Source organism: Artemia franciscana, chromosome 14 (assembly GCF_032884065.1).
Source record: "Artemia franciscana chromosome 14, ASM3288406v1, whole genome shotgun sequence".
Taxonomy (NCBI): domain Eukaryota; kingdom Metazoa; phylum Arthropoda; class Branchiopoda; order Anostraca; family Artemiidae; genus Artemia; species Artemia franciscana.
Genome location: NC_088876.1, coordinates 366422 through 438510, shown reverse-complemented (window position 1 = coordinate 438510; position 72089 = coordinate 366422). Strand labels below are relative to the sequence as shown.

General features: G+C 34.8%; 1 protein-coding gene across 2 annotated transcripts; it reads left to right on the top strand.

Moving 5' to 3' along the window:
- Positions 1 to 14847: 14847 nt before the first annotated feature.
- On the top strand, positions 14848 to 55995 carry LOC136035811 (snaclec convulxin subunit beta-like). Of its 2 annotated transcripts, XM_065717781.1 has the most exons (4): positions 14848 to 14927; positions 22280 to 22396; positions 23736 to 23813; positions 55434 to 55995. In XM_065717781.1, exons 2-4 carry the CDS (start codon positions 22330 to 22332, stop codon positions 55886 to 55888), a joined length of 600 nt encoding a protein of 199 aa, XP_065573853.1. In that variant the 5' UTR covers positions 14848 to 14927; positions 22280 to 22329; the 3' UTR covers positions 55889 to 55995. The 2 variants fall into 2 exon arrangements, with proteins under 2 accessions (XP_065573853.1, XP_065573854.1); XM_065717782.1 differs by lacking the exon at positions 23736 to 23813.
- The last annotated feature ends 16094 nt before the right edge of the window (positions 55996 to 72089 follow it).

Sequence of the window (72089 nt, the reverse complement as noted above, 5' to 3'; positions counted from 1 at the left end):
TCTTTTTGGAAAGTAAAGCTCAAACATACATACCTTTCTCAATAACATACACTATGTCAAACAGTTCGTGGTAACGAACTGTAGTAAGGAGCGACCCGGCTCAATAGTAACCAAAACTCTAAAAAATTGAATTATGATATCAGTAGCTACATCAAATGAATTGCATTTAATGCTGATTTTAAATATATAAGTTTCATCAAGTTTAGTCTTAGCCATCAAAAGTTACGAGCCTGAGAAAATTTGCATTATTTAAGAAAATAGGGTGAAACACCCCCTAAAAGTCACAGAATCCATGACACCATCAGATTCAGCGTATCAGAAAACCCTACTGTAGAAGTTTCAAGCTCCTATCTACAAAAATGTGGAATTTTGTATTTTTTGCCAGAAGACAAATCACGGGTGCGTGTTTATTTGTTTGTTTGCTTTTTGTTTTTTTTTCTTTTTCCCAGGGGTCATCGTATCGACCAATTGGTCCTAGAATGATACAAGAGGGCTCTTTCTAACGGAAATGAAAATTTCTAGTGCCCTTTTTAAGTGACCAAAAAATTGGAGGGTATCTAGGCCACCTCCCACGCTCATTTTTTCCCCAGAGTCAACGGATCAAAATTTTGAGATAGCCATTTTGTTCAGCATAGTCGAAAACCACAATAAATACGTCTTTGGGGATGACTTACTCCCCCACAATCCCTGGGGGAGAGGCTGCAAGTTACAAACTTTGACCAGTGTTTACATAGAGTAATGGTTATTGGAAAGTGTACAGACGTTTTCAGGGGGATTTCATTTTGTTTGGGGGTGGAGCTGTCAGGAAGGGGTTATGTTGGAGGATCTTTCCTTGGAGGATTCTGTCATGGGGGAAGAAATATTCAGTGAAAAGGGCACAGGATTTTCTAGCATTACTATAAGAAAACAATGAAAAATAAACATGAAAATTTTTTTCAAATGAAAGGAAGGAGTAGCATTGAAACTTAAAACGAACAGAGATTATTACGCATATGAGGGGTTCTAAAAATACTTTAGCATAAAGAGCGAGGTATTTAGGAGGAGATAAATACCTATCTCTTTATGCTAAAGTATTTTTAGGAATTTCAACTATTTATTCTACGGCCTTTCTGATTCAAAGGTCATTCTTAAAGAATTGGGACAAAACTTAAGATTTGGTGTAAAGAGCGAGGTATTAACGAGGGTACAAACCCCTTCGGATACATAATAAAAATATAAGATTATGATAGTTTGTTACGTAAGTTAATTCTTAAGTTACGTATATATTTAAGTAATAAAAACATTCGTTAAAAATTAAAAGTGCTAGTTGCCTTTTTAAGTAACCGAAAAATTGGATGGCAGCCAGACCACCTTCTCCACCCCTTATTTCTCAAATCGTCTGAAAGCCATTTAGCCAAAAAAGAATTAATATACAAATTTCATTTTAATAATTTATGTGTAGAGAGCCAAAACCAAACATGCATTAATTCAAAAACGTTCAGAAATTAAATTTAAAAAAAACTAATTTTTTAGCTGAAAGTAAGGAGCGACATTAAAACTTAAAAAAAACAGAAATTACTCCGTATATGAAATGGGTTGTCCCCTCAGCAATCCCTCGCTCTTTACGCTAAAGTTTGACTCTTTGCCACAATTCTACTTTTTAAAAAAATTAAAAGCTTTAGCGTAAAGAGCAAGGGATTGCGGAGGGAACAACCCATTTCATATACGGAGTAATTTCTTTTCGTTTTAAGTTTTAATGTTGCTCCTTACTTTCAGCTAAAAAAATTAGTTTTTTTTAATTTAATATTAACAATGAACGAATTGCCTAACTCGCACCCCTTATCCTGAGAACTGTGGGGAGGTCAATATTCCAAAAGATATAATTACTGAACCTTTCAACGAGGCCAACCTAAATAGCTCTCTTAAAATTCCGATCGATTATTTTTTGGGGAATGATTTGTTTGGGGGTTGATTGCCCTCCATTCACTTTTGACACTTAAAAAGTGTAAAAAAATTTCCAACTTTCAATCAAATGAGCTCCATCCTATCCAAAGTTTATACGACTACCTGTTCCATGTAAAACTTATATGCCCTGGGCGTAACTTACAATCTTTTTTAAGGAGCTCCGAGGGACTGTGTCTACCCTAAAGATATTGTTATATGATTTTTGGACTAAGGGTAACATAATAGCTATCTCATCATTTCAATTGAATGTATTTTGGGGAGAGAGGATGCTAAGGAGGTGGTTAGCTGTTCTCCAACATGTTTGACTCTTAAAAAGGAACTAGAACTTCACATTTAAAATCAAATGAGACCCTTCTAAAGTTCACAAGACCACCACTTCCATAAAACCTTAAATATCCCTGAGGCATAACTTACAACCCTTATCGGAAGCTCTGGTGGATTCTGTCCGCCTCTAAGGCCTTATCATATGATCTTTGGACTATTTTTGAAGAAATGGCTACCTAAAAACTTTTATTGGATGTATTTGTGGAAAATCAACAGAAGGGGGTGGGGGAGCGTGTAACCCCAATCACTCTACCTTCTATCCAGTGAGCTCCAGAGCTTATAGGATGATTCTTTTTCATAAAAACCATATATGGCCTCAGGGCCTAACTTACAACCAAGAGAGAGCTGAGGGCTGTGGGGTTTGTCATCCTCCAAGATATAATATCCAGGCCTTTCAACTACGCTGAAAAAAATGGCCGTCTTAAAATTTTGATTTGATGTATTGTGGGAATTTATCGGCGTTGGTGGGGAGGGGCTTATTTCCCTCCAATCACTTTCGATTATTCAAAATATTTCTTTTAATTTCCAGTCGAATGAACCTTTTTCAGTTTCTATGACAGCAAATAGCGATTTCAAAAATTCTCTCAGACGCAATTCAGGAAATTACGAGGTATGTGGGGGGAATATCCATCCTCTGATCACTTTCAATCATAAAAAGAGTACTAGAACTTCTGATTACTAATCCAATGAACCTCCTTCGAAGTTTGTACGAGTATCCTTTCTAAAAAAAAACTTTATATACCCCCAGGGTATAACTTACAACCCTTGCCCTGAGTGGTGGGGGGGGATTGTGACCCTTAAAGACATAATTTACGGACGTATAACAACGCTGAACAAAAAGGATGTCTCAAATTCTAATTGGATGTGTTTGGGGAAATTATGGGCGTGGGAGGGGGAGTTAGTTGCCCTATAATCACTTTCAAGTATTGAAAGTGGCACTAGCTCCGTCAGTTGAATAAGCGTTCTTAGACTTTTTTACAATAAGAAATGGTCATCTCAAAATATCTGTCAGATAAATTGCGCTCAATTACGAGGTGTTTTGAGGGGAGGGGGGACATCCGCCCTCCAATCACTCTGAGTCTTAAACAGGATATTAGAACTTCTGAGTACCAATCCACTGAGCCCCCTCTGAAGTATATACGACCACCGATTCTATGAAAACTTTATATGCCCCCAGGGTATAACTTATGACCTTTGCCCTGGGGGCTGTGGGGGCTTGTCATCCCCAAAGACATAATTTGCGGGACCTTTAACTACGTTGAACGAAATGGCTCTCTGAAAAGTTTGATTAGCTGTCTTTGGGGATATGGTGGGTGTGTTAGTGACGTTAGTTCCCCTGTGGTCACTTTCGACTATTAAAAAGGGCACTAACCCCTTCAATTCCCAATCAACCGAGCCTTATTAGAAGTTTCTACAACAGCAATAGAACTTACTACTCAACCCCCTCAGAGGCTTATACAATCACCATTTCTATATAAACCTTAAATGCCCACGGGACACAACTTAAAACCCTTGCCCTGAGGTCTTTGGAGGGAGGGATAATGCTTAAATACATGATTTCATAACCTTTCAACTATGTTGCATAAAATGGCTATCTCAAAATTTTGATTTGATGTGTTTGGACGAATGGTTGGCGTGGGACGGGGATTAGTTGCCCTCCAGTCACTTTCGATAGTAGAAAACGGTACTAGCCGTTTCAATTTCAAATATAATTACCCCTTTTTGAAGTTTGTATGACAAGTCCTTCGATACAAAGAGCTCAGGTCTAAGACCCCCCCCCCCCCAAAAAAAAAAATTAATATTACATTGTGTCCACATTGCTCTTTACTTAGGCAGCACTATGTTGCTGTCTATGATCTATCACTCTGATATCTTTTTTACAAGCCCCTTCTCCGCTCTACTAAACATAAATGATTTTTACTAATATTCCTAGCTGCGTTCTTAACTTTTTTCCCCGAGACGCCATCAGCAACTTCAGAAATTGTTTTCTTAAAATTATTCAATCCATATTCTACATTGTCAAATTTTAAACTCTTCAGTTTGGTATTAATAATAATAATCTATTTTTTACCCACTAAAATACAAGACAAGTGGAGTAAATAGAAGATAATGATAGAAAAATAACACAAATATACGAGAGATAAAATATATACAATACAACCATGACGCAGCTAAAAAAAGAACCTCTAATAAAAAGCACAACTATAAAGCGAAAATAAGTTAAAAATAACGAATAAATCAACAAACTAAAAGGGGTGAGGGACCCAGAGATAAAACATAATCCTTTTCCAATTTTGAGCCTTACTTCTGCAAAAAGTAATAACGTCAGAAGCTCCGAAATACCGAATTTTTTTCTTGTTCCTGTAAGACCGGGGTACTTTTTTTTCACGATAAGTAAAATACTAGACAGGAAAAGTATTGAATGATCACAAAAGCCACTATATAGCAATGCAAACGCTTTTCGAGAATAATGATCGGACCTAGCCACTATTTTACCCTAACCTACTTTAAGTTTATCTTTAAAGTCCCGTACAATATCGGTCCAAAGAGTTAATAGATCAAACAGTTCGTGGTAACGAACTGTGGTAAGGAGCGACCCGGCTCAATAGTAAACGAAACTCTGAAAAACGGAATTTTGATGCTAAAATATACATCAAAAGAATTAGATTTTTATGCTGATTTTAAATATATAAGTTTCATCAATTTAAATTTATCAATTTAGTCTTTGTCATCAAAAGTTACGAGCCTGAAAAAATTTGCCTTATTTTAGAAAACAGGAAAAAACACCCCCTAAAAGTCATAAAATCTTAATGAAAACCACACCATCGCATTCAGTGCATCAGAGAACCCTATAGCAAAATTTTCAAGCTCCTATCTACAAAAATGTGGAATTTCGTATTTTTGCCAGAAGACGAATCAAATGTGCGTGTTTATTTTTTTTTTTTTTTTTTTTTCTTTTCCCCAGGGGTCATTGCATCGACCAAGTGGTCCTAGAATTTTGCAAGAGGGCTCATTCTAACGGAAATGAAAAGTTCTAGTGCCCTTTTTAAGTGACAAAAAAATTGGAGGGCACCTAGGCCCCCTCCCACGCTCATTTTTTCTCTTAATTCAACAGATCAAAATTTTAAGATAGCCATTTTGTTCCGTATATTCAAAAACCATAATAACTATGTCTTTGGGAATGACTTACTCCCCCACAGTCCCTGGGGAAGGGGCTGCAAGTTACAAACTTCGACCAGTGTTATTGGGCTAGTTATTATTGGCGAGTGTTATCGACCAGTTATTGGGAAGTGTACAGTCGTTTCCAGGGGATTTTTTTTTTGGTTTTGGGGGTGGCGTTGAGGGGAGGGGGCTTTGTGGGAGGATCTTTCCTTGGAGAAATATGTCATGGGGGAACAAAAATTCAATGACAAGGGCGCAGGATTTTCTAAAATTACTATAAAAAAAACAGAAGAAAAAATAAACATGGAAAAGTTTTTTCAATTGAAAATAAAGATTAGCATTGAAACTTAAAAAGAACAGAGATTATTACGCATATGAGGGTTTCTAAAAGTACTTTAGCATAAAGAGCGAGATATTTAGGAGGAGATAAATACCTTGCTCTTTATGCTATAGTATTTTTAGTAATTTCAACTATTTATTCTACGGCCTTTCTGATTCATGGGTCATTCTTAAGGAATTGGGACAAAACTTACGATTTATTTTAAAGGATGAGGTATTACGAGGGTAAAAACCCCCTCATATACATAATAAAAATTAAAGAATATAAAAGTTTGTTACGTAAGTTAATTCTTAAGTTACGTATATTTTTTACGAATAAAAACATTCGTTAAAAATTTAAATTTATAGTTGCCATTTTATGTAACCGAAAAATTGCATGGCAACTAGGCCTCCTTCCCCATCCCTTATTTCTCAAATCGTCTGATCAAAACTAAGAGAAAGCCATTTAGCCAAGAAAGGAATTAATATGCAAATTTCATTTTAATAATTTATGTGTGGAGAGCCAAAATCAAACATGTACTAATTAAAAAACGTTCAGTTTTTTCAAATTAAATAAAAAAACTAGTTTGTTTATCTGAAAGTAAGGAGTGACATTAAAACTTAAAACGAACAGAAATTACTCCGTATATGAAATGGGTTGTCCCCTCCGCAATCCCTCGCTCTTTACGCTAAAGTTTGACTCTTTGCCACAATTCTGCTTTTTAAAACAATTAAAAGCTTTAGCGTAAAGAGCGAGGGATTGCGGAGGGGACAGCCCATTTCCTATACGGAGTAATTTCTGTTCGTTTTAAGTTTTAATTTCGCTCCTTACTTTCAGTTAAAAAAACAAGTTTTTTTATATAATTCAAACAAACATGAATGCTTAGTAACTAAAATTCAGAGACATAATTGACGGAGAATTTATAACACAGAAAAGAAAATGGTCATAGACTTTGCATTAAAGACAAGATCCTCACACTTATCAATATTCATTTACTGGCCATTACTTTAGAAATGTTTTGAAATAAATGATATGGAAATCGAGAGGCTAGATCTAGAACGGCTTAAAAGAAGTATATATTCCGGCTAAGCAATATAAGAGACATTTACCAAATCACAAGAAAGAGAGGGCATAATTTTGGATAGCATACTGTGGATACAAATACTGTAAAGACACAGAGAAAGAAAATCACCTTGACGCACTTCCGAACGGATTGGACCATAAAAATTATAGTGGAACTTAAACCAAACACTGGAATCAAACAGTTCGTGGTAACGAACTGTAGTAAGGAGCGACCTGGCTCAATAGTAGCCGAAACTCTAAAAAATGGAAATTTGATACCAATATAGGCCCCCTCCCACGCTCATTTGCTCCCAAAAGTCACCGGATCAGAATTCTGAGATAGCCATTTTATTCACCCTAGTCGAAAAACCCAATAACTATGTCTTTAGGGATGACTTACTCCCCCGCGGTACCCGTGGGAGGGGCTGCAAGTCACAAACTTTGACCTGTGTTTACACATAGTAATGGTTACTGGGAAGTGTACAGATGTTTTCAGGGGGATTTGCTTGGGCTAGGGAGGATAGTTGAGGGGTTAAGTGGGAGGATATTTAAATGGAGAAACTTCTCATGGGGGAAGAGAATTTCAATGAAGGGAAGGGGGCAGGATTTTCTAAAATTATTTGAAAAATCAATGAAAAATAAATATGAAAAGTTTTTTTTTCTACTGAAAGTAAGGAGCAGCATTAACACTTAAAATGAACAAAAAGTATTACACATATGAGGGGTTTACCTCCTTGTTACACCTCACTCTTTACGCTAAAGTATTTTTAGTAATTTCAACTATTTATTCTACGGCCTTTGTGATTCAGAGGTCATTCTTAAGGAATTGGGAGAAAATTTAAGCTTTAGTGTAAAGAGTGAGGCATCAACGAGGGTTGAACCCCCTCATATACGCAATAATAACATATGAATATAGAAGTTTGCTACGTAAGTTAACTCGTAAGTTACGTATATTTTTTACCAATGAAAATATTCGTAAAAAATTAAAAGCTCTAGTTGCTTTTTTAAGTAATCAAAAAATTGGAGGGCAACTAGGCCTCCTCCCTCGCTCCTTTTTTCTCAAAATCTTCCGATTAATTGCAATTACTTCATATGAAAATGTCGTTTTGATTATTTATGTCTGGATAGCCTAGATCAAAACATGCATTAATTCAAAAACGTCCAGAAATTAAATAATTTTTTTTTAAATGAAAGTAAGGAGCAACATTAAAACTTAAATTTAACAGAAATTACTCCGTACATGAAAGGGGCTTTTCCTCCTCAACGCCCCGCTCTTTACGCTAAAGGTTCTTACTGTTTTAAAAATAGAGTTAATAGAAAGAGTCAAACTTTAGCGTAACGAGCGAGGCGTTGAGGAGGAAAAGCCCATTTTATAAACGGAGTAATTTCCGTTCGTTTTAAGTTTTAATGTTGCTCCTTACTTTCATTTAAAAAAATTCTTTTTTTATTTAATTCCTGTATGAAAACTAAACAGTCCAATCGATAAAAATATTGACTCCAGAACTGACAAGGTAAAACATAACTTGAGCGTGAAAGACACTGTCAAAAGCTGTAGACAGGTCCAGGGTTCATAGATGTGTTAGTCAAATAGTGTATTCCATCATATTTTCTAGAGAGTAATGAATGTTCTATATGGATAAATGCCATTTTTCCCTTTTCGTGTCACAAAAATTGAATATAACAGGGAAATTTAAGTAAATCCTAAAATAAATTTTACATTCAGGATCAATAGAATTAAATAATGCAAATTGTGTTATATTCGTCTTTATTATGGTTGTAGATATTGCTAAAAATTATATAGAGAAGATGAGTCTAAATAATTAAATACAATTCAGGTCATAGCAAATTAAATGTTTTCTAATATTAAAGAATGAACTATAGCTCAAAATAAATGATAAAATTTTCTAGTAAAGATCTGGGTTGCAGCGATAGTCAGTTTATGGTAAAGAACGAACTATGTCCCATAGTAATCCATTTAATTTTGAAATAGAATTAAGACACAAGCCTACATGGTAGTATGAGTAACCTACAAGTTATAAAACATCCACTGGGATTTTAACTCAGATCTCAGGATTTTATATCATAGAACGAACTGTTGCCTATTGTAAATTAAAATTTTTCTTGTGAAGACCCGGGTTATATCGGTTGCTAGGTTATGGTAAAAAATGAACTGTAGCCCATAGTAATTATATTGATTTTGAAAAGGCTGGGCCTTATGTTGTAGTATAAGTGAGAAACAACTTGTAAAGAGGGTCCTTGACTTGACCTACTTTGACTTAAGTCTCTTGCCGGGCACTGCTCAGCGCAGAGAGTGACGTCTACCACTTTGGTCCATGGTTAGCATTAGTTCTTCGCCCTGTCTGATGTTTTCCATCGTCAAGAGCTCAGACAGGCTGTCGGACCAACGCTTCTTTGGCCGGCAGCGAGCCCGCTTCCAACCAACTTTGATAGGGTCGAAGTCATCGATCATGTTTGCGGGTAGATGTGGTGGCATTCGATGCCCGAGCCATCTTAAGCTCACTTGGCTGCTTGAGTTGAAAGACTGCTTTGTGAGCTGCAAATACTTCTCATTGCTGACGAAGTCGGACCATCGTAGGTCCTCAATCCTCCTCAGACTATTCGCATGAAATACGTCTATTTTCTTGAGGATTGCAGCTGATGCTTGCCATGTCTCAGCTCCGTAAAGCATTACAGAGCTGACTAGAGTGTTGAAGATCCGCAGTTTCGTTGTGTGACTAATGTTGGTTTTCGCCAGAGGTGACGATTCAGTCTGCCCATGACAGAAGACGCTTTAGATAATCTCGCCTGCAGCTCGGGCAGAAGTGAGCCATTTGAAGAAATTATGGAGCCCAGGTAGGTGAAGTCTTGAACAACCTCGATGCTAGTGGTGCTGTCCAGGCTAACTGGAGAGTTAACAGCAGGAGAAGACGGGTCTATTGCCATAATTTTAGTTTTGTTCAATTTATATGCAGTTCTACTTTGACATCCTTTCTCCAGGAATTTGGAGCGCTTCCAGAAGCTGCTCCATGGAGTCTGCCAGAATGGCCAAGTCATCGGCAAAATCAATAGCAGTGAAGGTATGATCTCCAAATTTGACCCCGAAGCTGAGACGTGAAGTGGTTTTTGTCATAACATAATCTACGATGACATTGAAAAGCTCTTAGGCCACTGCACATACTTGTCTCACCCCTGTCGTGATTTGAAAGAACGGGCTGTGCCGACCATTTACTTGTACACAGCTCTCCGTCCCATGGTGCAGCTTCTTGAGAGATCTGCAATATTTCTCGGGTAGGCCAGTCAACTCCAGAATCCGCCAAAGAACTTTTCGATCGACTGAGTCAAATGCAGCACGGAAGTCAACGAAGACAATAAATACTTTCGATCAGAACTCGGTGTTCTTCTCTACTATTTGTCGAATCGTGAAAATCTGCTCGATGGTAGAATGATCCAACATAAGACCAGCTTGCTCCAGTCACTGGATTTTTTGAATGATGCTCTGACATCGATCCAGCAGGATCATTGAAAACAGTTTGCCAGGGACTGACAATAGGGTTATTCCTTGGTATTTGGAGCAGTCGCTTCTTGAGCCTTTTCTCTTAAATAAGGGGATGATGATACCCTTCCGCCAATCTTCGGGATTTTTCTCTGTTTGCCAGATTGTAGAGAACAGGGTGTTTAGAAACTGGAGCATTACAGAAACTCCATATTGTAGCAGCTCTGAGTTTAAGCTTCTTGAGCCTTTTTACTGCATGTCCAATTTCTGAGGGGCTAAAAGGCTCATCTAGAGGAGCATCTATTCCAGTTCATTGACTGCAAGGTTGGATGTGACTATCATTAGGAGGTGTCGATGGACTAGTATTGTTGAAGAGTGAACAGAATTGGTCCTTCCACCGCTCAAGACATGAAACTTCATCAGAAAGATGTGAACCATCCCTAGACAGGACGGGACCCATGTTGGGAGTTTAATTTACAGTGAGATCTCGGAGATACTTGAATAGGCTGCCCATGTCTTTCCTTTTTGCTGCTAGTTACGACCGTATGGACTAGCACGACCATCGTTACTATAAAACGTGTACTGATGAATTGTTTCCGGTCGTACGACTAGTACGACCGTCGTTGCTATACCACGTGTGCTGATGAATTATTTTGCGTTGGAAGTAGGTGTTTGCAATCTAAAGGTTGTGAGATAGGCACAGCTCAAGTAAGCGGAGCCCTTTGTAATTAAGTGGGTCGGGGGATAGATGGCCAACTGTGCCATGCTCTACACCCATATCATCGCGCACTGTCGTATTAAAATTGCCAAACAGAACAGTTATATCATGGGGGTGGAGGTACTGTTGCAAGGCACCTGGACAAAGCAGAGTAGAAATCCTCCTTAGTTGCATCATCAGAATCGTTGGTTGGGGCATAGCATGCGATGACAGTCATCTTGCCATTCTTGTGACCAAAGCGGGCTTTCATTAACCTGTCAGATACAGCTTCGTGTAAAAGTAAGGCTTTTCTTATAAAAGTAAGGCCAATGCCATTCCTTCTCGAGCTTCCTCCAGACCAGAACAATGATTCACTTTTGCCTATTCACTCTTCTCCGCTTCCAGTAAGACGGGTTTCTCTAAGATCTGGAATTGACAATTTGTTCTTGCGAATATCTTCAGAGAGTAGGTTCTTTGACGCAGGTGCTTTCTGAGTCAAGACATTCCAGGTGGCTGTTTGTTGCCCCCTTTGGTCTATAAGGTTTAGTCTGTCAGTCTTTCTGACATCGTCAGCATGTCCATTGACGTGTGATGGTCGAGATCTTAAAAGGGAATCCGGGTCCGAGACTATATTGTCACTTTTCCTAGCATTTAATTTTCGGGTGGAGGGTCGCTAGCCCAACCGACCCTAGGCCTGGAATCTGATTAGAGCTAGGTTAAATCTAGATAATGAAATTCCCAGGGTGGGCTCCACCCGCCACATGAGGTTGCGGCCGTTCTAATAGGAGTGTTTAGTTAAGGGAGAAACCCCATATCCAGAGGCACGTGGTCAGCAGACAGAGTCTGCCTCATTCCAGACGAACTTCATTCACCTCCAAAAAAGGTTCCAATGAAATAATAATTAGAAATCATCCATGGTAATCGTAAAAGTAGGGCCTGGCCAGAATTTGAACACGGGAACTCCAAGGCCCATAGCAAGATTCATAACCGAAGACCAACTGGCTGATATTAAAGAACAGCTTAAAGCTAATATAAAAACCAATAAGAAATTCGGGTCGCAGCAACCTAGTAAGAGACAGTCACATGCAATATTTAAAAATGCGATAGCCCATAATTACTATGAATGGTATCAGATCACAACAAGAAGTACACTATTAGAACCTCCTTGTCAAAAGCCCCTAAACAAAAAAGAAACTTACCGTGCATTCACTTCAAAAACAAGGAGAATATATTGGCTTGAAAATCAAGAAAACTGGCTGCAACCACAATAATCTGCATATATGGCATTTTATTTTCTTTTCATTTTTCTTTTCTGCGTATCGACGACATCTTTTTTTTTCTGAAATGTTTTCTCCTCACTTTAAAATCATAGAGTTCTTTAATGGCTCATTTTAAAGGACATTTCTTCTTGTAGTGCCTTTTGTGATTAAAAATAAATATTTTTTAACATAAATTAATTTCAACAAACAATATATATATATATATATATATATATATATATATATATATATATATATATATATATATATATATATATATATATATATATATATATATATATATATACTAGCTGGGAATTCCTAGCTGCGTAAAACTTGTGGATATACAACATTCTTCGCTGTTCCATTGTCTGTGCATATAAATAGATTGTCCGGTTTACCGAGTCTTGAGCATGCAACATATAATTGTCCATGGGAAAAACAATCCGTAGTAAGATCTATACCGCATTTTTCAAATGATTACCCATTAGCTTTGTTGATGTGATTTCAAATGCTAATCGAATTGGGAATTGCAATCTTTTAAATTGAAAAGGCAGATTCGTTGGAATCATGGGAATGCAAGGAATAAGAACAGTTTCACCCTTGGAAGGCCCTGTCAAGATTGCCGCCTCTATTACGTTTTCCATTGTTATTTCACGGCAAGTCGCGTGCCGTTGCAAAGCTTTGGTGGGTTAATATTTCACAACAGTATTATTGGTACGCCTTTTTTTAGTTGTAGCACGTAGGGTTGAAACCCTGGGAGATCCAGAGAATTCAAAAATTCTGATGGATAGTTAACCACTTCGTTTGATTCCAGAACTGTGTCGACTGACTTGTAAATGATTGCCTGGTCTTGAATCTTGGTCAGAATGCTGTTGTTGATTTTGTGGACGTCTTTGTTCATGGCTGCCAGAATTGCTCGTTCAGTTAGCCATTTATTATTTTTATAATTGTTTAGAATATTCAGAAATACCTTTTCAACCAAATCATTTTTTGACGTCACTAAATTACAGAATTCAGGAAGTAGCTGTATACGTCCTGAAATTGAGTCAACTGGGAGCTTTCTGTGTCTAATTGCCAGCAATTGATCTGACAATATTTCGGCAGAGTGATCGTGTTGCAATCAGATACGCATATTTATAGTTAATTTTAATGTCATTACGTGTAAGCTACTCATAAATAATAATTTTTAAGGCAAGCATTCATTTTATCTGCTTATCTAGGAATAACAGGTAATTTTTGCTAGAAATATCCCGTAAGCAATATTAATGTGCTGCCAAAAGGTTTGGAATTTCCTCGCAAATCCAGCAATGATCGGTCAAGCGCATCGAACGATTTTTTGTGTGCCATTGTGCACTCGTCCCAAACAATAAGTTTGCATTGCTGCAATACTTTACCCATCCCAGATGATTTGGAAATGTTGCACGTGGGAGTTTCTGAAGATTGCACATTCAGAGGCAATTTCAAAGCGGAACGAACAGTTCTCCCACCTGTCAGCAGCGTTGTGGCTATTCTGGACGACGCAAGAGCCAACGCCATGTCATTTTTGGATCGAATTGAAGCCATATTCAATCTTACTAGAAAGGTTTTACCAATACCTCCTGGCGCATCCAAGAAGAAGATTTCTCCAAATTATTTATCGACGCAATGCATTATCTCATCATAAATGCATTTTGTTCAGACATTTAGTTCCTTGACATGCCTTCTTTTTTATTTTCTCTGTCATTTGCAAGTCTGGTTTCGTATGGCTCCTCGACACACCTTCGTTGACGTAAATTGGACATTCCTAATCTGACTCTTTCTCTTTGAGCCACAAGCCTGGTTTTGCGTTGCTCCAGTGTTTCGTCCTGATGTTCAATTTTTGGTAACATATTAGGATAATTTCCTTTTGATATTCATTGACACTGTGACAAATATTCTTTGCGCGGCAAGAATTCTAAACTTCAACAATTTCTACTAAACTTAAAAATTTTGGTTTTCTGTTTTAAGGTTTTCGAATTGCTTTAATCCATTGTCAAAATATATTGAAATATTTGTGCAGTTACCAGTTTTTTTACATGTGTAAGCGAAGTGACTTTAAATTTTCTTTGAAAACATGTTCTACTATATGATACCACTTAATACCAACTTTGAACGGACTAGTAAGCATCTGTAACATCTTGAGGATATTTTGAGCAACATCTGAGAAATTTTGAAAACCACCTTGGTAAAGTCTTGAAACAACCTCTTGAGAAAGATTCAAAAAACATTTTTAGAAAGTATTTAGAAATTTTTTTGAGCAAACACCTTCTGGAAATGGTTTTTTGCCGTAAAACTACGGAAGAAGAAAGGAATAGCAACTATAAGTGGCCAGTGTTAATGAAGGCTATGCTACTAATATGTAGGATAATTATGAGGAATAATAGGCTTTTTTCCAAAAAAATTCCACTAAAATCTTTGTCTTGTTTACCAAAGTCATTGAGTAATAGTGACAAAATATTTATGGGAGCGGTTTTATCAAATTGCGGTGCGCACAACACATAAAACGTTTACTACCCAGCAATTTAACCGAGCAAAATTTAAGTAATTTTAGATTAGAATTATTGGCATATATAGTGCATAGCTTTAGTGTAACAATTAGAACAAAAAGAGTTGCTAGATATTAAACTTGTGATAGAGAAGAAAAAAGTGAGTAGTTTTAGGAATTCCTCTATTATATATTAGAAATAATCAGATATTGATAAAATAGGTGTGAACTAATTTCAAAATATAATAACAATAAATTTACTAAGTTTTTTTTAATTTCAAACAATTTTCTATATTTTGGCAAGAAACTTTTGGAATTCAAATAGATATACCTACAAATAAAAATCACGAGCTTCCTAAAAAAGAAACCAAAGCACAAGGCGAGGAAGGGTATTTATACTATTAATAAAAAAGGCTGAAAGTATGGTGTAGAGGTTGTTTTTAAACTAAATAGAAATACCCTCGTGCGACTTTGATTTTGTAAGATTTATATTGTACGTGCTTCCAATGAAACAGGTAATTTACTCTCGTCATTTATATAATTTAAGGCATTCATCAATGATGCAAGATACAGCATGTTGGAACATTTTGAATGTTTAACTAATGGGATTATGTTGGTATATTGCTAAATTTGGATTTGCCGTATTTTAATTAATTTTCCAAACATTATTGTTGGAAATTACTGTCCTATAGCACTGTTTTGAAACTTACTTAGTTCGAAACAACAGAATCAAGAGCATAACCCCTTCAAAGAAGTTTACATTATTCGACGTTACTACTTATAACACATCTCAAAAAGGAATTTTTCACGTTTTGAATGGCCCTTGTTGAAGGGTACTACTACTACTACTAAAAACTCACCGCAGCAATAGGTTGCCTGAGGCCAATACAGCTACGCACGCTCCTCCTATAACCTAATCTATTCAAGATGTCCCTCTTCACACCATCCCAAGAACCTCCCATTTTCTTTAAATCTATATTTATGACATCTTCCCATCCCAGACGAGGACGACCTGATTTCTATGTAGCCCCAGACGGTTGCCCAAAAAGGACAATCTTCGGCAATCGGTCATCCTTCATCCGCAGAATGTGGCCTAGCCATCTCAACTTTTCTTTCATTATAGCCATAGAAAGTTGGATTGAACAACCTACTGTTCGAAACATGGTCAGTCAGCCGGATATCCAAAACAATCCTTAGGCAATTTTTCTGGAAAACATCTAGTAAGTTTTCATCCTCTAATCGGTGCACCAATGCTTCGGAGCCATATTTGACCACTGTCATCACTGTAGCTTCCAATATTCTAATCTTGGTTTGCAGAATTAGATTCCTATTCTTCCAAACATTTTTTTAACTATGAAAAACGCCCTGTGCCTTGGCTACTCTACTTTTAGCCTCTTCACTGCTCCCACCGTCTTTACTAATAATGCTACCAAGATAAGCAAAGCTGTCCACCTGATCAATCTCTTTGCTACCTAACGTCACCTTTTCTTCTTCACTTATTCCTAGCCATAGTGACATAGTCTTCTTAACATTAATTTTCCAACCTATTCTAGCACCCTGATTTCAAAAAACTTCTAAAAATTGATTCATTTTGCTCACACTTACATCTAATATGCTTAAATAATTACATATTCTAAGACCAGGAGATTTTTTCCACCCCATTTGATTCCGTGGTCTCCAATTGCTTTTCTTGTGCTCCTTAAGACGCAAGTCCATCAAAATGGTACACATAAAAAGGAATAGAACACAACCCTGCTTAACTCAGGATGTAATTTCCTACCTAAACCGCAGCTGTATTATTCTCGTTCATAGCCCAAATTACTTTAATTTATTTGTCTGGTATACCATATAAGGATAAGACCTGTGCAAAAATCTCTTCTATCAACAGAATTAAACGTTCGTTCATAATCTATAAAACTGAGGACCAAAGGTGTTTGACAACGAATTTAATTCTCAATTATTAACCTAAGAGTGAAAACGTTGTCTACAGCATCTCTCAGTCTAAATAGTATTATACTAAGTAATTTGCTTACTTGCAAGGTCCAATTTTCATATGCTTTAAATCTTTGAAATTATTTTGGCCTCAGGAAAAGCAATTATCCCAGATACCAGTGTAGGACGGGACCAACATCTTTTTTCAAGTCTTTACCGAAGCACTTAAGCTGCCTTAGAGCCTGACAACAAGAAGTCACTGGGACCTCCAGTAAGCTGGAGGTTTTGTGCAATCCAAGGCCCATCTTGGTCACAACATAGTTTTCAGCACTTTGCAATGCTCTTCTATAAACAAGAGTCAAAATCCTGCACGGACAGTCCCAAGCCTATTACTTCGACTCATTATATATTCGTTCCGACAGATATTATGCTACTATGGGGAGGCAGCCAATACTAGATACATTAGCTAGGAAGAGGTTTTTAGCCCAAAAACGCCCATCAAAACAAACCTAGCCTAGAAGAAATATCCTAAAATCAGAAAACCCGTGCAAATGCTGTGTTTTTTACTAGGCTATAATTTCCTCAATAGGTGCCAATCCTCAAGTGGGAAAAGTTGACCTTAAGTTTCCAAGTCTGCCATGTACCCTGATAGGGTCAAGACAGCCTTTGGCAGGGGCTGTTGTCCATTGGTCTGGATATTAAGCCCTGCTGCAGTCGTTAACATTCACAAAAACTAATAACTATCTAGTTCAAAATTGTAATAATGGTATGTGTTCCATATCAGATATAACTGTCACAATTTTAGAAAATATAGAGTTAGAAAATTTAAATAAAGAAGAGAAGAATAATAGACTATGTAAACAGGAAGATTTCTGGATCCATACTCTTGGTACAGCTTATCCTTTGGGCTAAAAGATCGTGTGGCAAAATACGGAGACAAGTCTCATGTTGTTGTTAAATATATTAAAAGTTTTATGGACTATCCTTCTTTTACTTGTCCTACTAAACGTAAAAAACGACCGAAAGGACATAGGAAAAATATTAGAAAAAATGAATTAGATTTAAATATGTTTTCTATAGATCTATGCCAGCTACTTGAATCTAAGGGTATGACTACTGTAATAAAATGTCTAAATAAATTATCCAAGAGGAATTTAATCAAACTTTTCTGGATTGTTAAGAATAATAGAGCTCTCTAATATAATTTTAAACTAATATGCGATACAATTTGAATTCTAACTAAAACGAAATTTATTTAAAAAAAGAATAAGCTTGATAAGATTGGAAATAAAGACAACATATTATATTTACCTATTAATTTTACTTTTAAGCAGATTGAAGATACTAATTTACCAGAAATATTATCTCTTTGAGCCGAAAGCCTGTTTGATTCCTGTTTTCACTTTGCTCTTGTGATTCCTCGACACGCCTTCTTTTTTACTTTCTCTGTCAACTGCAAGTCTGGTTTTGCGTTGCTCTGGTAGTTCCTCGACACGCATTCGTTGACGTAAATTGCACATTCCTAATCTGGCCCTTTCTCTTTAAACCGCAAGCCTGGTTTTGCTTTTTGGTAACATTGTATCTTTTTCAATTTTTTTAAATTTGTCAATGTTCATTCTAACATTGTACCTTTCTTATCCGTTTGTTTGTTAGTGGATGGATCTATCAACTTATTATTAAAGTGATAACCGTCGACTCTATCCCAAAGAATGATAGGATATTGTAGGGCAACGTAGCATCGATGAGTTTCAGCAATTTATACCAACTGAGCGTTTCGATTATGAAGAATAATATCTCAAAGTAAAAACTGATCAACGACCATAACGATTTCCACTTCGTCGATAGTTGGAGCATTGTATCTACGCACATGTTGGCCAGTAGGCGTTTTGTCAGTGGAAATAACAATTTTATGTGTATCAGTAGGCATCAAATCGATTACTGTCCTGAATAGGCGCACTAAATCATTATTTTCGTGGAAAAGATGTTGCAATTGGTAAACGATAGTCCTTTAAATGTCGGGAGAAAGATTCTGACGTAGTCCCAGTAAGCAAAGTCTTCAATGGCTCTGGTGGTACAGCCAGATGAGGAAGTTTAACTTTTCCTGAGGCGCAACACATTCCTATTGTTTCGCCATTAAATTTCAAGGCCTTGCAGTAGGGACAAATTTTAGACATAGTCCCGATTTGAACACATCTACTCAGGCTATAATCATCGACTGGGCTGTACCTGAATGCCAGGCGAAAATTTTCAGGTTGCTCTTGTGATTCCGTGGCACCCTTTCTTTCGGTGATTTCTCTTTGAGACGCAAGCCTGTTTTCACGCTGTTGTTGTGACTCCTCGACACGCTTTCACTTCATACTTTCTCTATTAGCTGCAAGCCTGTTTTCACGCTGTTGTTGTGATTCCTCACTTACTTGCTCCTTATTCCTCACTTACTGAAACTACGTCAGAATCTAGGCGTTTTTTGTTGAACATCAGAAAATATAACTCATGTTTCCAAATGACGTCGTTTGGTGCCCAAATCGAAAATCAAGATCAATTTATGCCTACTTTCAAAGTAAAACGGCAAATTTATCATAGAGCAGGGTCCCTTCTACCATTCTCAGGCGAGAATCATAAATTTTTAGAACTGTACCTCTTCAGTGATAGAAATTCTGAATTGAATGCACGTTGCGAAATTTATCCCGACGTTGAAAGGACTATCTTTTCCCAATTGCAACATATTTTCCACGAAAATAATAATTTAGTGTGTCTGTTCAAAACAGCAATCGATTTGATGCCTACTGATACGCATAAATTTATTATTTCCACTAACAAAACGCCTACTGGCCAACATGTGCGTAGATACAGTGCTCCAACTATCGACGAAGTGGCAATCGTTATGGTCGGTGATCAGTTCTAAAAAAACCAAAACAGAAAAAAAAGAAAAAAAAGAAAAACCTAAAAAGAAAAGAAGTAAAAAAATAAAAAAATTAAAAAAGGTAAAAAACTAGAAAGATAAAAAGCTAAAAAAACTAAAAAAGCTTCAAAACTAAAAAAAAAGAAAAAGAAAAAAGCTAAAAAAGGAAACAACTAAAAAAACAGAAACTAAAAAGGGAAAAATATAAGAAAATAACTAAAAAAGAAAAAAACTGAAAAAGAAACTATATCTATATATCTAAAAATTTGTTGTATGTTTGCATGTTTGTTGGTTTGTGTGTTTGCAGATGACGTCATTATAAGTATATAAGGGCTGGTATATGACATCAATATAAGATGACGCTACAGACCAGGACACCGGGACGCAAATGACGACCAGAACACAGGGAATATAAATGACGACCGGGACACTATATATATATAAATGACGACCATATAAATGACAATATAAACGACGACCGGGACATATATATATATATATATATATATATATATATATATATATATATATATATATATATATATATATATATATATATATATATATATATATATATATATATATATATATATATATATATATATATATATATATATATTTATATATTTATATATAAAAATAAGTTGTCTGTGTGTTTGTGTCTGTCGGGTGACGTCATGTTTGTGTGTCGACTGACGTCATGTTTTCGACTGACGAAATTACAGACCGGGACATCGGGACACAAATGACGACCGGGACACTCAAAGAGAAAGCGACCGGGACACAAGGAATGTTCGATTAGCAATAAAAAAAAAACTAAAAAGAAAAAAAGGGGAAAAGTACAAAAATCTATTTCATCATATACCATTTCAAAAACGAATGTATATACAGACCGGGACACCGGGATACAAATGAAAACCGGGACACAGGGAATATAAATGACGACCGGGACACAGGGACACAACTACAGCGGGGACGCCGGGGGGCACAGGGGGATATATAAATGACGACGGGGACACAGGGAATGTTCGATTAGCAATCACCATCAACAAAGCTTAAGGGCAATCATTAGAATCATGAGGTATAACTAAAAAAACTAAAAAAAGGTAAAAAACTAAAACCTAAGAAAAAGACCATTCAAAAACGAATGTATATACAGACTGGGACACCGGGACACAAATGATGACCGGGACACCGGGACACAAGGAAAATAAATGACGCCCGGGACCCTCAAAGAGATATCACAGACTGGGACACCGGGACACAAATGACGACCGGGACACATGGAATATAAATGACGACCGGGACACAGGGACACAACTACAACGGGGATGCCGGGGGGCACAGGGGGATATATAAATGACGACGGCGACACAGGGAATCGTCGATTAGCAATCACCATCAACAAAGCTCAAGGGCAATCCTTAGAATCATGAGGTATAGATCTGAATACGGATTATTTTCCCATGGACCATTATATGTTGCATGTTCAAGAGTTGGCAAACCTGACAATCTATTTATATGCACAGACAATGGGACAGCAAAGAATGTTGTATATTCGGAAGTTTTACGTAGTTAAAAACATATATATATATATATATATATATATATATATATATATATATATATATATATATATATATATATATATATATATATATCCACAGGTGGGACACAACTACAATGGCGCGTAACTAATATGGCGCGTAACGACTTACGCGTCGGGGGGGCATGGGGGGGCGCGAAGTGCCCCCACCAAATAGCTAGTATATATATATATTTATATATATATATATATATATATATATATATATATATATATATATATATATATATATATATATATATATATATATATATATATATATATATATATAGGATAGATGGGAAAGAGTTTAGATGGAGTAACTGTTGATTCCAAGTACGGAAAGAACTTGTAGTAAGGATAAAGGTTGAAGTTTAAGAAATAATCAATTTTGACTCTTGAAGGGAAACAGTGTCTCCTAGTCGCCTTAGTTTGGACTAGGTTAAGGAACCACAATGGCCAAAAATGTCTATCTTGAGGGTCAGAGTTACCATTCATTATTTCCTGGGGCTTCTCTCAAATGTATTCACCCTCTAAGGCAAGGCCAAGTATCCCATAGAGTAACAAAAAGATATCCAAAATCACACTGCAGCTCTTTCAATCAAATTCGAAATTCAGACGAAGACTTTTCCTAGGCCTTTAATACTCCACTCAGATTTAATCTTTATCTTTTTTGCTTTCCTTCCGCACTTGTATGCTTTTCATAAAATTTTATTTTTGGGCCTAGCACATGATTCTGCAAAGTGTTATTTCTTTTCTTAATTTTATTTTTCTGTCTTGCTCTTCTTCAGATTCAACGTCATAAAAATAAACCATCATCGAATGTGAATTTAGCTATATTTTCTATATTTTTGGCTAATAGTCGCAATTTTAGTCCTTTTCCAAATTTATTTTCTATCTTTTTGTTTTTATTATCTTCTGTCAAAATACTAAATAAATCGTCACTAACATAAAATTGAATTGAAATAAAGCATTTTTTTTTTGACGCACATTTCTCTCTTTCTGGTTTAAATTGAGGATTTATAGATTTGACCATTGCTTGAACTTGTGAATTCACCATTAAAAATTATTCTAATGACAAAATTTTTTCTTATCAGAATATACTAGAAACCTGAGTCTTCTATTGGATGCAAAACAAAGCTTCAAGATGAATTCAATGTTTCTCTGCTTGTTTGCATTACTCAACTTTTCCTGCCTCAGCTTTTCTCAATCAGGTAGGTTAATATTTAATAGGTCCGTCAACTATCTCATCTGTGTCAATACTGTGACTGGGGTTCGTTCCAGCTTTAGAAGCTTTTTCTTCAGCTTCTTTACGTTCGTGTAACCATTTTCTTGAGCTTAGGTAAGTTCAACCGAGGTGATAGTTTCCACGACTGTATTATGTCTAAAATACGTTCTTTGACCAAAAGACTTGGGTTTTACCCTAAGCATAATAGAGATGATTCTAAACGATTAGATGCACTTCAAAAATGGCAAGTAAGCTTTAGTTAACTGCTTTAAGTTTTGAATATTCAATTGTGGGGTAAAAATTTTTTGTGATTCAGTTCAGGGCATTTACTTTAATTATATGCTTGTATTACTTTAAGAAATTATAAAATCAAAGAGACTTTATTGCGAAATTTCTATTCGCAGCAACTGTTCCAATCATTGTAACTAGAGTAGCTTGTTTCGGAGAAGTAACTTTGTCGACTATCTTCTGATCTATACCAAAAGTCATCGCAATGTCCAGGTCATCAGATTATCATGTCTGCCATATTTGACCATCTAACATTTATTTTCTTTTAATTGTTTTGGTGGCAGACAAAAACTTCTTCTTTTGTGTTGACTTGTGCTTTGTCATTGTGAAAGACATATCGCCAAATATTTGCGTCTCTTAATTGTTTATGTGGTGGTACAAAAACCTCTTTTTCCAGCGATTTATCTAGTCCAGAATTTTGATTTTAAAAGGTATGCTTGACATTAATGACGTTATTCGTGTCAAAACCCAACAGACAATCTTCATCGGTATCATTTTCAATTTATTTGGCTCGTTTTACCTCGGCTTGTGTTTCATCATTATGAAATACAATCACCAAGTCTTTATATTTTTTTAACAAAGGTGTGATACACATTTATGACCTTATCCTTGTCAAAATCCCAAACCCAGTAATTATTGCCATCATTTTCAAGTTTGATATGTTTTTATTCTTGTTATCCAGCTTTGTCTTTATTTTTGTTTTTGACTTACTCACAAGTTCGGTGTCGCATATCCTAACCGGGCGAGTGTGTCTTGCAATTCATATTCGTATTTGAATTACTCACATGCTTGGTGTTGCATGTCTTCTAAACATGTGTGTCTTTGATCTTCATTTTCAAGTATGACACACCGCTACCCTGTGTGTCTTGGCTCTTCATTTTCATTTTTGACTCGCTCAAATACTTGGTGTCGCATGTCGTCTAACCGCGTGTGTCTTTGCATTTTGTTTGCATTTTGGGAACGCTCTAATTGTTATTTTCAGACATGTTCTAATCGTCTGTGTCTACTCTTCATTTTCTTTTTTGACTTTTTTTTAGATTTGGATTACTTCAGACATTCAGCAGTGGCTCTTGCTGTAGCAACCCATATTGGTGTTATTGCAATTGATAGTACAGGTTGTCAATTTTCAAATCTTATCAAGTTTAATAGTTTATGTGTTGGTTCCAACGAATTATCATTTATAGTAACTACAACTGCAAATTTTTGTTTTCTGAGCCTGCCAACAGACATTATATTGCATAAATAACTGATGTGTTGGAAACTCAAAAATCTTATATATATATATATATATATATATATATATATATATATATATATATATATATATATATATATATATATATATATATATATATATATATACTAGCTGTTGGGGTGGCGCTTCGCGCCACCCCAACACCTAGTTGGTGGGGCACTTCGCGCCCCCCCCAAGCCCCCCCGCGCGCGTAAGTCGTTACGCGCCATATTAGTTACGCGCCATTGTAATTGTGTCCCTGTGTCCCACCTGTGAATATAGATAGATTTATATATGTGTTTCAAACTACGTAAAAATTGCGAATATACAACATTCTTGGCTTTCCCATTGTCTGTCCATATACAATGCCGTATGTACTAATAATGACGTCATATGCAAACGCTCTTTTTACAAACAAACAAACATGCATACACACAACTCGTTTTTATATAGATAGATAGATAGATAGATACAATACAAATTAACTACGTAAAACTTGTGAATATACAACAGTCTTCGCTGTCCCATTGTCTGTGCGTATAAATAGATTGTCAGGTTTACCGACCCTCAAAGATGCAACATACAATTGTACATTGGTAAAGCAATCTGTATTAAGATCTATACCGCATTTTTCTAGTGATTGCCCTTGAGCTTTGTTGATGGTGGTTGCAAATGCTAATCGAATTGGGAATTGCAATCTTTTAAATTGAAAAAGCAGATCCGTTGGAATCATGGGAATGCGAGGAATAAGAACAGCCTCACCCTCATAAGGCCCTGTCAAGATTGTGGCCTCTATTAGGTTTTCCATTGTTTTTTTTACGGCAAGTCGCGTGCCATTGCAAAGCTTTGGTGGGTTGATATTTCTTAAAAGTATTATTGGTACGCCTATTTTTAGTTGTAGTACGTGTGGTGGAAACCCTGAAGGATCTATGGAATTTAAAAATTCAGATGGATAATTAACCGCTTCATTTGGTTCCAAAACACAAATTGCTGTTCTTGTAATTCCTCGGCATGCCTTCTTTTTTCACATTCTCTTTTAGCGGCAAGTCTGCTTCCGCGTTGCTCTGGTAGTTCCTCGGCATGCTTTCTGTTCTTTTTTTCTCTATCAGCCTCAAGCCTGTTTCCCTGCTGTTCTTTTGATTCCTCGGCACGCCTTCTTTTTTCACTTTCTCTTTTAGCAGCAAGTCTGCTTTCGCGTTGCTCTGGTAGTTCCTCGGCACGCTTTCTTTTCTGACTTTCTCTATCAGCAGCAAGTTTTTTGGCATAGACTCTTTGAGCATCTTCATCAGTCATTGTAAACTTAAACATTAATAGATTTCTACGTGAACATATGTCTTATATAACTTGAATGACGTCACCGTCAAAGCAAAAATGACGGCAACTAATTTCATGACGTCAGCCGACACAGAAACATGACGTCACCTGACAACTAATTTCATGACGTCAGCCGACACGGAAACATGACGTCACCTGATCCGCAGATCCACAGACAGACAACTTATTTTTATATATATAGAAGATATATATATATAGACGTCTTATCTTCTATAATTATACATATTAGTATCACAAATGTCAAAAAGAAATTATTCTATAATGTCACCAGAAATGGAACCCTGGGAGGAAACACAAGAGCAACGCAAAACCAGGCTTGCGGCTTTACGTTAACGAAGGCGTGACGAAGAATCACCAGAGCAATGCAAAACCAGGCTTGCACCACTACGTCAACGAAGGCATATGGAGGAACCACTAGAGCAATGCAAAACCAGGCTTGTAGGTGACCGAGATAGTAAAAAGAAGGCGTGTCGAGGAACTACCAGAGCAACGTGAAACCAGGCTTTTGGCTGACAGAGATAGAAAAAAAGAAGGTGTTACGAGGAATCACCAGAGGAACGTGAAACCAGGCTTGCGGCCGAGAGAGATAGTAAAAAAAAGGCGTGTCGAGGAACCACCAGAGCAACGCGAAACGAGGCTTGCGGCTGACAGAATTAATAAAAAAGAATATGTTTCGATGTATTACAAAAGCAACGCGTGTATAATCACCTGGCATTCAAGTACTGCCCTTCCAATGATTATAGCTTGAGTCGAGATGTTTAAATCGGGACTATATCTGAAATTTGTTCCTATTGCAAGGTATTGAAATTTAATGGCGAAACAATGGGAATGTGTTGAGCCTCAAGAAAAAATTAAGGTTCCTCAAATTGGTGCAACGGCAGAGCCACAAAATACTTTGCTTATTGGAAATACGTCGGAATCGAATCATTTTTTATCAAACATCAGGAAATATAACTCATCTTTCCAAATGACTTTGTTCGGAGCCCAAATCGAAGATCAAGGTAATTTTTTGCCTACTTAGAAAGTAAAAGCGCAAATTTATCATAGAGGAGGCTCCCTTCTAGCATTCTCTGGTGAGCGTCACAAATTTTTGCAACTGTACTTCATCAGTGATGGCACTACTGAATTGAATGCACGTTACGGAATTTCTCCCGGCTTTGAAAGGATTATCGTTTCCCAGATACAACAACTTTTCTACAATAAAAATAATTTAGTGCGTCTTTTCAAAACAGCAATCGATTTGATGCCTACTGAAACGCATAAAATTGTTATTTCTGCTGACAAAACGCCTAGTGGTGAATTTGCGCGTAAATTTAATGTTCCAAATATCAACGAAGTGGCAATCGTTATGGTCAGTGATCTGTTCTTACACCGAGATATTATTCTTTATAGGCAAAACAAACAGTTGAAAAGAATTACTGAAACTTCCGATGCTACGATGTCCTACAATACCCTATTATTTTTTGAGATGGAACCAACGGTTGTCACAATAATATTAAGTTTATAAATCGAGCCGCTATCAAAGAAATGGATAAGAAATGCAGCGCAATAAAATATTATTGCTACAGAATAATGATTCGTCAGAATAAAGAGAATTATATTTTAAAATGCCGTCAATTGTTTCACCAATACATCTTTGATGTGTAAGCAAAGATTGAAAAAGAGCTTTTGCTATTAATCCGTCTAAATAAAACCGATCTCCGCTTTGAACAGTACATTAACTTACGAGGTGCAGTTGTAAATGACAGTAATACCACTAATATTGCAAGAGTAACGATTTAACCTTCATCATATGCTGGTAGTCCGCGTCTCATAAATGAGTATGCTCAAGATGCCATTGCATATGTTCGTCTGTATGGTCGTCCAGATTTATTTATTACATACTAGCTGTTGGGGTGGTGCTTCGCGCCACCCCAACCTCTAGTTGGTGGGGGAGCCTTGCGTCCCTCCCAAGCCCCCCCACGCGCGTAAGTCATTACCCGCCATATTAGTTACGCGCCATTGTAGTTGTATCCCACCTGTGAATATAGATATATCTATATATATAAAAATAAGTTGTTCGTCTGTCTGTCGACTGACGTCATGTTTGTGTGTCGCCTGACGTCGTGTTTGTCGACTGACGTCATTATAAGGATTGAGCTGTATGTCGTCATGAAGTTGTTTGTCGTCTGACGTCATGTTTGTCGACTAACGAAACTACAGACCGGGACACCGGAACACAAATGACGTGTTATGTCTGTTATAACGTAATAGAGGCAACAATCTTGACAGGGCCTTTTGAGGGTGAGGCTTTTCTTATTCCACGCATTCTCATGATTCCAATGGATCTGCCTTTTCAACCTAAAAGATTGCAATTCCCAATTTGATTAGCATATCCAGTTTTCAGTCCAGAACCACTAAAGCTATTATGTAAATATCAAAAATATTCATGTTGTCTGAGCAATAATTTTTCGTTTTTATTTCAAAATAGAAAATTACCTGACAATTTTAGAATTATATCTATCTATCTATCTATATAAAAATAAGTTGTCTGTCTGTGGATCAGGTGACGTCATGTTTCTGTGTCGACTGGCGTCTTGAAGTTAGTTGTCGTCATTTTTGCTATGACGGTGACGTCATTAAAGATATTTAAGACATATATGTTCACGTAGAAATCTATTAATGTTTAAGTTTAAAATGACTGATGAACTTACAATGGCAAAAGCCGATGAAGATGCTCAAAGAGTCTATGCCAAAAAATTTGCTGCTGATAGAGAAAGTCAGAAAAGAAAGCGTGCCGAGGAATCAAAAGAACAGCAAGGAAACAGGCTTGAGGCTAAAGAACGCAAAACCGCGCAGTTAGATGAAGATCCACCTGGACAGCGAGAGTCAAAACATATCAAAACTGAAAATAATAGCGATGATGATTGGGTTTGGGATCTTGACTTGGATAAGGTCATCAATGCCTACCAGATTTTAGTTAAAAAAACAAAGGTTCGGCGATATGTATTTCATAGTGAAGCTGAAAAATAAAGAAGAAAAAGAAAACTGAAAAAAGAAAAAATGTGAAAAACTAAAAAATTCTAAAATGAAAAAACACTCAAAGAGAAATTACAGACCGGGACACGAATGACGACCGGGACAGAGGGAATATAAATAACGATCGGGACACTCAAGGAGAAATTACAGACTGGGATACCGGGACACAAATGACGACCGGGACACAGGCAATATAAATGACGACCAGGACACAGGTATTTAAGAATATCGTTCAAAGACAAACTTTTAATTGTAAGAAGACCGTTGAAAGAGAAATTTCTAATTGTAAAATGAATGAAGAACCTACTATGGCAACACCCGAGGAAGCTGCTCAAAACGAATGTATTCACGCCGAAGTAGCTGAGTTGGTAAAGCGATATGTTTCAGGTTCTAGGTCCGAGAGGCTCCAGGTTTGAACCTTGGCTTTAGCATTAATACAAAAGAAGAAAAAAACTAAAAAAGGTAAAAACTACAAAAAACTAAAAAGAAAATATATATATATATATATATTTATATATATCATCTTTTCCACAAAAATAATAATTTAGTGCTTCTGCTTAAAAACAGCAATCGAACTGATACGCAACTATCAACAAAGTGGCAATCGTTGTGGTCGGTGGTCAGTTCTTACCTCGAGATAATATTCTTTATAGGCGAAACAATCAGTTGACAAGAATTGCTTAAACTCATCGATGCTACGATGCCCTACAATATCCTGACGAATATAAATGACGCCCGGGACATTCAAATAGAAATCACAGACTGGGACACCGGGACACAAATGACGACGGGGACACAGGGAATATAAATGAGGACCCGGACACAGTGACACAACTACAACGGGGACGCCGGGGGGCACAGGGGGATATATAAATGACGACTGCAACAAAGGAAATGGTCGATTAGCAATCACCATCAACAAAGCTCAAGGGCAATCAATAGAATCATGAGGTATAGATCTGAATACGGATTGTTTTCCCATGGACCATTATGCGTTGCATGTTCAAGAGTCGGTAAACCTGACAATCTATTCATATTCACAGACGATGGGACAGCAAAGAATGTTGTATATTCGCAAGTTTTACGTAGTTAAAAACATATATATATATATATATATATATATATATATATATATATATATATATATATATATATATATATATATATATATATATATATATATATATATATATATATATATATATCTATATTCACAGGTGGGACATAGGGACACAACTACAATGGCGCGTAACTAATATGGCGCGTAACGACTTACGCGCGCGGGGGGGCTTGGGGGGCGCGAAGCGCCCCCACCAACTAGATGTTGGGTTGGCGCGAAGCGCCACCCCAACAGCTAGTATATATATATATATATATATATATATATATATATATATATATATATATATATATATATATATATATATATATATATATATATATATATATATATATATATATATACATATATTTATATATATATATATATATATATATATATATATATATATATATATATATATATATATATATATCTATATATATAAAAATAAGTTGTCTGTCTGTGGATGGATGGATGGATGTGTCAGGTGACGTCACCTGAAAAAACTGGATTAGGTGACGTCAAAACTGAAAAAACTAAAAAAAGGCAAAAACTACAAAAAAAAACTAAAAACTAATAAAAAAAATAAAAAAGCTAAAAAACTAAAAAAAACTATAAAGGTAAAAACCAATAAAAAACTAAAAAAAAACTGAAAAAACTAAAAAAAGGCAAAAACTACAAAAAAAACTAAAAACTAATAAAAAAAGTAAAAAAGCTAAAAAACTAAAAAAACTAAAAAAACTAAAAAAAGGTAAAAAACTAAAAAAAATAAAAAATAAAAAAAAACTAAAAAAAAGGAAAAAACTGAAAAATAAGCTAAAATAAAGGTAAAAACCAATAAAAAACTAAAAAAAAAGGAAAAAACTAATAAATGACGACACTCAAAGAGAAAGCGACCAGGACAAAAGGAATGTTCGATTAGCAATCAACAAAGCACCGGGACACAGGGAGTATAAATGACGACCAGGACATAAGTAAAAAAAAAAAACTATCTATATATATAAAAACTAAAAAAAATAAAAAATAAAAAAAAACTAAAAAAAAGGAAAAAACTGAAAAATAAGCTAAAATAAAGGTAAAAACCAATAAAAAACTAAAAAAAAAAGGAAAAAACTAATAAATGACGACACTCAAAGAGAAAGCGACCAGGACAAAAGGAATGTTCGATTAGCAATCAACAAAGCACCGGGACACAGGGAGTATAAATGACGACCAGGACATAAGTAAAAAAAAAAAAACTATCTATATATATAAAAATAAGTTGTTTGTGGATCTGTGGATCGTGGATCAGGTGACGTCACCTGAAAAAACTGGATCAGGTGACGTCAAAACTGAAAAAACTAAAAAAAGGCAAAAACTACAAAAAAAACTAAAAACTAATAAAAAAAAATAAAAAAGCTAAAAAACTAAAAAAAACTAAAAAAAGGCAAAAACTACAAAAAAAACTAAAAACTAATAAAAAAGCTAAAAAACTAAAAAAACTAAAAAAAAGGCAAAAACTACAAAAAAACTAAAAACTAATAAAAAAAATAAAAAAGCTAAAAAACTAAAAAACTAAAAAAAGGTAAAAAACTAAAAAATAAATAACGACCGGGACACAGGGACACAACTACAACGGGGACACCGGGGGAAACAGGGGGATATAAATGACGACCGGGACAAAAAAACTAAAAAGAAATAAAAACTAAAAACTAATAAAAAAAACTAAAAAATCTAAAAATCTAAATAAGCTAAAAAAGAAAAAAAAGGAAAAAAATAAAGGAGAAAAACAAAACTAAAAAACGAATGTATATACAGACCGGGACACCGGGATACAAATGATGACCGGGACCCGGGACACAGGGAATATAAATGACGACCGGAACACAGGGACACAACTACAACGGGGACACCGGGGGAAACAGGGGGATAACCTGACAATCTATTTATATGCAAAGACAATGGGACAGCAAAGAATGTTGTATATTCGCAAGTTTTACGTAGTTAAAACCATATATATATATATATCTATATTCACAGGTGGGACATAGGGACACAACTACAATGGCGCGTAACTATTATGGCGCGTAACGACTTACGCGCGCGGGGGGGCTTGGGGGGGGCGCGAAGCGCCCCCACCAACTAGGTGTTGGGGTGGCGCGAAGCGCCACCCCAACAGCTAGTATATATATATATATATATATATATATATATATATATATATATATATATATATATATATATATATTTTCGACTACGTAAAACTTGCGAATATACAACATTCTTTGCTGTCCCATTGTCTGTCCATATAAATAGATTGGCAAGTTTACCAAGTCTTGAACATGCAACATAATAATTGTCCATGGGAAAACAATCCGGATTCAGATCTATACCGCATTTTTCTAACGATTGCCCTTGAGCTTTGTTGATGGTGATTGCTAGTCGAACATTCCCTGTGTCCCCGTCTTCATTTATATATCCCCCTGTGCCCCCGGCGTCCCGTTGTAGGTGTGTCCCTGTGTCCTGGTTGTCATTTATATTTCCTGTTTCCGGTCGTCATTTGTGTCCCGGTATCCCAGTCTGTAAATTATCTTTGAGTGTCCCGGTCGTCATTTATATTCCATCTGTCCCGGTGTCCCGGTCATTTGTGTCCCGTCATTTGTGTCCCGGTCTGTAATTTCTCTTTAAGTGTCCCAGTCGTCATTTATATTCCCTGTGTCCCGGTAGTCATTTGTGTCCCGGTGTCCCGGTCTTTAGTGTCATCTTATAATGACGTCATATACAAAGCCTTATATACTTATAATGACGTCAAATGCAAACCCACAAACAAACTAACATGCATTGATACAACGGATTTTTATATATATTAAATAAAAGAAAACTAATTTTTTTATCTTAAAGTGAGGAGCAACATTAAAACTTAAAACGAACAAAAATTACTCCGTATATGAAATGGGTTGTCCCCTCCGCAATCCCTGCTTTTTCTTTATTTCTCAGACGTAAATACATATCGCCGAACCTTTGTTTTTTTTAACTAAAATCTGGTAGGCATTGATGACCTTATCCTAGTAAAATCCCAAACCCAATCATCATCGCTATCATTTTCAGTTTTGATACGTTTTGACTCCCGCTGTCTAGGTTGATCTTCATCTAACAGCGCGGTTTTGCGTTCTTTAGCCGCAAGCCTTTTGGCATTAACTCTTTGAACAGCTTCCTCGGCTGTTTCTTCTGCCATTGTAGGATTTGGTAACATTCTATCTTTTTCAATGTTTTTCAATTTGTCAATTTTCATTCTAATTTTGACAGTTGGAAAATCTTCACGTGCCAAGCATGCTAAAGCTCAACAAATTATAATAAACCTCAAATTTTAAATTGTCAAAATATTCTATTGTCAAAATATTTTGAAATATTTATACAATTCCCAGCTTTAACATTTTTAGTTCCAGTTTTCTTTTTCTTGTTTATTTTTCAGACGTAAATACATATCGCCGAACCTTTGTTTTTATAACTAAAATCTGGTAGGCATTGACGACCTTATCCAAGTCAAAATCCCAAACCCTATCATCATCGCTATCATTTTCAGTTTTGATACGTTTTGACTCTCACTGTCCAGGTTGATGTTCATCTAACCAAACGGTTTTGCGTTCTTTAGCCGCAAGCCTTTTGGCATTAACTCTTTAAGCAGCTTCCTCGGCTGTGTCTTCTGCCATTGTAGGATTTGGTAACATTCTATCTTTTTCAATGTTTTTCAGTTTGTCAGTGTTCATTGTAATATTGACAGTTGGAGAAATCTCCACGTACCATCAACAATTTATGATAAATCTTAAAATTTTAAGTATCTTTTTTAAGGTTTTCAAATTACATTAATCTATTGTCAAAATGTTTCGAAATATTTATGCAATTCCCAGTTTTTACATTTAAACCCTCAACACAAAAATTCATACAACTTATTTTTATATATATATATATAGAAGATATAATCTGGCGGAACAGACAAAGTGTAACAGACATAACCTACAGACAACTTATTTTTATATAGATAGATATATATATATATATATATATATATATATATATATATATATATATATATATATATATATATATATATATATTTAACTACGTAAAACATGCGAATATACAACATTCTTTGCTGTCCCGTTGTCTGTCCATATAAATAGATTGTCATGTTTACCAACTCTTGAACTTGCAACATAATAATTGTCCATGGGAAAACAATCCGTATTCAGATCTATGGGACTATACATGACACTTATTGTAGTGCATGCCAAGCTCTGAATTTATTGGAGAATGACCAACACTGGGATAATTGCATCAATGAAGCTTGCGAAACGTCACCTCCAAGTCAAATTCGTGCATTGTTTAGAATCATATGGACAACTTGCTTTCTTTCATCTCCTACAGAGTTATGGGAGAAATACAATTTGCAAATGGCCGAGGATATACTCCACAAAATACGGCTACAGAGGTCAAACATGACCTTGGACTTTACAACAGAAATGTATAACTGCACTTTAGTTATGATTGAATATTTGTGCTTATCTATGGCGAACAAACTTTTCAAGTATTTGGGAATGCCTACACCTATTCGTACTGCTACTATTTCTACATGTGTAGAATTGGATCGTGAACAAAATTACAACATGATTGATCTATTGTCGTATGTACCAAAAATATTTTTACGTTAAAGTCTGAACAAAAAGGCATTTATGATCAGTTAATACTTGGGTCAATAACCAATTTGGAAAAATATAATTTTTTGATGCGTCTTGAGGTAGTGATAAAACATAAATGATTAGATTGCTTCTGGCATCACTTCGATGCAAAAATGACATAGCGTTGGCACTTGCGTTGTCCAGAATAGCCGCAACGTTACTGCCTGGTGGGTGAACTCCTCATTCCACTTTGAAATCGCCTCTGAATATGCAATCTGCAGAAACTCTCAAATGCAACATTTCCAAATCATCTGAGATGGGTAAACTATTGCAGCAATGGAAACTTATTGTTTGGGCAGAGTGCACATTGGCGTAAAAAAATCACTCGAGGCTCTGAAGCAATCATTGCAAGATTTGCTAGGAAATTCTACACCCTTTGGCAGCACATAAATATTGCTTGCAGGATAATTCACGCAAACATTACCTATTATTCGTAGATTGACAACTTTGGATGAAATAAATGCTTGCCTGAAAAATTCTTATTTATGGGTAAATCAAACACGTAAATACATTAAAATTAATTATAAATATGCGCGTCCGATTGTAAAACGATCACTCTGGTCAAACATTTTTTGACCAATTGCTAACAATTGGGAATAGAATATTCCCAGTTGACTCAATTCCAGGACGTATACAACAGCCTCATAAATTGTGTGATTTAGTGACGTCAAAAATGATTTGGTTGAAAAGGTATTTCTGAATATTCTAACCATTTATAAAAATCATGAATTGCTAAGTGAACGAGAGATTATAGCAGCCAAGAAAAAAGACATCCGTGAAATCAACAATATTATTCTGTCCAAGAGTCGAAACCAGGCAATTATTTACAAGTCAGTCGACACAGTTCTGAAATCAAATGAAGCGGTTAACTATCCATCAGAATTTTTAAATTCCCTGGATGTTCCAAGGTTTCCACCACACATGCTACAACTAGAAATAGGCATACCAATAATACTCTTGCGAAATATAAACCCAGCAAAGCTTTACAATGGCACGCGACTTGCCGTAAAAAAAAAGCAAAAAACAATAGAAAATCCGTAATAGAGGTAACAATCTTGACAGGGTCTTCCGAGGGTTAGGCCGTTCTTATTCTTCGCATTCCCATGGTTCCAACAGAACTACCTTTAAATTTAAAAGATCGTAATTACCAATTTGATTAGCATTTATAATCACCATCAACAAAGCTCAAGGGCAATCATTAGGAAAATGCGGCATAGATCTTAATATGTATTGTTTTTCCCATGGACCATTATAAGTTTCACGTTCTAGAGTCGGTAAACCGGAAAATCTATTTATATGCACATACAATGGGACAGCGAAGAATGTTGTATATCAAGAAGTTTTTAAAGTTAAAAATTAGCAGCTTACATCCGTTTTACTTTAGGGGGGAGTTAGGCTTGCAGCTCAGAGATGAATTACCAAAAGAAAGCGTGCTGATGTTTTAAAAGAGCAAAGCGAAACCTGGCTTGCGGCTGAAAGAGAAAGTAAAAGCGAATGCATGTCGAGGAATTACCAGAGTATATCAGAGGAATTACCAGTTGTATATCCGCAAGTTTTACGTAGTTACAAATTAGCACCTTGCACACCTATTGCTGGGGCACGCTCTGAAAAAAAAAAACTAAATAAGAAAAAAAAAAAGAATGGAGAAAAAACTAAAATCAACTAAAAAAGGGAAACAACTAAAAAAAACTAAAAAGAAAACAAATTTAATTAAAAAAACAGGATTACAAGAATTCAAAAACTTAAAAATGAAGACCAAATTTTGAAGCTTAGTAGATATCATTGTTAGAAATTGGACTCACACAAGCAGGTTATTTGAATAAACCCACAGACGCAGCTTTGAAAAACTGCAATAGAAGACAAGGGACAATATATATATATATATATATATATATATATATATATATATATATATATATATATATATATATATATATATATATATATATATATATATATATATATATATATATATATATATAATGAAAAGAGAAATCACCAATGCAACAGCAAAAACACATAAAAAAAAGACAGAAGGAGAAAAGGAAGACTGTTTTCCTACATTAGTGATTAATATAGATCAGCATTTGAACGAGGCCTTAACCCTACTCATCCATAAAATCGTATGGGTCAAACAGCATAGTCATACACAATCAACCATAAAGAATAATCCATGGACAGGCAGTCGTGTGGTCAATAAGTATAAGTCATCATTTACCAAATAATAGAAGACTTCAAAGACAAATAATTCAGGGGCAACAACCCAACACAAGGGCTCATCAGGAGAATACACACTTGCCTATAGGGTTTCGGCACTTTAAATTCTCTTCCCAGGCAAGTGGCGTGCCTACCATAAATTCCCTATGATATCCCCGTGTTAGGTATCACCCCCAAAATATATGCCTATGAAAAAATAAGCAAATGTAGAACAACCAAGTAACACCAAAACAAGCTTATCCTACCTTAATTCTGGCTCTCATGTATTTAAGTTACCAATTCACAATCTATATTAAAACTAAACAATTAAAACTAAACAAAATTTTTCATATGACCTAGATAAAAATCAAGGATATAAATGTAAAATAAGACCATTTGAAACGACAAAATATGCAAAACCGTCCAGAAATCCACTGTCAAAAATTAGGGACACACCAAACTCAATGACAAGGAAAATCAAAATTAACCAAAGATTTCGCTAAATATTTCAAGGTAATTCTCCGTTTTTTTTTTTAAATAAAAAAAACAAGTTTTTTAACTGAAAGTAAGGAGCGACATTAAAACTTAAAACGAACAGAAATTACTTCGTATATGAAAGAGGCTGCTTCCTCATCAACGCCCCGCTCTTTACGCTAAAGTTTGACTCTTTCTCTCAATTCTTCTTTTTTAAACAGTAAAAAACTACTAGCGTATCTCAGAACTTTGATCCGTTGACTTTGGGAAAATAATTAGCGTGGGAGGGGGCCTAGGTGCCCTCCAATTTTTTCATTGGGGCACTAGATGGGGCACTTGGTCACTTCAAAAGGGCACTAGAACTTTTCATTTCCGTTAGAATGAGCCCTCTTGCAACATTCTAGGACAACTGGGTCGATACGATCACCCCTGGGAAAAAGAAAAAAAACAAAAAAAAAACAAATAAACACGCATCCGTGATCTGCCTTCTGGCAAAAAATGCAAAATTCCACATTTTTGTAGATAGGAGCTCGAAACTTCTACAGTAGGGTTCTCTGATACGCTGAATCTGATGGTGTGATTTTCGTTAAGATTCTATGACTTTTAGGGGGCAACTGAAACTTATATATTTAAAACCAGCATTAAAATGCAATTCTTTTGATGTAGCTATTGGTATCGAAATTCCATTTTTTAGAGTTTTGGTTACTATTGAGCCGGATCGCTCCTTACTACAGTTCGTTACCACGAACTGTTTGATTTATTTAAAAGTTCGTTATAATGAAAACTAAATTTTTTAAATTGCCAAGTTAATTTATTTGCAGAAAAACCTCTTAAAATCAATTTTTGGCTTAAAATTTTACATCTACTTTTAAATCAATATAATTACTACAAATTCTTGCATATCTAAGTAACTATGAGAAAAATGCAGAGTACGTGATATTTGAGTGTATATTACTTTCAGGGAACGGGAAATTAATTACTTCAAAATCGAAATCATCCGTTTTATTATACATTTTAAAACTTAATTTATTATTATCACAAATATTAATATTTAAATCTAAGAAATGATCTTCTAGACCAGTGCCATGACTAGGTTCAAGAGTAAGCTCTGATGGATATATATTTTTAGAAATATCAATGAATTCCTTACAATTTAAAACCAAAATATCATCTCAATATCTTTTATTATTTGACAAAACATGTTTTAAATTATTTGCATTATTCTTATCCATCATATATTTATATTCGAGTTGACTTAAGAACACGTCAGCTATAAATGGGCTGGCATTCCCCCCCCCCCCATGGGAATTCCCACGATTTGCTTGTACAAATACCATTAAATCTTATATAAGTATTATAAAAAACCAAATTCTAGTAAATTAAAAATCATATCTAAGCTGTAACATCTCGAGTTAACTGTAGTCTTAAAGCAGTTTGTCCATATAGCTTTTTTATTGTAAGTGTCTATTTTTAAGACCCTCTTACTAGATAAGAGGAAACATTTCTTGATAACCGTTTTTAAATTATCTAATACTACATTAAGTGATAAATTAGTATACATTGTCGCATATATATATATATATATATATATATATATATATATATATATATATATATATATATATATATATATATATATATATATATATATATATATATATATATATATATATATATAAGTTCCTGGAGTATATTTTTTGGTAATTATACTGAAGTTTTTATCTCAAATGTTTAGATTGCCTGAACTGATGAAGTGTCCCTTTAAGCTCCACTTCTACGATTCTGTAAGATAGCATGAATGTAATACTGATTTTTAAGGCATTACACCTGAATATATCCAAGTAGCCTTTTGAGAGGGTTAATGTTAATCTTGTTTTTGCATTTAATACTATAATATCACAATTGTTATAAAGCCATTCTCTCTGTCCTAAGTCTCTAAGTCTCACACAAGCAGATTATTTGAATAAACCCACAGACACAGCTTACGTCTGTTACATTTAATATATTTCCTCAAATTTGATACAAAATGTTAAAAAATCAAGTATTTGGAAAATTTTGAAATGCAACATAAAAGTAATGAAGCTTCTTAATTTCGGTATGTGTTAATCCCTGTTAACTCTTTTAAAATTGCTTTATCAAATGCTGTGTAAATTTAAAAATTGACACGGTTGACTAACTTAGGTAAAGGTAAAACCCCAGCTACTCGTTAAAGAGAGGTTATTTATTATTCGTAAGGAAGGGTCAAGTTTATTATTAATGCCAGTTCTTTTCATGTGTATTGTACAGTTTTGTGTTGTGCCGCCACCTTATTATGCTGATGATAGGAAAAAATGCATCTATGATATTGATGATAAAAGGAAAATAGAGCAGTATATATCCTTGTTTCTTTTGGTTATTTTTGCCCTTATTTTTGTTGTTAGTGTGTTTACTTTTATTTTGAGAGGATGGTAGATTTTTTGTTATTATATTGTAATATAATTTTTCAAAAATTCACTTGCACCACCTTACTCAGCTAATAAAATATTTATTTATTAATTTACCTGTTTATCTATCAAATATCTCGCATTTGTGAAAATTATTATACTTATTATTCAGGTTAAATTAACTTGAGCCAAGAGAGACCATTACAGTAGCTCTTGGAAAGTATAATTACTTGCACTTCTTGCATGGTCAAGACACACCCAGGCAAATCTTGGTAACCAGTATACACAGACATGTTTCCTTCCAGAGGTTCTACTCGAGTGCGACAGGCTTAACAATATCCGGCCGCTAACAATACCAAGAACGGCAAAAGTTTTTTAACCTTCAGATTTGCTAAATAAGAATGTTCATACTCTTGAGCCACGTCTTTTTATGTGTCCTGGTCTGTTTTACATGACGATAGTGGTAGATATTTGAGGCATACTTTCTCATGGGGTAGTCTCATCTTTGCAATAATAATAATAATAATAATAATAATAATTTATTTATAACCCACATCATAACAAGTTATGGCACGTGTGGAGTATCAAAAAGAAAAAAAAATGAAATACACTGCAAGTAAAATACACTACAAATAGAAAAAAACACTACGCTACAATGAGATTAACCGAGCAGACGGACCAAAGGATGATGAGGCGATAAACGATAAAAAGCTAATTCCGACAACCTTCCATGCAGGAGTACCAACTTTGCAATTATATCAGGGACATCAAACTTACGAATTATCTTCCCATTGCTATACCAAGGAGGGAGAATAAGTAAAAATTTACAATATTTGAAATTAAAAGTCCGAATCTGATTAATATCTTTTTTCTTTAGAAGGGGATAAAGACCAGAAAGAAAAGGACAGAATGATCACAGAATGTAGCAAATAGTCTACCGAGTGCACGTCTATTATACTTCCCTCGATTAGCAACTATTTTAGAATAGCACATTTGAATTTTCTTTTGAACATCACGAACAGTGCACTGCCGTAGGCAAGAAATTGAATTCGTAACAGTAATACCCAACCACTGAAAGGCGGAAACAAAGGGTATAGAAAAACTGCGACAAGCTAAGGGAGTGTTAGAGGAATCGGGACCATTAAAAACTAGAAATTCAAATTTCTCAACATTAAGAGAAAGACCAATATTAGAAAATAGACGTGAAACTTTTGAGACGATAATCGAGAGACCTTGCTTATTTTTACACAAAAGTAAAAGGTCATTTGCATAAGCAAGATAAGAGACATCTCAAAGTCCAATAAAATAATTTGATTTAATTCCATCTAAAATACCAGAAATGCACTTTTTGAATATACTAGGTGATAAAACCCCTCTCTGCTAGACACCTCGACATAAACGGACAAACGGATATCCAGATTTATTGATTCGGAGGAAAGGATTCTCATACCAAAAACGAAGAAGACAAACGACTGAAAGATTTACACCATTTTTAAAAAGGAAAAAAAAGCTTGACAGTGAACTACATTGTCAAAAGCTTTAGAAAGGTCCAAAGTACACATAAAGTGGTGACTCCTCAGCCATGCTATTCTTAAGGGCGGAAGAAAGAACACGGTGTGCATGTTGACAACCAATACCAGATTGAAACCCGAATTGATTCGATCCGAAATTTATATTTTCATTTAAATGAGGAATTAAAATATATTCAAGGATTTTACTCAAGTTACACGTAGTGGTTATAGGGCGATAAGATGAACATTAAGAAGGGAATTTTCCCCGCTTTAGAATTGAGGTGACATTTCCACAAAGAAAGCTATCCGGAACCAGAGAAGACGTTAAACACATTTGGAACAACAACTGCAAATGAAATAAAAGAACAACACACTTTGGATTTATATTATTTACACTAATACCATCAATATCAATGGATAAAGATTTCAGTTGCTTAATTGCATTTTCAACAGCAGTTATTGATACTGGAATAATATGGCCTTGATGAAGCGAAGGCGGAAAAATTTTAGAAAGTAACCGAGAATAATGTGACTGAACCAAAAAAATTAATTTTTAAAAAAATTCTCGAATAGTAAACATACCAAGTTGAACTAAAAATCTAATCACTATTATAAAGATCACTTTTATCCAGCTTTTTAGAATTGATCAATTTAGACCAATCCTTTTTAGAGGCTGGAAATTCCATACCCTTAAAACGAAGATATTTAAGGTACTTTTTATAATCATTATTTGTTTTCTGCTTTATATCCGCAACAGACCCCGTTGTAGGTCTACTACAATCAACCCTAATTCGAAGCCAAAGTTTTGCCTTATTTTTAAAATTCTTTAATTCAGGATCGGCAGCCCATATAGATTTCCGCGTTTTTATACGAATACGTTCCTGGGGAACCGCAATTTTTTCAGCTTCTTTCATACATCTAATTATATCATCATAATTTCTATCAAGATCACGCTTACCACCCTTTACTTGCAATTGGAGTAGATGATAAGGCAAACGAATACAATTAAGCAGTGTAGATAAAGACAAAATATATAAAGCAATATCGGCTCTTTTCCAATTACCACATTTAAACCATTTAGAATTCCCAATAGGGGCGAAATTGCAAAGGTTACGTTTCAGTTTTATAGTAAATGAAAGCTATAGATGGTCAATGTCATCAGACTCAATATCAACAATGAAAAATAGAGCATTCTAGCTATGACAAACTGATTATATGATCATTATTAAAACACTACCAGATTGATGGATGTAGGAGTATGATAAATCTTTCTTCAGAATCACGTAAGGGGGCATGCACTCGAATTTTTCTAGGAATCGATCACTTTGTTCATCCAAATCCGTGTTAAAGTCACCAAGAACTATAAAATCAAGTTTATTTTCCTTGACACGATTCATCACGGACCTTATAGACTTGCATGTAATAGCGAATTTATTTATTGACTCCACTGTATTATTTTTTTATGGAAGATAAACATTAGCAAACACAGTACTATTTACTCTAACAGCAAGAATGTGCTTATCCGAATAAAAAAAGGACTGGTTTAAAAGATCAATGTTTTTTTTTTAAATACAGGCCAGACCTCCAGAAGGGCGGCCACGCGTGGTAACTGCATCAGAAATACAAACCAAATGAACAGAGCTTTGAAGAAGGAAATTTCTGCTAGGAGCAGTCAACAAAGTTTCTTGCAGGCAGATAACGTCGAAGTTCTCGTACAGATCGTCAAAATAAGCATCTTAATTTTTTGTACCTTTTATATTGTGCGATATGATTGAAACTTGTAAAGTCATTTAGAGGTTTGTTGACTAGCAAAACCAAGGAGAAAGGAGCATGACATGCTAAAGGATACGTGTTCACCATTGCCATCGGCACATTTTGGTGAGGCATTGCATGGATTTTCTTTTGTGCTAATATGAGGGCCGGCTAAACGAGCACATTTGGACGCAGGACTGGGACAAGAGGACTGAAAGTGATGGGGCGATCCGACACTTAAAACAACACTTTGGAATTTCCTCAAACTCACTCAGTCTAAAGAATTCATAACAAATTCGTACACCGTCTTTGAAATAAGCTGATTTATCAAAAGAATCCACAAAATCAAGCTCAACTGTTTTCGAAGAGCCCAGCCTTTTGGCAGCAACAATACCGCTACAATTTGTGAAAGACTAAATCGCAAAATCCTCTGGAACATCTTTTGTAATGGCCGAATATTTCTTAGAAATTTCGTTGGTTGACGTATCGGCGAGAATGATGGAAACACATGCACGGAAGTCTTCAGCAGCAGATTTATCAATATTTACGTACCACTTATCGTGAACAGGGCGAATACTGGATACAAGTTCATGGCAACTGATTTTATCAATAGCGTCTTTCCTTTTAATAGGATCCGATAGATGAGATGGCACTTGAGAGAAGACAATAGTGGTTGACTGGCAATTAGAGCCTACAGGTTTTGGTAACTGAGGGTAATTGAGGCTATAATTGTCCAAATTTTCTGACACAATTTGAACAAGTTGATGAACTTTAGAAACTTTAGAGGCTAATTGTGAATAGGCCACAGCCGGCAACACTGGAACTTCAGTTGGAAGTTTAATAACATAAGTTGGCAAAGTGATGCTAGCTTCATCAAACTTCTTCAAAAGATCGAGCATGTCCTTAATACTACTGGTTGCAGACTTTGCACCACTGCGGCGAGGGGGAATATCATCAGGTGCAAGTTTCGACCATAGATCAGCCTTAGCTTCAAATATTTTTGGTGAAGCAAAAAAATCCATTTCATATTCAATAATTTCCTTCTCAGAAATCGAATTCTGCGAATTACTTTGGACAAAATTTAACACAGGTGAATATATAAGTTCAGAGTCATTCAGATCCTCCGATTGTTCGCTAATACTTTGCAACTTTTCAAGGCACCTGTTTTCAAACATCACACATTTAAACCGTTCAATTTATAAACATAGGTCACTAATATATGTCATTACAATCCCAAGCCAATTGTTGCGAAATAACAAGGTCACTGAATTAATTATGAAGCTTAGGTCAGAATTAAAAGACTCTATGATCCCAAACCAAATATTGTGAAATGTTAAATTAATTCACTTGACAAGAAACTCACTGATTTATCAGTGTTCATAAAATATCCAATTTTTGCTGTTGACGCATTGAACTCTGAAACAAGACATTGGCCACAATGTGTGGCCAAAGTATCCTAATTTTCTATCTGAGACAAGTTGGCGATCTCTGCATCTTCATCTTACTTCTCCGTTTGAGATTCTATAGAAGATTTTGATGCCCCAGCTATAACGCAGATATTTTGGTTAAATACATTCAAGATTGATGCTTTACCTGCTTTTAGTGGCCATATCTCACATACACAGAGGAGAAGAGAGAGAGAGGCATACCTTCATGCCCTTGGAGCTTTGTCCGTGTTAAAATTTACTCCATTTCCAAAGATCTCTCCGCAGTTGAATCTCTAGATCTCTTCTCAAGATTTGTTACTAGGTTTACCATTCACATGAGGCATACCAATGGCTGGAAGTCTTCGATCTGACTACCACCAAAGTCAAGGGGATTTCATCAATCCCTTTTGTTTTTATGGTTTCATTTTCGATTGACTTATTTAGAGGCATGTCAAGAGTGACATTTTTGCTAAGTCATTCATTAGAATCTGGGCTTCAACAAAATAATCAAGAGTTATCAGCATGTCCTAGCTGTTAGCAGAGTCCATATTTTTGCTTAAAAGGGATTAGGCTATTGCAATACACTTGCACATGTTGAGAACCTTCAGGATCCCACTGATGACGACTATGATCAAAATTAGTTAAAAGATGCAACCTTCAGGTACACACTTCTCGATCAAGACCAGAACTGAAATTTGGTTATCAGCTATAACTAAGGTTTCCGTTTGAACATAAAATACCCTGAGAGGACCTGTTATCTTCTCTGGTACACCATCCTTTCTAATTGATACATATATTGCATCACTGCAGTCCTAATAAAGCCTTCAAGCCTACGAGGAATTGAATCATTTTTCTCTATTGTCTAAACCAGTGTTTATGGATCTGCTGCAAGCAAAAATCGAGCCATAGTAGCTCATGCCCAGCTTTATTCTTACTTGGTTTTGTCGCATTCAGCAGTATTCTGTCTTTAAATCTGTTTGCAAGTATAATATGCGATCAGGTTCGCAGAAATAGTAATTGGGGATATCCCTTGGTAGTTTTTGTTTTTTCTTTTTTGAATACGATGACAGTTTTGGATATGAGATAAACATTCATATGATGAATATGATAGTTATTCCCCAGGTCTCTGCTTGATTCATTCGAATATGCATCTGGTGACCTAATTTACTAAGTCTTTGAATTTCTTTTGTATTTTCAAATTTGGGCTCAAGGCAGTTGAGGCAGAGACCGGTGAGAGTCGACAGTTTGGGGTTATCTTGAAGTCTACGACATGAATCGAAATCATGACCTTCTTTTTGCCAAGTCTGTACCTTGGTCTAGCCCTCAGAAGGGATTGGCCAGATCCATTTTCTATTCTGTGTCTCTGCATCTCGACAATCTGGAGTTTAACACCATGGTTTTCTATATAAGGGATATGAGCAGATAGTATATTTTTGCCTTTAATCTTTCACAAAGGAAACCCTCTGTACGAGTATTGCACAGCTTGTGTTTAATCTCAAATATTAGCCACGTTAGGATTGTTCTGCACTTCGAACAAGAATTTTTCCCTGTTTTTACACATCTTTCAAATTTGTGATTGCCGATTACCTTTTTCGACAAATTCAGCCTTTTATCATTCCAAGAATTGAAGTTCCATCCATTTAGGAGGATATCTTTAGGGGAGATCTTCAAAGTTCCCGTAAGGAGGTCACCCTAAATTTTTTTCTTGCAGCCGAGTTAAATCAATGATTAGGGTTAACACGCAAAGGTCAGTCAGATTTTTTGTTTTACCCAAAATTCTTGTCCGTATGATTTTTTGACCTAAGCTCATATTTGAGAATCTTACTGGCTGCTTTGGGTGACAACAGAATACCTTTTCCTGCTCTTCCGAATCTATCTTATGGTAGTGAGCTACAGAATATAATATTTTTCGTAGACAGTGAATCTAAGGTCAAAGAGTCAAATTCATTCAATCTTGACCATGAAACACAAGGAATATCTGGGTTAGACACATAAAAAAAAATCAGCTTCTAAATCTTAAGCTTCTGTCAATAGGCAAGTGAACGGGGTTAGGTTCCAGCAACCGACGTTTACATCTTGTCTTCTTGATAGGTTCGTAACTAGCCCATTTCTTGACGAATATACTTGTCTCCTAACATTACACAAAACCAGGGATGCCGTTGCTAAGAATTACTCTGTATCTTATTCATTATTTTCACTATTTGACGTTTCTTGGGGATAAAAACACCACAAGGTCCCTAGTCTTAGGGTAACCAAAAGCACTTTACCCTACTCTTGTGCATTTAGAGATGTTTGCAACGCTTCAACGCTTAGAGGTAAGCTAAATGATTTCCTGTATAATCTAAGGATGGAGGATGGGCCTTATTGCCTGAGGCAGAGAAGAGAACGGGGACCAGCATATCGAATCAAGTGTATAGGAAGCACATCATTCAACTTTGAATCAGGTGACAAAATTTCATCAGACCTTCAGCTTATAGGAAGCCTTGTACAATCCTCAATAAAGGGTTCCCTACTAGTCAAAACTCTCACCTGTACAAAAAATTTCATAGCATGAATTTGTTATTAGAACACAAGAAAGTACATATGATTATAGAAAACGTAAGGAAAACAATTTAAATGGGAGAATTTTGGTATGAATACGCCGTTAACTTTTGCTTGCATTGCAGGAGTAGGCGAGATGATATATGAAGCCTCTAAAATCATAAATGTTTCCCGTGGATGGGATGCTGGGGATTTCTTTACTTTCCCCATGAAAGGATGCATTTTTGTGTTTAATTTCTTTTTTCGGGAGTGATTGTATTTATTTAGTTGTCACCATGAAAAAGATTTAGTTTTTGATAGTTATGAAGTATAAAGTTATCAAATATACTGGATTTTGCTATTCAAAATTAAATTAAAAATGTTCAATTAATAATTTTTATTTGATTTTCTTAATCTTAGTTTAATATTTTACTTTAAAGAAACTACTTTATTAAAGAGTTACTTTCTATAAATTATGAGTCTAAAGGCAGCAAATATGTCGGTGCTGGATAACCGAGGTCAAAACTGTCGATACTGTTAAATAATATCTGTCCAACGCTTCGGCATTGCTCAACAGAATTGAATACTGGGAGTTTATATCTAAGTAATTCCAACTAGGCTATTGTCTTGTGTATTTTTGTAATTACTTATTATTTTCATTTTTATTTACTTCTCCTTCAATTGACATACTTGTTTCCATTGCCTTTAGAAAAATATTTGTCTCTAAGTCTCCTTAAATAAAAAAAAAAAAAAATATAAAACAAGCGTTACAACTGAAAGAATGGAGCAACATTATAACTCAAAACGAACAAATATAATTATATATATGGGGTTTATCCCACTCCTCGACAACTCGCTCTTCATGCCAATAGTTTTTTGGCAATTTAAAAATAGTTATTTATCGTTTTAATTAAGCAACCCAGGTGTTTCAGGAGTAATTTTTGAGGACTTGGGGCAAAATTTAAACTCTAGCGTAAAGACCGAGGTGCTGGGTCTAAAAGATCATACTTGGAAATAAAAAAAATAAAATAAAATAAAAATAAACACACATCCATGATTTTTTTTCTGGCAAAATTCAAAAATTCAAAATTTTGCAGATATGAGATATTAATTACCTCTACAATATGGCTCTTTGAATCGCAGAATCTGACGGTATGAATTTTATGACTTCAATAGGTCTTTCCCTCTTTTTTCGAAAATCAGACAAGTTTTCTCAGGCTCGTAGCTTTTGATGGTCAAAACTAAGCTTATATGTTTGGATTCAGCATAATAAACTAATTCTTTAGATGTCAAAATCTAGTTTTTTAGAGTTTTGGTTACATTTGAGATGGATCGCTACTTACTTACAGTTCGTTACCACGAGCGGTTTGACTACCCATCAAAATTTAAAAGAAATCATTGAAATAGGTCTATTGATTATTTGTCTGCATTACCATATGTATTGTATTCATATGACTTCACTGTCTCATGAAATGTAATTAAACAGATAGAAAAGTCTTTTCAGCTAAACTATGGAGCATCTTTGAAACTTAAAACAGATATGAATTAATCTATACTTGAGGGGGACTTCACCCTTCTCAACACCTCGCTCAGTAAACAAAAGTTTCTTAGTGCTTTGAAAACTGTTTTCCAATTGCAAATTCTCTTAAAAAACCTCAAAAATGCCAAACTTAACAGTAAAAACCAAGGAGCTAAGGATGAGACAGCCAACTTCATACAAAAATAATTTGTTGGAACAAGTTTTCAATTCTTTTCCTTTTCATTGAAAAGCTCCTTTTTTATTTAATTATTTAATTCTGATTGTTCTCCAAACCATAACTAGGCCTAACCAAGATATATTTTTAGGTAAAGGTAACTTAGACCCATGGTTAGTTTCTTTTAAAAAGTGTAAATCAATTATTTTACGTTGATTAGTACCATCCTAAGTTTATATTTACAATTTCAATATTGGATAAAATATGAACATGCTTAAAAATGGACAATGAATAGCAATATTGGTGAAAAGCTCTTGTCCAAACTTACTAGCAAAAAATATCGGTTATTATTGTTTCCGTGGATGGAAATTCTGTGAAACTTTTGATCCTCTTCATAACTGAAGGCATAAAAACCTCTACAATAGAATTTTTTTTGTCTAACAATACATTACACAGATTACTAAAATAAATTGAAGTACTTCATCAAACAGTTCGTGGTAACAAACTATAGTAAGGAGCGAACCGGCTCAATAGTAACCAAAACCCTAAAAGATGAAATTTTTATACCAAGAATTACATCAAAAGAACTGCATTTTTATGATGATTTTAAACATATAAGTTTCATCAAGTTTAGTCTTACTCATCAAAAGTTATGAGCCTGAGAAAATTTGCCTTATTATAAAGAATAGGGAAAACACTCCCTAAAAGTCGAAGTTAACGATAATCACATCATCAGGTTCATTACATCAGAGAACCCTGATGTAGAAATTTCAAGCTCCTATTTACAAATGTGGAATTTTGAATTTTTTGCCAGAAGATAGATCACGGATGCGTGTCTATTTGTTTGCTTGTTATTTTATTTTATTTTGTTTTTCTCAGGGGTAATTTTTTCAACCCAGTGGTCCTAGAGTGTCGTCAGAGGGCTCATTCCAACGAAAATTAAAAGTTATAGTGCCCTTTTTAAGTGACCAAAAAAATCAGAAGGCACCTAGGTCCCCTTCCACGTTCATTTTTTCCCAAAGTCACTGGATCCAAATTTTGAGATAGCTATTTTGTTCAGCATCGTTGAAAAACCTAATAAGTATGTCTTTAGGGACGACGTAATCCCCTACAGTCACAAGGGAGAGGCTGCAAGTTACAAACTTTCACGATTGTTTACATATAGTAATAGTTATAGGGCACTGTACAGACATTTTCAGGGGAACTTTTCGTGTTGAAGTGGGGTTGGGTCGGGGGGAGGAGGTTACATTGGAGGATCTTTCCAAGGAGGAATTTATTATAAGGGAAGAGAATTTCCATAAAGGTGGCGCAGGATTGTCTAGCATTATTTAGAAAAAAAAAAATATTGAGAAAATAAATAATTTTTTCGCGATCAGAAGTGATGAGCAGCATTAATACTTAAAACGAACACAAAATATTATATATATAAGGGGGTTCATTTCCTCCACAATGCTTTGCTCTTTATACTAAACTATATGTAGTAATGTCAACTATTTATTATAGTGATTCAGGGGTCATTCTTAAAGAACTGGGACAAAATTAAAGCTTTAGTGTAAAGAGCAGGGTATTGAAGAGGGGGCGAACCCACTCATGTACATGATAAAAATATACAAATATGAAAGTTTTTTACGTTAATTCAAAGCAAGTGCCCTACTCAGAGAACTCTACTGTAGACATTTCAAGCTCCTATCTACAAAAATGTGGAATTTTGTTTTGTTTTTTTGCCACAAATCAGATCATGGATGCGTGTTTATTTATTTGTTTGTTTGTTTGTTTTTTCCCAGGGGTGATTGTACTGACCCAGTGGTTATAGAATGTTGCGAGAGGGCTCATTCTAACAGAAATTAAAAGTTCTAGTGCCCTTTTAAGTGACCAAAAAAATTGGAGGGCACCTAGCCCCCCTCTCACGCAAATTTTTTCCCCCAAAGTCTCCAGATCAAAATTTTGAGATTGCCATTCTGTTCAACTTAGTCAAAAGCCTAATAAGTATGTCCTTGGGGACAACTTAATGATCCATAGTCCCCGGGGGAAGGGCTGCAAGTAACAAACTTTGGTCGTTGTTTACATATAGTAATTTTTTCAGGGGGACCTTTTTCGCGTTGGGATGGGGGTGGGTCGGGGGGAGGGGTTTACATTGGGAGGAAATTTTCATGGAGAAATTTATCATGAGGGAAGAGAATTTCTATGAAGGGGGCGCAGGATTCTCTAGCATTTAAAAAAACAATGAGAGAATAAATACAGAAAAAATTCAACTGGAAGTAATGACGACGGCCATTGGACATAAAGCAATAATATCCACTGAATTGATTTTCAATGTCTTGAGAAGATTTTCCCTCTTGTTTCTACTTTGTGTTTGTTTCCAACTAATTTGTATTTGTTTTGTATTCCCCTTGTAACGAAAAGAAGATGGCACATTTTCAACAATACAGTGTAACTTGAATTTGATTATGTCTGCTTTTGATTACACAACTAACTATTTTATTCCCAATCCCTAGTGTGGAACGTCTCTTCTTCAAGGTAATTTCTCAGTGTGTGTCCTGTCTTCCTCTTGTGTTTTCCAGAATTTTGAGAGAATGGTTATTTCACCGAGAGGTCTCACTGAAAAGTTTTCGATGAGGCTTCTTGACACAAATAGTTAAAAATTATTATTCTTGGACTAAAAGGAAAGGCTAAAAGGAAAACAGATGGTCCTGTTTTAAAGATAGAACTGAAGCTTCCCCATAGTATTTCAACGGCTTCCCTTATATATTTTTTAGCCGTTTTTCTTTAATTTACACTCCTTACAATGATTTTTCAGATTCTGTATAATCTAAGTGCAGCTCCGTTCTATTTTTTCCCATAATATATTGAGAACCCCTATCTTATAGACTTTAACCCCTCATTTCTTGAGATTAATTTATAAAACATTTTTTCACAAAAAAAGCTTTTCAAAGAAAGTAAAGAGCTTCATTAGTCCAAGAAAAATTAGCACGCCTTCTCAAGCCTTCAAAGTCTCATGCCTTCTCAAGACAGAACACAATTTGCCTTTACTGAATAAAAACAGCAACAAAAATCATATGACTACGGAATGTCAGTTTAGTTCCCATAAAGTGTTTTTTTTCCAAAAATGTTGATAATTTTTATTTAGGAAAGTAAGAAAAGTGAAAACATTTCAAATGTATCTTTTTTCTTTATAGTGCAAATTGTGTTCTGGTCTTGAGAAGGCATAGGGCTTATCATCCCTAATCATGTTAATTGTTGCTCGTTTTAATGTTGCTCGTTATTGTAAACTAATGTCGTTCCCAAAAGATTATATCTATGCGCTTTGACAACATTGATGCGCTAACGTTCTTTTTAGTTATCTAAATGGTGAGAGCAGAAGTCGTAATAGTACCATCCCCAAAACATTTAACTTAAGACCCCAGTAGTTCTAGATATTTTGCTAAGGTGTCTTACTTACAACCATAAACAAAATGCCTTTTCATAAGTTTTAAAGCATTATTTAGTTTTAAAGCATAATAACCCATTTGCATAATGATGTGGGGTTGAAATGCCTAATATCTCTAAGGAAATGGTTGCTGGACCGTTTTACTATTCAGAAGCAAATGGCTGTTTCAAACTTTTATACTTGGTTCATTTGGAAAATAAAAGGGCTTTAGAGAGAGGTTGCTTGCCCTCCAATATCTTGTTATTAATTAAGAGGGAATCAAAGCTTTTAATTTCGAAATGAATTAGCCACTTTAAAATTTTTAATTATATTTCAAGCTAATATAGAGTGCTGCTGCTTATGATATGCCTTATTTCTCCCTTTTGAAAAACAAGCATGCATACAGATTTTCCTTGAACTGAAACTACTACATGTTCCCTATAAGTTACAAATTTATACCATTAGCGTCGTTGGTTATATTAACGCTAGTGGTAACATTAGAAGTGCACATATAGAGCATTCTTGCTAGTTGAAAATCCTCCAGTGTTTACACTTAAAGGTCTAAATTAATAATACAAACTGTCCTTCATATAATGTTTTGTCGCCTTTTTGAACGTCCACATGTTTTGTTTTGATTCCGTTAAACATTCGCTTAAATATTCTTTATCCACCTCCTTAACCTTATCTTGTGCTGTAACAATAAGTGTTGCAGCATTAGTAGCAGTATGCGTAAAGCACCATTGCTTTCTTCAACAACCCCATAAACGTACAATGAAAGAAGAAATAGTATTAGAATGCAAATATTTTCTGTTGGTGAGTTCAACATTCCTTAAAACAACCCCTTTCAGTTTCAACTTCACACACAAAACTATTCTTAAGATGCTGCTGATACACCCTATGACAACCTACATACAGAGGGCATGCTCTGATTCATTTCATCTTCCCCTCTCAAAATTAATGAAAATTTCATTTTCTTGCCCTTAGGCATAGCACTTAGGAATAGCACTAGTACTACTAGCAGCTGAAGTATTAGCTTATTTTTTTTGGTCAAGTGAACATCCCTGTCTTTTGGTGAAATGATCTTCCCCTTTAAGTTTTCTGTGAAATTTTGAACTTAATACTCAAATCAATTCTTGACATTTGCTATTTTGACAATTTGCATGTGGATAGTGTCTTTGATTTATTTCAGACTTTCTATTGATACTATAAATTGAGTAGTATGGTAGCACTATTGGTGGTAGTTGCAGTAGCATTGATGGCATTAAAATATTGCCTTTTTGACCATCGCCCTTATCATTTTTCATTTTCCAAATTACCACACTCAGTTATTCTTGATCTGTACTCTTTTGAAAATCCGCATACATATAAAATGTTTCGATTTAGTTTAGCACTCCTCTCAATATTTTTTTATAGGTTCTCCTGAATACCCTTCGTCCTCATGGAAAGTAGGGTTCAAACATGCATACCTTTCTCAATAACATATATTATGTCTACACAATGATTCGAATTAACCAGCCTACAGCCCTTGTCCTGAGGGCTCTACGGAAGTTGAAATCCTAAATACGGGATCTTTCAACAATGTTGAACAAAATAGCTCCCGTAAACTTTTTATTTAATAAGTTTCAGAGAATGACAGGCTTGTGGGAGTGTGATGTCCGTCCAATCCCTTTTGACTAATGAGAAGGGAACTAAAATTTCCCATTTCCAAACAAATGTTCCATTTGTTCCAAAGTATATGCAACTACCCACAAAGTATATGTAAATGCCCTTGGCATAAATTACAACCTTGCCCATGGACTCTGAGGCATAGTTACCACCCTGAAGACATTGTAATATGATTTTTGGGTTACTGGTAACGAAATGGCTGTTTCATAATTTTAATTGCATGATTTGTTTTCAAAAGATGATGTCAGAGAGGGGGGATAGTTGCTCTTCATCATGTTTGAAATTCCAAAATGAATTAGATCTATAAATTTCATATCAAATGTGCATCTTCGAAGATTCACCCTGAAGACATTGTTATATGATTTTTGGGCTACTGGTAACGAAATGGCTGTTTCATAATTTTAGTTGCAGAATTTGTTTTCAAAAGATGATGTCAGAGAGGGGGGATAGTTGTTCTTCATCATGTTTGACTTTCAAAAATGAATTATATCTATACATTTCATATCAAAGGTGCATCTTCTAATATTCACATTGCCACTTCTTCCATAAAACCATTCTATTCCCCTAGGGTATAGCTTACTACCCTTACCCCAGATTCTTGGGGATTCTCTTTAGCCCAAAGACTCTATTACATTATCTTTTTTTACATTTTTGAACAAATCTGTTTCACTATTTCACTATACTATTTCAGAATTTAATCGGACACACTTGTGGAAAACAACGCAAGAAGTGGGTCGGTCACCCCTATTAATTTGACTCTTAAAAATGGACTATAAACTTCTGATTTTCGATCATTTGAGTCTCCTCTGGATTTTACACGACCACCTTTTCTATTAAGGCCTTGTATGTCCTTTGGATATAACTAACAGGATTTGAGCTTCTGAGAGGCACTGAAGGATTTGAGGGGGGAATGCTCTACTCCTCAAAGACATGATTTCCGGATCTTTCATCTACGATGAACAAACCAACTATCTAAAAATATTGAAAAAATGTGTATTGCGAAATGATTGGCGTAGGGGGTGGGAGATTCTTGCCCTGCAATCGATTTCGACTATTAAAACAGGCTCTTTCAATTTTCAATCGAATGCGCCTTTTTTGAAGTTTCTACAAAAAGAAATAGCCAATAGGGCATCAAAACATTTAATTACCAGTCCAATGCTTCCCTCCAAAGTTTATATGACCACTCCTTCTATAAGAATCTTATCTGCCCTGAGGACATACTTAAATACTAACCCTGGGGGTAAGAGGCTGTTACCCTCAAAGGCATAATTTTCATCCTTTTTAATTACCATGACCAAGATGGCTATCTCTAATTTTTATTGGATGTGCTTGGGGAAATGGTGGACATGTTAGGGGACTATCTCCCCTCTAATCGCTTTTAATTAATTAAAGGGTCCTTAGCTTCTTCAATTTCTGATCGAATGAGCCTTTTTCGAAATCTATATTCAACAAATAGCAAGCTCAATATTTCTGTAAGTTGAATTTTGGGAAAACTGAGGTGTAAGGGGGATAAACATCGACCCTCCAAACACATTGAATCTTAAAAGGGCACTAGAACTTCTGATTATAATTCTGATGAACCCCGTCGGAGGTTTATACAATCACTCTTTCTATGTAAGCCTTACATACCCCCAGAGCATAAATTACAAACCTTGCCCTGAGGGATGCTGGGAATAGGGGTTGTCATCCTGAAAGATATAAATTATGGACTTTCAGCTACGCTGAACAAAATGGCCCATAAATGTGATCGGATGTGTTTTGGGGAAATGTCGGGTGTGGGTGGGGTGTTTGTTTCCCTCCAGTCACTTTTACAATGGTAATAGCCTCTTTCAATTTCCAACCAAATGAGCTCTTTAAGAACTTTCTACGATAACTCCTACAGTACGAAGTGCCCTGGTCTAAGCCCCCTCACCCCTAAAAAAATAAAACATTTTGCCCATATCGCTCTTTGTCTGGGCAGCACTATTGCGCTGCTTATAATTTAACTGCCGACCTTATTTTGTAGATTGTTTGGCAAATTATATATACCCCTGCATCATTTTCACTCCCCATATTGGTTAAAAGATTCTGGTATTTTAAACCATGTTGCTATTTGTTGGCATTTGGTATTTTATCGATTGTATAGATGTTGGTGTTTTAAACTTTCCTTTAAAATTTATATTAGGTGCTATAATTAATTGGATATGCAAACATAAATATTTTTTTTTCGTGATAGTATTTGAAATTTTTAGCTTTTAGTATTTTAACTTTTAATTTTTTTAAGGTGATGTATCGTGTCCTAATGAAAAATGCTATGAAAGAGCATGCTTTTGCTATAGCGTAAAATCAAGGATGTTTTGGGGAAGTGGTGTCGCAATTTGTAAGAGTGAAGGTGCTGAAATGGTTTCTATTACATCTGACACAGAAAATAAACATATCCTAAGTCTAACCTCATCAAATACTTGGATTGGCACCTTATATGGTTCAAAATACTGGGTGGATGGTGAAAACGTCGAATATAAAAACTGGTACCCTGCTTCCTTTGATGGACACACCGTGGGCTATATTAGTCCCACTTATAGTGGATTTTGGTATACCATCTCCTCCTTGACTACTCGTTTAACTGTTGTGTGCAAGTGGCAAAAAAATCCAGGACCAGCCCAAACATCCTCAGCTTGCCCAACTAGCACAACTGATACGTCTACCGAGGAAACCACACTATTTCCTGTACCTAGTTAGGAAGCGTAAATAATATAGTGACGAGTAAATAGTGATGCTTACACAATAATTATATATATGTATAGCTAAATATAAAAATAAATATTGATCAAATCAGAAGTATACAACTTTTGTTTACTGTGCAGCAAATGACTAGTCCAAAACTTTTAGAGAAAGAAAATGATTTCAAGCAGTATTTCCTTTATATAGCTTTATGTTAGCAAGGATACAGAATACAATTTTATTTTGATTTCATTACAGAGCAGGAAAACCATTTAAAATATATTTGAAATAAATAGAACATAAAATATTTAATATTAATAATGTTCTTGTCATGAGTGTTCCCCCTCCTAGGAACAAAACAAATTGTTTACATTCAGTTTCCTTCCTAGATGGATAAAGTATTTTGCCGGAAAATTGATTCCCTATTCGCGACACAAAATAAAATAAACTAATCAAAACTATTCTCATTTTTTATTTTGTTCCATTTGTATAGTCTTTGAACAATTTTTAACAAAGTTTCCATCTTAAAATTTTTATCAATTCTATTAGGATAAAATAGGGTATTGTGAGTACCAAATATCCTCTAATTACTTTTCACTGTTGTAAAGTAACCTATGACTTTCAGTTTCCAGTCAAAAAACCCTATTTCAGCAGTATAGAATTAATTACGGTGGGGTATATACCTATCTTCGGACCTTTGGGTCATTCACCTAATTACACGACGATGTTATAAGAGATACAGCTCAGTTCAGTTCAGTTCAGTTTATTAACATCAAAATCAATAGAAAACAATAACTTTCTACTCCTACAAGGCTCCATGGCCCGTTACATAGGAGTTAAAACAAAAATAAATACCAACTAAAAAGTCTCTTCTTAAAAAAAAAAAAAAACAAGAAATCCAATTTGATAATTTTGTGTTATTTTTACTTGCCACTTCGTCCTCGAAATTTAAATCCAAGTCCATGCAGTCTCCCACCATCACTAAATCACAACTACTAAAAATAAATAAATAAATATGCTCAAGCCTAGCATCTAGGGATGTCTCCCTACCCTCATTATTCATCTTATTATTAAAACTATAACAATATTAATTCAAACCAACTTAAAAATAAAGTTTTCCTCAAATTTATTCCCCATTACATTTATCAATCCAAAATACTTTTAGTTGGGTTTTAAAGGCATCAAACTAATGAATGATACGGACATTATCTGGGAGACTGTTCCGTACTTTTCTACATGCTATTCGGGGACTGAAATCTGCTCTGACAGTCTTAGTTTGAGGTAATAGTACTTGGTCTTTATTGCGTAGATTATGAGAGTTCCTTTAATAAACTAAATCGGGAAAGAAATAATTGAAATAACGAGGAAGTTCACCGTGAAGACACTTGAAAATCATTGAAGAGCAAGAGACGACATAGAGTGCATAAGTATTCAAAAGCACATTTCGATGTCCTTTATTAAATTCGTTAACTAGCTGGCGAGTCTTTTGATGAATTACTTTAATCGGATGGAGCAGAGACTGGAAAGTAGACATCCAAATCGAGTTAATTATGGCTGAATAAGTGAAAAATACAGTTTCCGAAGAATAGATCCATAAATTCCTAATAATCCCAAGATTACGTGATATTTTTGCTTGGACAAAATCTTGATGTGGTTTCTAAAGGAAAAATTCTCATCCAACAAAATTCCAAGGAAACCCACGTATCTTGCTCTAGGTCAAGACAAAGGTGCTTTCGAGATAGGTATAATTGATGAGGACGGGCATACCTTGCCAGTTCTAGAAAATACGAAAAAGCGTGATTTAGGGATATTTAAAGCAAGTCGGTTAGTATCAAACCAGTGGTAAGACCGCTTCATAAGCAAGTGAAGCTTAACCTCCAAATCTTGTTCCGTGTCTTCAACAAATAGGATATTGCTGTCGTCAGCAAAGGCTACAAAATCTTCATGAGGGGATGGCAGAACATTAGAAGATGCCACCGCATTTTCTTTTTCGCGACATAGAGCACAGCACGTGGAAGGAATGGCGTTCTTTGCCGATTTAAATAAATCGTTGATGTATATTAAAAACAGAGTAGGATCAAGAATTGATCCTTGTGGAACTCAATAGTCTACACCAGTGGAGTTTAGTGAATCAGTGTCCATCGAAATCGTTCTATCGTGTAAATGAGAATGGAACCATGATAGGGCTGAGCCTTGTATTCCTATGTGAGATAGTACCAAGAAGGATCTTATGAGTAAGACTATCAAACGCTATCCGCATATCAATGAAAATAGCCACTGGAATTTTTCCAGAATCTAAAGAGGTATGAAGAAAACTGATGAGTGTAGTGCATGCTTGCTCCGTAGTGTATTTCGATTGAAATCCGAACTGATGATTGTGCAAAAACTCCTTAGATTGTAAAAAGTTTTTGAGCCTTTTTTGCATCGGCTTTTCAAATATTTTTGAAAACACTGAAAAAAGGGAAATTGGCCGGTAATTTGACGGGTCATCTCTGTTCTAGCCCCTAAATAAAGCTATCACTCTAACAGTTTTTAGGGACCTAAGAAACTTTTCTTTTTCAAACGAAATATTAATAAGCTTTGTTGAAGGGCCCAGGATTGAAGGGAATATAGGTTGCACAGCTTTAGTTGATATGTAGTCTGGGCCAGATGATGATGCACATTTCAAACCTTTAATGTGTCTTGCCAACTCTGATTCCTATACAGCTCTATAACAATAGATTTAAGGCAAGGGGGCCCCATGACCTTGATATGTTGATCTTGTGCAAGGGAAATGGCGCTTCCACCAAGTCCCTTGACAGTATTTTCGCCAACTGAAGCAAAACATGATGCAAGGGAGTTCTTAATCTCACAATGGCCTTCAATCAGTACCTCGTCAACATCAAGCTTCGTTGAAATGTGCAAGGAAATGAAATGAAATGATTGTCTAATGACAGAATTGATGACTTTCCGAGTTTTTCTCATGTCCATTTTGCATTCCAGAAACTTTGACGCATAATAAGAGCTTTTCATTCTGCGAATCAATGGTTTGAATAAATTCTTATAAGTTTTAAAATCTTGTAGGTGACGAGCTTTAAGAGAACTTTTGTATCTTTTCCATAAGCAGAGTTTGCGGCTGGAGCTTTTCAGAAGGCCTTCTGTCATCCAAGGGTTGAAAGGATGATTTTTTCTTCGAGACTGATTAGAAGGTCTTCTGGTACAGCATTCTATATAACAATCTTTTAATTTAGAGTAGAATTTGTCAAAACTAGAGTCCAAGTCATCATTTCCAACTATAAATACTTATGAACATTCATGCAGTTTAGTATTTAAAGCTTCAATGTTCTTTTCCGTAGTGAAGTGAGGCGATGTCGAGGGTCTAGACCGTGGAGCCGGCAACAAAAGATCTGATAAAACTGGGAAATGGTCAGATATATTACTAACAATAACGAAGCTATTCTGCAATCTCAGTAACGAAAATATATTATCAATCAGAGTTGCTGATTCCTCAGCAATCCTTGTGGGTAAAGTGACTGATGGTAGTAGTCCAGATGCAAGCATATCGGATAAGAAGTCTACAGGAAACGAACCCTCGTAGTCTAAGAGATTGACATTGTAATCACCCATGACAACGTTTCGCACGGCTGGTTCTGTATAGCTTCAAACATTTCACGAAGGATCTGCAGAAAAGTCACCGAAGAGCCACTAGGGGAACGATATACTTCTCTAGTGATCAAAGTACCAGATTTACCAGGATTAATTTCAACAAAAAGTGATTCTAAAACTCCTTCAATGTTCTTAGAAAGATCGTGTCGGACCGCGTATGGAATCGCGTCGGAGATATACAGTGCCAATCCTCCTTTACTCAACTTGTTCCTATGCATTTTTTCGCAGTTGCATCCAGGTAGTTCCAGTAATAAATCCGTTCGCTCTGTAACAAAAGTTTCACTATAAGAATCTTGTTATTAGATTTATGGGTTGTTTACCAGGGATTAAATCTCTTCTTGGTATAGCCTTGGAAATTTTTTTGTACGAATTGGTTCTTGCTAAATAACAAGTGCAAATTGTAAACAAGGGTTGTATAGAAGGACGAGAAGGATTTTGGAAAAAGGGTACTTGGTGTTGGGAGCTTGGCGAGTGTGGGTAGCTTTGCTTAGATATGAGTAGAATAAAGTGTTCCTTCTCAATCTCAAAATGTTAATTTACAAGTTTCTACAGCGTGACATGATTCTCGCTGCAATAATTCAAACACCTTGGAACATTTTGTTTGCTCACGTATTAGTAGTTAATTTATTTTAATATCTTAAAATTCTTATTTAAGTAAGAAGACTATGCAAGATTTTACTTATATTGCAAGCTATAAAACCCTTTTGATTTTCTTGATTATCTTTTTAGAACGAGACTACTAAAACCAAAAACCAAACTTCTTTTAAAAATAAAACCTTTGCTCTTTTTTTAACTCTTGGGTTGCGTTAACTTTATCTCAAGTATTAGGTAAGGGTTATTTCTAGTACTTCTTATTTATTTATTTATCTTCTTTATATATTTATTAACCGGCAAAATTTGACACCTCCACGCTACTCTAACTATTGCTAATTCTCCAGACTCTGTTTAAACTGGTTTACATCACAAATACCTAAAACGTCGGGACGCGAAGAATCTTCGCATATAAGTTTTGGCTGATCCAGAGATCACGAAAGGCCTTGGATGTTAAGGTGTAAGGTCCGTAGACAATCAGATAGTTATGAAACCTTACGCAGAGTTTAACTATAGCTACAATTAACTAAATTACATGTCCCGATATCACATTTATTCGGTAGACTTCCTTCTGAAGTATTTAATCAATCGATTAAATCTAGGGGGCTTCTCTAAAGAACTTTAAGGTTAAAAATCATCCCGGCGGAATCCCTGTGGCCAGACTGGGAAGAACTAATTTATATAACTTACCAAAAATTGTTTGGGCATGGTGTGGAACTGGACTTGCATTCCTAGGGCATGAAGCAGGCAAAAATGAAACCAATATCCCGACTGGCACTAGTGGTTCACTGAAAATAAATTATACGCCAGAAACTTGAACTACTTTTTTTTAACTAAAACTAACACACAAAACAGGGAGAACTTGTGAAATGAGGGAACACTGTACTACAGAAAAAAACAAAAGAAAAAAAAACATAAGAAACAAGATGAAAGAAAAAATAAAAAAACCTATTCATAATTCTTATTTATTTTCATTGAGACAGCGAGATAATCATATGGCAATGAAAGAAAAAAAAAGGACGTGGAACATGATAATCAGCTTCAAGTATTGTTAATAGTGACACTCTCATCATCATCACTAATGAAGATTCAGACCAGTATTCATTATTGTTGTTCTTGTGTTCTAGTCGAAGCGAAGCACCAGCCTGCTTGAGCCGCCTAAATTGATAACTGGCTTTAAGGTCCTTCATCTTTGCATGGAGCTTGGCCCGCTTAGTATTTATCACTGAAAGTAGATCAGTACAGATTTGAGGACCAGAACCTTTGAATTTTTTTTTTACAAGTTTCATGATCGAAAGAATATTATGATCAGAGCAGCATGTGAAGAGAATAGGCGGGGATGAAGTACTGTTGGAACGATCGGAGATACTTTTTTTTTTAGTCTAAAAAGCCTGGAAATCTTTATTTTCTCCTTAAGGCCAACTTCGTCTTTTAGAACAGATCGAACTTTCATCTCTAAGAAACCCCCACACTTTTCTTTTGGTAAACCAGGCAGAATATATTCCACCTCCACGGCACTCCCAATCCACCCCCATCCGAAAATTCTTCCTCTCCCCTTTTTCAACATTTTTTATGCTTTTATTGGCCATATTTTGTGGGTTTTATTTTTCCTAATAACATTCTAATACAATGGTAAAGAACAACAGTTGAATTTCTCGTTGTCTACGCTAAGAGTTTTTCATTCTACAAAATACATTAGTTCGATGTCATTTACTTCATGCTTCAATAACCAGTGATGAACTGATGGCGAGGTCACATAGCCTTGAGCTGTAATCTCTTATCAAAACAACTCATCAAGTGATTCCATTTTTCAATTGTTATAAACTTTGCTTTCAGAACAATTGAATTTGAATACGTAAGTGAGACAAAGCGTGCGTCAACAAAATTTGAACGTTATACCATTTTCTAAAATTTATTTTGATACCATTTTTTATTTTTATCAATTTTGTGTGGGGTAGGAGAATGTTAATTTTTTTTTTCTGATTGTACTCTTAGGAAAAATCACTTTATCAAATCAGAAGAAGAAACTTATAAAAGCTATTTTCCAGGATTGCATTTGTTTTCAATTTAGGATCTACTACAACCTTGGACCAAAACCAGTAGGACTGAATCGACCTGATTTCAAATTTCTGTACTTTTCTCCAGAAACACACAAAGTAAAGAATTTTGTTCAATGTACATATCGCGGAACGTCTTAGGTTTAATGGGAGAGTGGGATAGGGATAAGGAATTATTAATAGTTTTTTTTCTTTTTGAACTCTGAAGAAATTTCAACATTTCAAAGCAGAAGGAAAAAGTCTTGGGAAAAAGTCTTCATTATTCTCTCTTCTGAAGTTGCAGAAGAAAACCTCATAAAAGGTCTTTTCCAAGATTGCTCTTATTTTTGATTTGCTATCTACTAAGGCCTAGGATCCAAATCAATAGGCCCGAAATTGCTTGATTTCAGATATCTGAAGTATTCACCTAAAAAAATAATCTATTGAATTTTGTAGACAAGGAGACAGACAATGACATTTAAAAATAACATTTTATTCTATTGAAAAAATAATATTTTATTCCATTAAAAAAGTTAATCTTTTGTTAAATCAACGCATTAATCTTTCGCCAGATCGATGTAAGTCGATCATAGAGGTTTAAAGAATTATGATCAGGCTTAAATTATTTCGCCCATGATTATTCCACAGCATCATAAAACATTAATATAATGTGGAAAATAATTTCAATGATTATGAATATATCTAATGAAACACATAGTTTTCATTTTTATTAGCAGCAGTCTAATTATTTCCAAGGTTCAAATCGTACTCTATTTCTTTTGAAACTAGCTGGATTTTTAGACATTCAATGCATGGCAACATCAATCCGAATATCAAAAAAGCCATTTTTCGACAATTGATACGAACAAGAAAATTGAATATACTGAATTTTGGAACTTAAATTTTATATTATTCTAACAGTCCAAAACGGTCAGAAAAATATGCATTTAATCAATTTTTTCTCTCATTATTTCATTTTTTAATTACTCCTATAGGCTCCATATTATGCATGTTATTAATAGTGCCCAAAAACACTTTAAAACTAAAACTATCATACGTGTTAGTGGAATTCAGGCATTTTCAGGTTTTGGCATAAAATGACGTACTAAGAACGCAGCAAATTTGACCAATTAAGTATAAAGTAACGTAATCAAAGATAAATCACTTCTTTTTTCTTAGGACATGCTGTTTTACTTTCGTTACTTGGTATTTATGAAAATCAAGAGAAATCATACCGTATATAAAGGGGTTTTACTTTCCTCAAAATCTCACTCTATAAAAGCTTTCATGCCCACATTAAGATTTTGCTTTAAAGTGGTATGCTACCCGAAGAATCCTTTTTTCAAGCCTCAGCGTTGGGAGATCAGCTTAAAAATGTAGATTCCCTTAAATATATCTCTTTTATTTTAGTTGAATTAAAGAGGGTGAACATTGATGCTTATTAAATATCATTGGTAGAAATTGCAGTAGTTGTAATAATCAAATACCGTTGAACAAACTTCAGTATGTAAAGACATTAATTTTTTTAAATTGAGAGTACCGGAAAAATACTTCAAAACTAAAACTATCATAGATCTCAAGGAAATTCGGACATTTTCTGGTTTTAGCATATATTGACGTTATCAAATTGATGCAATTTGTATAAACTTAAAATTATGATATAATGTTCCCAGGTCTATTAAAGACTTCTCTTTTATTTTTTGCGAGGTTTAGCTTTGGTTTAGCATTTAGGCAATATGCTACCATAAAAATCCTTTTTTTTCAGGTAATTACTTGTACTTGGGTCACGCTCAAGCCTTTTCCAGGCCCATTGTGCTATCCAGAATTTGCTGACAAGCGTCCCTCTGTCGTTATTTTTCAAGTGTGACTGGCTCGATCAACTGAATCCATTGGCTATTCCAGCGACGCCCGTACTTCTTGAAACCTCCCATTGGCTCGAGGTCGACTCTACCTGTCGATAACCATATCTTTTTCTGTCTTCCAGGCTTCTTCTTAAAGTGTGTCAGGGGTTTGTCTTTCAATCACTGTTTGCCGAACGATTCATCTGCTTGGCGCAGTTTTTGCCAAACCACTGTGGTCGTCTCGCTTTGACAACATCTGTGACGAGTAGTATATCACCACATCTTCTTCCGAAGGAATCATTAGAGACGCGGTCAGAGAGGCGCAGGCAAAGAATACGGTGCAGATACGTGATATGGAAGACGTTCAGGTCATTAGCTTCCCCACCTCTGAGGGCCCATGTTTCGTAACCATAAAGAAGTACAGAGAGGACTAACGCGTTATATATCCAGAGCTTTGTTCGAAGGGAGATTTTATTTCGTAGCCAGAGACACTTCCAAAGCAGAATGAATACTGCCCAGGTGGCGGAGATGCGACTTTGTATTTCGTTTAGATTTTCGCCCTTGGTATTTTTTTGGGAGCCTAGATGTTTGAAATTCTGGACATCCTTAATTGGGACGCTATTTAATGTAAACAGATTTATATCTAGCCCAGAGGTGAACATATATTTTGTTTTCGATTGGCTGATCTTTAGTCCCGTAGCAAGGAATTTATCAGAAATGTCGTATATCATGAGATGTGCTTCTGTTACAGACTCAACCAGGATATCTGTATCATCGGCGTAATCAAGGTCTATTATTGATAGTGTTGGTTTGATTTCCACGCCTGTGTCTTTGTCATGGGTCTTTATGATCTCGTCGATAACAAAGTTAAATTAAATGGGTGATAGGGCACAACCTTGTCGCACTCCTTCCTCAATTGATACTCCTTAAGATATTTCTCCGTCTGCTCTCAAAATTCTCTCGTTCCCTCTTAATAAGCCTTAATCAAACAGACAATTTTTTCTGGCACTCCATAATCCGTCATCGCATCCCAGATAGCATTTCTTTTCACCAAGTCAAATGCCGTTACAAAGTCGATAAAGACTTGTATTGCTTCCTGTTGGTGTATAAGGTGGTGTTCCAGGATTCCAGGATTTGTCTCAGGCTAAAAATATGATCGCAGCATCTCATACCAGGTTTGAGTCCTACTTGATTTGACCTTGTCCGACTGTTCCTTATATTTCTGAACCTGTTCATTACAATTATTTTAAAAACCTCTAGAGAAATCGGTATCAGGAACATTCCTCTATAATTTGTACAATCGGCTCGATCCCCTTTTTAAATAAAGGAATTAAAACAGAGATCCTCCAATCTTCAGGAATGTATTCATTGACCCAGACATCCGTAAGTACGTTATCCGTAAGTTATTCGGATATCCGTAAGCAAGGCCTAAGCTTCGGCTGATCTTCTCAAAAATATAGAATCCGTTAAGGATATCTATTTTATTTTGTTGAATAAAGGGGTTGAGAATTGAAGCTTAGTATATATCGTTATTAAAAATCGGGCAATCTTTAATAATTAAATATCGTTGAACCGACAGCATAATGAAAAGACATTGAATTACGTAAATTGATAGTACCAGAATATGCTTTAAAAATATAACTATCATAGAACTTTATGAATGTGGACATTGTTAAGTTTTAGCATAAATTGACAGAATCAAAATATTTTAATTTATATGGAGAGAATATTTCCATGGAGGAATGTATCACGGGGGAAGGAAATTTCCATGAAGAATGCCCTGGGGTTTTCAGCATTATTAAAACAAAACCTTTCAATACCTCATACTTTACGCTGAAGTATTTTTAGTAATTGCAAAGGAGCTACTTATTTTAATTAAACAACCTTTGTGATTCAGGGGTCATTCTTAAGGAGTTGAAACAAAATTTGTACTTCAGGATAAAGAGTGAGATATTGACTCGGTGGCCAACCCCCCTCTTATACATAATAAAAACATACGAATATAGAAGTTCGTTAAATTAGTTAAATTGTATGTTACGTATATTCGTTACTAATAAAACATTTACAGTGAGCTACAATCAAAACCAGCATTAATTAAAGCGTTCAGAAATTAAATAAAAAAAAAAATAAATCAAGTTTCTTTAAATAAAATCAAGGAGCGAGATTAAAACTTAAAATGAACAGAAATGGTCCCGTATATGAGACGGACTGTCCCCTCCTCAACGCCCAGCTCTATAGGCTAAAGTTTTTATTGTTTCAAAAGTAGAGTTGTGAAAAAGGGCCAAAATTTAGCACAAAGAGCGAGGCGTTGAGAAGAGGATGGCCCCTTTCATAGACGGAATAATTTTTGTTCGTTTTAAGTTTTAATGTCGCTGCTTACTTTCAGTTATAAAAGCTAGTTTTTGTTTTGTTTAATAATTATCTAAGCCTCAGTTTCGACTGATTGTCTCAAGAACTTAGGGTCCATTAAACACATCTCTTTATTTTTTTTGAATGATAGAGACTGAAAATTGAAGCTTAGTACATATCGTACATATCGTAACAATATGTACATATTAGTACATATTGTGATAGTTTAATAATAAAATATCTTTGAACAGGCTTTAGTATGAAAATACATTACATTACGTAAATAAATAGTACCAGAAAATACTTTTAAAACAAAACTATCATGGACCTTAAAGAAATTTGGACATTGTTAGGCTTTAGCATAAAGTGACTTTAATCACATTATTTCAGCTTATATAAATTTAGGAAAATCTGACAAAATTCTCTGGTCTGTTAAAAACATCTCTTTAATTTTTGTTGTGAGGTTTAGTATAGAATTTGCTTTAAGGCGAAAAGATACCTTAAAAATCATTTTGCAAGCCTCAGTGTCAGAAGATCATCTCATAAGCATAACATTCATTAAAGATATCTCATTTATTTTGGTAAACTGAATTGCGTAAATTAGAAGGACCAGAAAATACTTTAAAGAAACTATCATAAGTCTTAAAGAAATTTGGACATCGTCAGGTTTCATCATAAATCAAAGGAAGCCAAGCCCAGCAATTTCAGCAATCAAGTATAAATTAAAATAATCAAAGGAAGTGTTTTTTCTTACATAACTTCATTTCATGACCAAATACTATCAAATAGTCCTAAATATATATAAACCGCAATAATTTTAGAGTAAAGAAAATATCAGACATTTGCTTAAAACTCTTCTATTAACCTTTAATTTAGCAATTAATTTATTGACTGTTTTAAACTACTAAAATTTTTCACTATGTGCAAACTATTTTCACAAAGGTTAAGTATAATGGAATATTACATGCAATAGACAATCTATTATGTAATACATAAGAAATGAACATGCATCATAATCGGTTCCCTAGATTTGGGTGTCATAACAACTGTTGTAAATTGAGCACAACAATATCTGCTAGTAGGTAGATACCGAGTCTTTTAGTTGCAGGCTGGAAATTACTTTAAAACAAAAAATATCATATGTCTTAATGGAACAATGGCATTGTCAAGTTTAAGCATGAGCTAAAGTAATCAAAATTCAGCAAATTTTAACAGTTAAGCATAAATTAACATACTCAAAGATATATCTCATCTTTCTCCATAGGATATAGTCTTAGGATATACTCTTTGATTACTCTTTATTTATTGAACAAAGAGGAATTATACCGTACATGAAATGGAATATCCTTTTCTAAACACATTGCTCTAAACAAGGTTTTGCGTCCGTATTTCAGTAAAATTTGAGGGCTGCCCATCTCAATGCCTAAGACCCATTAAAGAAATCTCTTTTATTTTTTGGTGAAGTTTAGCTTGGATCTGGCTTTAAAGTGATATTCTCCCTTAAAAATTATTTTTCAAACCTCAGCGTTGGCTGATCGTCTCAAAAGCATAGGATACATTAAAGACATCTTTTTTATTTTATTTTTTAATCAAAGAGAGTGAAAATTGAAGCTTAGTATATGTCATTGGCTGAAATTGGGCCAGGCTTAATATTCAGATATCTTTAAACAGACACCAATATGAAAAGAAATTAAATTGTGTATTTTGATAGCATCAGAAAATTATCTAAAACTAAAATATCTAATAGGAACTTGGAGATTATAAGGTTTTGGCCTAAAGTCACGTATTCAAATTACTACAAATAATATATCATCAGAATTATGTGATAATATTCCAGGTCTATTAAAGATATCCATTATTTAAGTTGATAGGTTTAGCTTAGATTTTGTTTTAAGGCGATATTGTACTTTTAAAATCTTTTTTTTTCAAGCCTCAACGTCAGCTGATCGTCTTAAATAAGTGGGATCCATCAAAGAAATTACATTTATTTTTTGTTGAATCTTGAATTCAACTGAAAATTGAGGCTGAAAATTGAAGCTTAGTGCATATCGTTTTTAGAAATCGAGCTAGCTAATCGAGCTAATAATTAGCTAGCTAGCTAGCTAAATCGAGCTAATAAGTAAATATTGTTGAATAGACATTGGTATGAGTAATATGCCTAAAATGGATGTTTCTAGAAAATATTTTAAAACCAAACCAATCAGAGATCTTAAAAGAATTTAGACATCGTCAGGTTTTAGTATAAATTGAGGCAGTCAAATTATTGCAATTTATATAAATTTTGAATAATATTATAATATTCTCTGGTCTATTGAGACACCTCCTTTAATTATGTTGCGAGGTATAGTTAAGATTTGGCTTTAAGGCGATATGCTACCTTAAAAATACATTTTCATGCCCTGGCATCAGATGATCGTCTCATAAACGTAGGGTATATTAAAGTTCTAATACACTCTTATAATCTACTTTATTTTTGTTGAATCAAAGAGGGTGAAAGTTGAGGCTTAGCACATATCGTTCAAGAAATCGGGCTATAATCATGAAATATCCTTTAACAGACATCAGTATGAACAAATTGCGTAAATTGATAGTACTGGAATTTATTTTATAGCTAAAACTACTATAGAACTTAAAGAGCTAAAAAGTCTCAAGGATTTATAGGACTACTATAGAACTAAAGGAATTTTTTACTTTGTCAGGTTTCAGTATAAATTGACGTAATCAAAACTCAGCGATATTAGTAATTAGGCGTAAATTAACATAATCAATGAACATATATGTTTTCTTACAATCTGTTATTTATTGGGGGATTATCATCAAATAATACTAAAATATATATAAATTACAATAATTTGAGGGAAAAATATCATACCTTCTCTTAAAACTCTTTTATTAACCATCATTGTAGCAAGCAACTTATTAACTCTTTAAAACTGTTAAAATTCTTCACTATACGCAGCACACTTTCACATATCGTTTAGTCTAATGGAATATAGGTTACGATAGAAAATCTAGTTTCAATATCTCAAAAACGAACACACTCGACAATTTGTTCCCAAAATTAGTGTGTTAGAACAACTATTACAAGCTCAGTATTATCATTGTACATGGACCATCCCTAATAATATCAAGAGTTAAAATGAGATCCTTTATATTTAGAGTTATATTAGAATATTTAATGTAACCAGTTTTGAGAACAGCAAAGTTCTTAAGAAAACTATGAGGAAAGACTGCTTTTTCAGACCTGCAGAAAGCCTCTTAAAAGGTGTGTTCCAGCTGTATTTTAGAATTTTTCAATTGAAACGCATTATGTAGAGTGGGTTGTTGTGCTTTTTTATGATTTAGCTTGTTTTTGTTAGCCTTATTGGTATTTGCAAATAAATTGTAGAAGCTTTTGTTTGAAACGCAAGATTTAGGATGTTTGGTTGTGTTTTTCCGTAGTTTAGATTTCCTGTGCTAGCTTTTTGGTGCTTTAAAAATGATTTGGAAGAAAGTTTTTAATTTTGATGTTTTGTGTTATACCTTGTCTGTGTTTAGCAATGGTGGTTTAGGTTACCGTCACCGACCAAGCTAAACTCGCATAAGAGAACCTAATTTAAGATTAATCTGTGTTTGGTTGTCCTTTTGTCTGCATTTTTATGTATTTGTTTCTGATTCTGTATGTTTTGGGGTGTTGCTTCTCTCTATATATATGCTTGTATTTTCTACTGGATTTTTGCTTGTCTCTCAAGTTTCAAAAGATAACTTTCAAAATGAGCTTGGAAACACAGACAACGCTAACACAGATAAGCTAAGCAATAAAACAGCAAAACTGTACAACTTCATCCAAAATATCGTTTGAAAGATTGACAAAACTAACAAAGAAAAGTAAAAATATGAAACAACGTAACCAAACATCCTAAAAAAACACAAAATCGCAAAGAAAAGAAACGAGGACAATAAACAACCAGTGAAAAAATTGAAAATTATGCAAATATTTCGGTCAAGACTTCCGCTTGAATGTCCCCAGTGCAGAGTAAACTAACAAAAACACAAAAAAAAAACAAACGTTAAAATGGATCACAAAACAAAAATATGATGATCCTTTGTAAGTCATGGTGAATGCGTAAAATCATTAAACAGCAAAGAACACCCTTATATATATAGTCAAAGCATATCAAACGCAAAACTTCAAAATTACAGTGGGAAGCATCAACAAAGGTAACACAGACAGGCTAAACCACCAAAATAATGACTAATTATCCGTATCATAGTTTACAAACAAAAAACTTCACAAATATACATTGAAACCTTATGAAAGCTACAACAGATAAGAGAAATCTCAAAACAGCACAACCAAACATCCTAAATCTCATGTTTGAAAGGAAAAACTATCAAAATATATGTGAAAACATCAAAAAAGCTAGTACGAACAAGTTAAACCACGTACCAGCAAAAGTGAAGGTCCTAAATCATATATTTCAAGCGAAAAACTGTATAAACGCACTTGGAAACATCATATAAGCCAACACTAACAAGCTAGGCCACAAAGTTGTAAATATAGGCATCCTAAATCTTTGAAAAAAATAAACTAAAAATACAATTTTCAAGCAAACAACTACCAAAATACATTTGGAAACACCATAAAGCTAACACAGACAAGCTAAAACACGAAACAGCAGAAAAACAACTTCTAAAAAAAACTCTTTGGAACATCAACAAAGCGAACACAGACATGATAAATCACGAAAGAAAACAACTAAACAGGATTGTGTGAAAGTATTCTCCATCAAATGAAGCAAAGTAAGAAAAAAATATGTCCTTAGATTAAATTAATTTATTTTTAATTGCTCAAATTTTTAGGCTTTGATTACTTAAATTTGTGCTAATACCTAAGAATTTCCAAATTTGCTTAAAATCTATGATAATTTTAGTTTTAAAGCATTTTCTGGTATTTTCGACTTAATTTACGCCTGTTCAAAGATATTTGATTATTAAAGCTAGCACGATTTCTATTAACGATATCTTCTCAATTCTCACCCTCATTTTTGCAACAAAAATTAAAAATACGTCTTTAATAGACCCTATATTTCTGAGACGATACCCAACACTAAGGCTTGAAATTTTTTTTTTAAGGTAGTATATTGCCTTGAATTTAAAATTTAACCTAAGCCAAGCAACAAAAATAAAACAGATGTCTTTAATGGACCGGGGAATACATCAAATGATAATAAATTAATATATATTTAAATAATTTGATTACGTCAATTTATGCTAAGACCTGACAATGTCCTAATTCCTTTAAAAAATATTATAGTTATAGTTTTAAAGTATTTTTGATATGATGAGTTTACGAAATTTAACGTCTTTTCATACTACATTCCCTCCAAAGGTATTTGATTATCAAAGCTAGCCCAATTTCAAACAACTATGTACACTTTGCCTAAATTTTTACCCCCTTTCTATTAAAAAAATAACAAAGATATATCTTTGATGGATCCAATGCTTTTTAAACGATCACCCGACACCGAGGCTTGTAAAAAAAAATATTTTTAGGTAGCACATCGCCTTAATGCATAATCTAAACTAAACCTCGCAACAAAAATAAAAGAGATGCAATTAAGAGACTTGGGAATATAATCATATGATCCTAATTTTATATAAATTGTAACAATTCGAATTATTCATGTTTGATCATCTGACGCTGACGCCTTAAAAATAATTTCTTAGGTAGAATATCGCTAAAAAATAAAATCTAAGCTAAACCTAGCAAAAAAT

Coding starts and splice junctions, on each gene's coding strand:
- LOC136035811 (XM_065717781.1), top strand. CDS start 22,330: ATGAATTCAATGTTTCTCTGCTTGTTTGCATTACTCAACTTTTCCTGC. Junction 22,397..23,735: donor CCTCAGCTTTTCTCAATCAG/GTAGGTTAATAT, acceptor ACTTTTTTTTAG/ATTTGGATTACTTCAGACAT. Junction 23,814..55,433: donor TATTGCAATTGATAGTACAG/GTTGTCAATTTT, acceptor AATTTTTTTAAG/GTGATGTATCGTGTCCTAAT.